Source organism: Dipodomys merriami, unplaced genomic scaffold (genome assembly GCF_024711535.1).
Source record: "Dipodomys merriami isolate MVZ:Mamm:240054 unplaced genomic scaffold, mDipMer1.0.p SCAF_2229, whole genome shotgun sequence".
Classification (NCBI taxonomy): Eukaryota; Metazoa; Chordata; class Mammalia; order Rodentia; family Heteromyidae; genus Dipodomys; species Dipodomys merriami.
The window spans coordinates 1-64,007 of NW_027203637.1; the positions used below are offsets into that span (position 1 = coordinate 1).

Consider the following 64,007-nt stretch of genomic DNA (forward strand, 5'->3'; position numbering starts at 1 on the left):
GGAGGAGGAGGAGGAGGAAGAGGAGAAGGAGGAGGAGGAAGAGGAGAAGGAGGAGGAAGGAGGAGGAGGAGGAAGAAAAGGAGGAAGAGGAGGAGGAGGGGCAGGGAGGGGAGGAGGAGGAGGAGGAGTAAGAAAAGGAGCAAGAGGAAGAAAAGGAGGAGGAAGAGGAGGGAGGGGAGGAGGAGGGGAACAAAGCCTGCTATAAATGGCCTCGGAAGCCGTGTCCCTGTTTCCGTCCCTGCCCTCCACCCTGTCCCTTCTCCACTGAACCTTGCTCCCTCCTCTCCCACTACTGCCGGCCACTGGCCCGTCACCTCTGCCCCTCCACCCTCTGCCCCCTCCACCCTCTGCCCCTCCACCCTCTGCCCCCCTCCACCCTCTGCCCCTCCACCCTCTGCCCCTCCACCCTCTGCCCTCCACCCTCTGCCCCTCCACTCTCTGCCCCTCCACCCTCTGCCCCCTCCACCCTCTGCCCCTCCACCCTCTGCCCCCTCCACCCTCTGCCCTCCACCCTCTGCCCCCTCCACCCTCTGCCCCTCCACCCTCTGCCCCCTCCACCCTCTGCCCCTCCACCTCTGCCCCCTCCACCCTCTGCCCCTCCACCCTCTGCCCCCTCCACCCTCTGCCCCTCCACCTCTCTGCCCCCTCCACCCTCTGCCCCCTCCACCCTCTGCCCCCCTCCACCCTCTGCCCCCTCCACCCTCTGCCCCTCCACCCTCTGCCCCTCCCACCCTCTGCCCCCTCCACCCTCTGCCCCCTCCACCCTCTGCCCTCCACCTCTGCCCACTCCACCCTCTGCCCCTCCACTCTCTGCCCCCTCCACCCTCTGCCCCTCCACTCTCTGCCCCCTCCACCCTCTGCCCCCTCCACTCTCTGCCCCCTCCACCCTCTGCCCCCTCCACCTCTGCCCTCCACCCTCTGCCCCTCCAACCCCTCTGCCCCTCACCCTCTGCCCCTCCACCCTCTGCCCCTCCACCCTCTGCCCCCCCTCCACCCTCTGCCCCTCCACCCTCTGCCCCCTCCCCTCTGCCCCCTCCACCCTCTGCCCCCTCCACCCTCTGCCCCCTCCACCCTCTGCCCCTCCACCCTCTGCCCCCTCCACCCTCTGCCCCTCCACCCTCTGCCCCTCCACCCTCTGCCCCCTCCACCCTCTGCCCCTCCACTCTCTGCCCCCTCCACCCTCTGCCCCTCCACTCTCTGCCCCTCCACCCTCTGCCCCTCCACTCTCTGCCCCCTCCACCCTCTGCCCCCTCCACCCTCTGCCCCTCCACCCTCTGCCCCCTCCACCCTGCCCTCCACTCTCTGCCCCTCACCTCTGCCCCTCCACTCTCTGCCCCCTCCACCCTCTGCCCCTCCACCCTCTGCCCCTCCACCCTCTGCCCCTCCACCCTCTGCCCCCTCCACCCTCTGCCCCCTCCACCCTCTGCCCCTCCACCCTCTGCCCCCCTCCACCCTCTGCCCCTCACCCTCTGCCTCCACCTCTGCCCCTCCACCCTCTGCCCCTCCACCCTCTGCCCCCTCCACCCTCTGCCCCCTCCACCCTCTGCCCCTCTCACCTCTGCCCCTCCACCCTGCCCTCGCACCCTCCTGCTCCTCCAACCCTGGCTCCGTTCCGCGCTCGCCTCAGGCCTCGGGCCTCCTCCCCAGCTCTTCCAGCTGCATCACCCCCACCATAGTCCCAGCACTCAGCCCGTTCTAACAGCGTCCCGGGAGGTTCCTGGCACCCCACAGGGCACCACCTGCCCCTGTCTCTAGCACACTCCCCTCTCCTCCCCCCTCCTCCCCCTCCGCCCGCATCTCCTCCCCAGTCACCTCCCATCTCCTCCCCTCTCCTCCCCTGCCCCTCCCCTCTCCGCCCCCCAGCCGCCCCAGCGCCTCCCTCTCCTCCCCCCTCCTCCCCCCTCCTCCCCATCTCCTCCCCATCACCTCCCATCTCCTCCCTCTCCTCCCCTCTCCTCCCCTCCCCATCACCCTCCCCCCACCTCCCCATTCCTCCCCTCCCCTCCCCCTCTCCTCCCCTCTCCTCCCCTCTCCTCACCTTCCCCTCTCCTCCCCCTCCTCCCCCCTCCTCCCCTCTCCTCCCCTCCCCTCCCCCCTCCCCTCCCCTCTCCTCCCCTCCCCCCTCCCCCTCCTCCTCCCCCTCCTCCCCTTCTCCTCCCCTCCCCTCCCCTCCCCTCCCCTCCCCTCCCCTCCCCTCCCTCTCCTCCCCTCTCCTCCCCATCTCCTCCCCTCTCCTCCCCTCTCCTCCCCTCTCCTCCCCTCTCCTCCCCTCTCTTCCCCATCTCCTCCCCTCTCCTCCCTTCCCCTCCCCCTCTCCTCCCATCTCCTCCCCTCTCCTCCCCTCTCCTCCCCTCCCCTCCCCATCTCCTCCCCATCTCCTCCCCATCTCCTCCCCCCCTCCCCATCTCCTCCCCTCTCCTCCCCATCTCCTCCCCTCTCCTCCCCTCTCCTCCCCTCTCCTCCCCTCCCCTCCCCATCTCCTCCCCTCTCCTCCCCATCTCCTCCCCATCTCCTCCCCTCTCCTCCCCTCTCCTCCCCTCCCCTCCCCATCACCTCCCCTCTCCTCCCCATCTCCTCCCCTCTCCTCCCCTCCCTCCCTCACCCCCTCCCCCATCTCCTCCCCCTCTCCTCCCCTCCCCTCCCCATATCCTCCCCCTCTCTTCCCCCCCTTCTCCCCTCTCTTCCCCTCCCCTCTCTTCTCCTGATGGCCTGCCCCTGCCATTCCCTTGCCACCTGAGACCCAGCACTCTGAGAACACAAACCTGCCCAGTGGGGGCAACAAGCAACCACGCCCTCGATCTGTGTCCCTGCGAGAGTCTGCATGCCCCTCATTCTGTGTGTGTGAGTCTGCACGCCCCTCGTCTGTGTGTGTGAGTCTGCACGCCCCTCATTCTGTGTGTGTGAGTCTGCACGCCCCTCGTTCTGTGTGTGTGAGTCTGCACGCCCCTGGTTCTGTGTGTGTGTGTCTGCACGCCCCTCGTTCTGTGTGTGTGTGAGTCTGCACGCCCCTGGTTCTGTGTGTGTGTGTCTGCACGCCCCTCGTCTCTGTGTGTGAGTCTGCACGCCCCTGGTTCTGTGTGTGTGTGTGTCTGCACGCCCCTCGTTCTGTGTGTGAGAGTCTGCACGCCCCTGGTTCTGTGTGTGTGTGAGTCTGCACACCCCTCGTCTGTGTGTGTGTGAGTCTGCACGCCCCTCGTCTGTGTGTGTGAGTCTGCACGCCCCTCGTTCTGTGTGTGTGAGTCTGCACGCCCCTCGTGTGTGTGTGTGTGAGTCTGCACGCCCCTCGTTCTGTGTGTGTGTGTCTGCACGCCCCTGGTTCTGTGTGTGTGTGAGTCTGCACGCCCCTGGTTCTGTGTGTGTGTGAGTCTGCACGCCCCTGGTTCTGTGTGTGTGAGTCTGCACGCCCCTCGTTCTGTGTGTGTGTGAGTCTGCACGCCCCTCGTTCTGTGTGTGTGTGAGTCTGCACGCCCTTCGTTCTGTGTGTGTGTGTGTCTGCACGCCCCTCGTGTGTGTGTGTGTGAGTCTGCACGCCCCTCGTCTGTGTGTGTGAGTCTGCACGCCCCTGGTTCTGTGTGTGTGAGTCTGCACGCCCCTCGTCTGTGTGTGAGTCTGCACGCCCCTCGTCTGTGTGTGAGTCTGCACGCCCCTCGTGTGTGTGTGTGTGAGTCTGCACGCCCCTCGTTCTGTGTGTGTGTGTCTGCACGCCCCTCGTGTGTGTGTGTGTGAGTCTGCACGCCCCTCGTCTGTGTGTGTGTGTCTGCACGCCCCTCGTTCTGTGTGTGTGTGAGTCTGCACGCCCCTCGTTCTGTGTATGTGTCTGCACGCCCCTGGTTCTGTGTGTGTGTGAGTCTGCACGCCCCTCGTGTGTGTGTGTGTGAGTCTGCACGCCCCTGGTTCTGTGTGTGTGTGAGTCTGCACGCCCCTGGTTCTGTGTGTGTGAGTCTGCACGCCCCTCGTTCTGTGTGTGTGTGAGTCTGCACGCCCTTCGTTCTGTGTGTGTGTGAGTCTGCACGCCCCTGGTTCTGTGTGTGTGTGAGTCTGCACGCCCCCTGGTTCTGTGTGTGTGTGAGTCTGCACGCCCCTCGTGTGTGTGTGTGAGTCTGCACGCCCCTCGTGTGTGTGTGTGAGAGTCTGCACGCCCCTCGTTCTGTGTGTGAGTCTGCACGCCCCTGGTTCTGTGTGTGTGTGTCTGCACGCCCCTCGTTCTGTGTGTGTGTGTCTGCACGCCCCTCGTTCTGTGTGTGTGTGAGTCTGCACGCCCCTCGTTCTGTGTGTGAGTCTGCACGCCCCTGGTTCTGTGTGTGTGTGAGTCTGCACGCCCCCTGGTTCTGTGTGTGTGTGAGTCTGCACGCCCCTCGTGTGTGTGTGTGAGAGTCTGCACGCCCCTCGTCTCTGTGTATGTGTCTGCACGCCCCTCGTCTCTGTGTGTGTGAGAGTCTGCACGCCCCTCGTTCTGTGTGTGTGTCTGCACGCCCCTGGTTCTGTGTGTGTGTGAGTCTGCACGCCCCTGGTTCTGTGTGTGTGTGAGTCTGCACGCCCCTGGTTCTGTGTGTGTGTGAGTCTGCACGCCCCTCGTTCTGTGTGTGTGTGAGTCTGCACGCCCCTCATTCTGTGTGTGCCTGTACCGGGATGGTGCGTGGCATGCTGTGAACACACACCTGTGTTAATGTGTGCACAGATGACTTGTGTGATCACATGTGTAACACAGCACACACGTGTGTCTTGTACACGCATGTCTGCCTGCCCGCGTCTCCATGTCTTCACGCGTGTGTGTGCATGCACAGGCAGCGTGCTGTACCACGCCCAGACCAGCTGAGGAGCATCAGAGGACTGTGTGTGGCAGGTGTGGGGGTTCCCAGTAGGGCAGCCCCCTCTCGGCGTACCTGGGGAGCAGCGTGTGAGCAGACAGACCCCGCCCCGAGCCTCAGTCCCGGGATGGGCTGGTCCTGGCAGGCCGATGCACACTGGGTTTCCTGTTGCCTTGCTACCCACAGGCCAGGGCTTGCAGGAAAGCCTGAGCGCAGCCTGAGCTGTCCGGTCTACAGACGTTCAGGCCCAGGCAGTGGTCCGAAAGCCCGGAGGCCACAGCAGTCGGCCAGACAGAGGTCAGTGCAGCCCCAGTGTGCCCAGCAGGCCTGGGTGCTGGGTGGACTGCAGCACGTGGCTTCCTCCCATGCCTGTGTGCTGAGAGCGCCGGGTGCCGGGGCCCTGGGAACAGACCGGGGAGAGTTCCCAGCTCCTTTCCAGCCTGTTCCCTCTGAGGATGAGGAGCACAGCGCTGGGCGTCGGCCTCCCGTGATTCTGCGGCCTGAGGGCTCACTCCCCTCCCCAACCCTCAGCAGTGACCCCAGGGGAACCCCCACCCCATTGTTCCCACCATGCTGCCCCCTTCCCACCACACAGCACTCCTTTTTTTTTCTTTTTCTTGCCAGTCCTGGGGGTTTAACTCAGGGCCTGGACACGGTCCCTGAGCTTCCTTTGCTCAAGGCTAGCGCTCTACCACTTGACCCACAGTGCCACTTCCCACTTTTTCTTTTTATGTGGTACTGGGGAATCGAACCCAGGGCTTCATGCATGCTAGGCCAGCACTCTATTGCTAAGCCACCCTCCCAGCCCCACAGCAGTCCCTCTTTAAACTTTTATTACAATTTTTTTTTTTTTTTGTCAGTCGTGGGGCTTGAACTCTGGGCTTGGGCGCTGTCCCTGAGCTCTTCAGCTCAAGGTGAGCGCTCTACTGCTTGAGCCACAGCATCACTTCTGGTTTTCTGGTGGTTTATTGGAGATAAGAGTTTCTCGGTCTTTCCTGCCTGGGCTGGCTTTAAACCGAGATCCTCAGATCTCAGCCTCCTGAATAGCTAGGATGACAGGCGTGAGCCACCCACGCCCGGCTCCTCTTTAAACTTTTAAAAGCAGATGGGCTTATCTGCTTTCTGTGAGGATGGTGAGTGACAGGGACTGGAATGAATAAGGTAGAGGAGTCCTATAAGCGTAGCTGGAGAAGAGAGCGTGGCAGGGGAACAGCATGTACAAAGGCCCTGTGGTGTCACCTCCCAAAGACCTTCACATGCACTGCTCTGGACTTGAAAACTGCAGGGCCAGGGCGAGGCCACCCACAGGTCCATGGGCCATCCATTGCACAAGAAAACCAGGGTAAGAAACCCAGCCATTTGCCACCCACACCTGCCTGGGGTGAGGAGCCCCTTTTCCCAAGAGTTTGTCTACCTTTCACAAAGGCATAGTATGGTCAGGTTCTGGCGGCCGCTGGGCTGGCGGGAACACACACCACGTGCATCGGGAAGGGCACGCTTGCCGTAGTACAAGCTGCCCTAACCTGGCCATGTGCGATGGCGGGTCTCCGTGGCTGCAGGGCTCTGGGCCGTCCTTGTCCCGGATGCTGGCCACAGTGAACAGAGAACACACGCACTCACATCTCGCTGTACACACAGGGCGCCCGGCCAGGCCTAACCCTCTGGCCCAGACCGCTCTCCCCAAGGGAGGGACGGATGGTATCTGGGGGTCAGTGCCATTCCCACAGACGACACCCCCCACCGCGGGTGGGCACAGGACTGGAGGGAGAGGGACACACGGTGCAGCCAGGCCACAGCCCACACTTGCAAACAAAAGTTTCCATCCAGTGTGCCTCGGGCGGCACCCGGGGCTGAGATAAAGACGCGTTGAGAGGCATGAGGAAGACAGAATGTTCTGGTGGCAGTGTGGGAGCCAGGAAGGGCACGCTGTGACAATGTGCCAACAACAAGCACCTGGTAAGCCTTCCACACGGGGGGGGGGGGGGGTCCACACTCGGGGGGGAGGAGTCCACACTCGGGGGGGAGGAGTCCACACTTGGGGGGGAGGAGTCCACACTCGGGGGGGGGAGGGGAGGGAGGTGTAAGCCTTCCACACACGGGGGGGGGGCGGAGGGGAGGGAGGTGTAAGCCTTCCACACACGGGGGGGGGCGGAGGGGAGGGAGGTGTAAGCCTTCCACACTGGGGGGGGGGGAGGGGAGGGAGGTGTAAGCCTTCCACACACGGGGGGGGGGGGCGGAGGGGAGGGAGGTGTAAGCCTTCCACACACGGGGGGGGGCGGAGGGGAGGGAGGTGTAAGCCTTCCACACACGGGGGCGGGGGGGGGCGTCTCCAGACCTCAGGATGCCGCCCTGTTTGGAAGTGGTGTCTTCACAGATGTCACTAGTAAGATGTGGCCACACGCCAGTCAGGCGGCTTGAACCTGGCACAGAGGGAAGTCACAGCAAGCCGAGGCCACGCGCCCAGAGTTCCCGAGACCCCTGGAGCCAGGAGGAGTCAGAGGATCTTCCTGGAAGGACCTGGGCCCTGTCCACACCTCAGCACCTGAATCACCTCCTGACTAGGGGAATGAACACCTACATCGAAGACATCAGGCTTGGGGCACGTGATGATGACCCCAGACACACTAACTAACTAACGTGCAGTAGCCACTCCTCAGCAGTTAGGACGGGGTGAAGAGCTTTGAATTCAGTCCAGTGTGCTTATGTAAATTAACGTTAATTAGTACTTCAGAACAAAGTCCGTGAAAGAGAAAGGAGTTTACAGCTCTTCTCCCTGGTGTGGGATGCAGCTCCCGGCAAAGCTCTTTGCCTAGCAAGCGCAACATCTCGGGTTCAATCCCCAGAACCAAAAAAGAAAACACTGAAAGAAAAAAAAATACAGTTTTGCAGAGCAAAACTACTCAGAAGGCTGAGATCTGAGGATTGCTGCTCAAAGCCAGTCTGGGCAGAAAAGTCCCCTTGAGACTCTTGTCTCCAACTATCTACTCAAAAACCTCTAACCACTCAAAAAAGCTCTGCGGCTCAAGTGGTAGAGCGCTAGCCTTGAGCACAAAGAGGCTCAGGGACAGCGCCCGGGCCCTGAGTTCTAGCCCCACAACTGACAAGAAAAAGAAATTGTACTCCCCAGAACGTCATTACTAAAAATAAAAACACAGAGTTTATCGTGTTGAAGGTGGAGTCTGAGTCCTGACGCCCGGAGAAGCAGGGCTGCCGGGGCTCAGACCCCAGGCTGGAGAGGCAGGAGGGGAGGAGAGGCAGGGCTGCCGGGGCTCAGACCCCAGGCTGGAGAGGAGGGGAGGAGAGGCAGGGCTGCCGGGGCTCAGACCCCAGGCTGGAGAGGAGGGGAGGAGAGGCAGGGCTGCCGGGGCTCAGACCCCAGGCTGGAGAGGCTGAGACCCTCTTGTCACAGGTGCTTCAAGGCTGCTTTTGCCAAGAAGCACTGACTCCTTCCTCACCTGGCCCACGGAGAACAGAAGGCAGGACACTTTGGCCTCCAGCGCACCTGTGCTCTTTTTTTTTTTTTTTTTTTAATAAAAAAAATTGTATTTACTTAGAAGCATTCAGAATGTCAACAAAACAGCTGCAACTTTTTTTTTTTTTTGCAATTACAGAGTGGTATTCAGTTAACAGAACAATTATTTCGTATAAGCTGCGTCAGACAACTGAAGATGAAAAAACTACCGTCCCCATATATAACTAATTTGTGCTGTGCACCAACAAGAACCTGCTTTAAATTTCCATGCCAATTTACAACCCCCATACTGTACCAGGCAAGGTTAGTGGCTATTGAAAATACCACCAGGACAGGGCTATCTAAAGACACATTCGGTAGTGTGTTAACTATACAAAAAAAGACACTGTACAGTTTAAAAACAAATCTTACACAGCCTTACATTTCAATTTTGTTTCTTTAAAAGGAGTGAGTTGTGTACAGGGGGGTTAAATGCTTTATAGACAAGAAAAAAAAAACTGCGCTAGAACCAACTTATTCATCATCATCCTCTTCATCTTCATCCTCATCCTCTTCATCTTCCTCCTCTTCTTCGTCCTCTTCATCTTCCTCATCTTCCTCCTCTTCCTTCTTCTTCTTGCTCTTTTCAGCCTTCACAACTCCTTTTTTTGCTGCATCAGGCTTTCCTTTAGCTCGGTAGGCAGCAATATCCTTTTCATATTTTTCCTTCAGCTTCGCAGCCTTCTTTTCATAAGGCTGCTTGTCATCTGCAGCAGTGTTGTTCCACATCTCTCCCAGTTTTTTTGCAACATCACCAATAGACAGGCCAGGATGTTCCCCTTTGATTTTAGGGCGATACTCAGAACAGAACAAGAAGAAGGCCGAAGGAGGCCTCTTGGGTGCATTGGGATCCTTGAACTTCTTTTTTGTTTCCCCTTTAGGAGGGATGTAGGTTTTCATTTCTCTTTCATAACGGGCCTTGTCTGCCTTGGCCATATCTTCAAATTTCCCTTTCTCTTTAGCAGACATAGTCTTCCACCTCTCTGAACACTTCTTAGAAAACTCTGAGAAGTTGACGGAAGCATCTGGGTGCTTCTTCTTGTGCTCCTCCCGGCAAGTTTGCACAAAGAATGCATATGATGACATTTTGCCTCTCGGCTTCTTAGGATCTCCTTTGCCCATGTTTAGTTTTTCCTCCGCGAGGCACAGAGTCGCTCGGTGCCCGTCCGGCTCTCACTTGCCCCTGCGCTGTCTCTATGGAGCTCAATGTACTGCAATGGCTGTGAGAGCGGGAGCCAGACGCAGCCTCCTCACTCTCTCCGCTCTGTCGCACCTGTGCTCTTAACCGGCCTCCCTGCAGCCACCTCAGGATCCAGGACGGACAGGACTTCCTGATGATTGTACAGACCTCTCTCCCCAAGCCGGGGGCCCCAGGTTAACACTGCACACCTGCCAATCTCCCCCTCTCCCTGCTGCCCCGCCTTACTGCTCTCTGACCACCTTCAGGGCCTCAACCTGTCAACAAAGACATTCAGGGATCCAGTGTCTGTAAACCGGGAGATACACCGGCCTGGGTCATGCACTCCTTCACGTAACTTATAGCTGAGCCCCGGATTTCCCCCTGTGGACATTTCTCTGACAGAGCCTTCAGCCTTCAGGTATGTGGGGCTCCCTGCCCTCTTCTTGGCCCAGGCCCACAAGTAAGAGCAGGATAAAGCAAGCAGCCCTACCTGCATTTTTCATGTTTCCTTTTGCTCTGAGTATCTCCCCTCCTGGGATTCTGGGGATGGTAGAATCAGACGGAATGACTGAAACTACTTTCATGTTTCCTTTTGCTCTGAGTATCTCCCCTCCTGGGATTCTGGGGATGGTAGAATCAGACGGAATGACTGAAACTACTTTCAAGGAGCCACAGAGCCTTGGGGGCAGACCCTCTTCACCCACATGAGGCCAATGACTTATCGTCTCCCGGGGGGGTTGCTGCCCCCTGGAGCTGGACCCATAATCCATTTCAATCTGATCAACCAGATTGCTCCCCTCAAGTGATGAGGGGATCCTTTGGTAGAACCAGAATGGAGATCATTATTAACCTGGCCACAGGTTGCCTTGGCATTGCTGGATTATGTGTGCCTCTCGCTCCACGCCACCATTCTTCCCCTATCTAAAGCTAAGGCCAGCACCCTGAAGGTGGGCTGACAAACTTTCCCCCCTCTTGCCAATCAATCTGTTTTTTGCCCTTGGTCCCCACGCCACTCTTTCCTTGGAGGACTGAGTCACGAGGCCCTTGTCTCAACCAGGCCAGGCCTGTGTCCTAGGACACTGGTTAAACAGAAGCCCCGCTCTCTCTGAACAGTCTGCCTCCTAGTCCACCCGAGGGACCACCTGGCAGCCTGGACGTCTCCCGCCTCTGACTCTGCCTGTTTGAGATACCGTATGTAAACAGACCCACACGGCGTGCGGACTCTGAACCTCACAGGTTTCCGGGCTCATCCCCAGGAGGAATGTGTCAGAACTCCCTTCCGTCTCATGCCGAGTCTGATTGTCCTGGGGAGACCAGCCAGGAATCGCCATTCACCCAGGCCGGGCACCTGGGGCATCTCTCCTTTGGGCCACGGTGCTGAGGCTCCTCTTTGCACACAGCCTTCATTCCTCACCCACCCCAGGAGTGTCTTCTCTCAGCCTGAAGCATGTTTCTTCCATCCAGTGCCTTGCTGAGCCTCCCAACTAAGAAGGCCTTGGGAGCTTCCTGCCTCTGTGTCTTTGTCCCCAGCTCCCCATCCCTTCTGCCTCCGTGGGGCCATCCTCAATCACCACGCTTGAGAACAAAGCCGATTGCTTTCTTACTGTACATCTAGTACAGCAAATGCTAAGTCATATGCGGTAGCACTTTTGGCAGGAGTGTGTTCTCAGCGATCCGATTTCACGAGGCCTCCCTGGCCACTGTCCCTCCTGTGGCTTTGAGTGTGGGATTATACCAACCTTCAAGACATTATCTCTGGGAACAGCAGGTTGGCACTTCAAAACACCCGACCAACCCCCAAAAGCTCCGGCCCCAGAGGGCCTACAGACTTGTCCTGGTCAACATCACAAAGGTAAAGCTTGCCGAAGCTACTGCACAATGTCTCCTTCCCGACGCAGCCTCTGGGGGCCGGTTAAGTCCCAGGAGTGTGGCTACAAAACCAGACCTGGGGACCACAGAGCATCAACTGCCCACAGCACCTGGTGGGGAGGGCAGATGAGTAACCAACGTTTGCTTCTGGGTTTTGTCTGTTTTCTGACACAGGGCCTCATTTTATAGGCCAGGCCAGCCTGGGACTGACATCCTGCTTCAGCCTTCCACGTGTTGGGCTTGAAGGGCTTCGAAACCGGGCACCAGGCAGGTTCTGTCACCAAGGCGGGGGTGGCCAGCTGCTTAGGCACAGGAGGCAGCCCAGCCTCCTGGAGGAGGCCCCCAGGGAAGCCAAAACAAGTAATGCCCAGGAAGATGTAAACAAAACCTTTCCTGTGTTTCTTGCCTTGCTGGAGGCTGGAGGTCTAAGGCTACAGGGGTCAGGGCTGGTTTCCCGAGACTACCACGCCTCCCTTGCGCTGTCATCCCAGAGCACTGGGGTCTGCCTGGTGCTGCCCCAGCGTGGGCACCCTGGATGTCCCCGGTGACCACAGGAGAGCTCCACTCACCCTCTAGGACCCCAGAGCCAGAGATGAGGCTCTGCCCCTTCTCTGCCTAAGGCACAGGCTCAACCAATAACCTCAACTGTTGAGACTGGACCCTGCCCTGCAGGAGGTGCGTGCTTCCGTGTCACTGCAAACCACCACAGAGCCCACGGCTGGTCCCCTCGGCCTGACTCCAGCTTTTCACATGGCCTAGCAGAATGGTGGTAGATGGCAGTCTAGACAGGAGAGGAGCTTACCCTAGTCAGATTCCTGAACACATATTCCCCTTGCTTCTCTCTCTCTCTCTCTCTCTCTGTCTCTCTCTCTCCCTCTCTCTGTCTCTCTCTGTCTCTCTCTCTCTCCGTCTCTCTCTGTCTCTCTCTCCCTCTCTCCCTCTCTCTGTCTCTCTGTCTCTCTCTGTCTCTCTCTGTCTCTCTCTCCCTCTCTCTGTCTCTCTCTGTCTCTCTCTCCCTCTCTGTCTCTCTCTGTCTCTCTCTCTCCCTCTCTCTGTCTCTCTCTGTCTCTCTCTCTCCCTCTCTCTGTCTCTCTCTGTCTCTCTCTCCCTCTCTCTGTCTCTCTCTGTCTCTGGTCTGGCTCACTGAGCTGGAAGAGGCTAGTTCTGTCCTCATTCCCTGACTTTGGTGTTTATTGAGCATTGGGCTTCAGCTGTGTGCCAAGCCGTCACCAGTGAGTTTCATGAGAGACTGTCATTGGTGTCTGAGGCGAACACACAAATGTTCAGCATCCTGGGGAAGTGCTCCTGGCTCAGGAGGGATGACAAGGGGCCGTCTCTGAGGACATTTCTTCTCTGAGAGCTGGAGTGTCCTTCCTTCCTTCCTTCCTTCCTCTCTCTTTCTCTCTTTCTCTCTCTCCCTTCCTTCCTTCCTTTCTTCCTTCCTTCCTTCCTTCCTTCCTTCCTTCCTTCCTTTCTTTCTTTTTTCTTTCTTTCTTTCTTTCCTGGTCCTAGAGCTTGAACTCAGGCCTGGGTGCTGTCCCTGAGCTTTTCTGCTCAAGACTGGTACTCTCCCATTTGAGCCACAGCTCTACTTCCAGCTTTTTTTAAATAGCTAATTGGAGCTAAGAGTATCATAGACTTTCCTGTCTGGGCTGGCTTTGAACTAGGATCCCGGATCTCATCCTCCTGAGTAGCTAGGATAACAGGTGGGCCTATTGGCACTCAGCTGGATGCATAAACACATACTCCCCTTCCTTCTCATCTTCCTACTGCCACATGACTGCTAAGGGACAAACAGCAGGAGACTTCAGAGGCCTGACAGGAGTAGTCATGGTTCTTGAGTTAGCAGGTACCTGACATGGGATTGGATCTGCCCGACTCGGCGGAACTTAGCCAGCACTGTGGCTGCAGCCTTCTGTCTGTCCCCGTCTTGTCTTACTTACACCTCCTGAAACCAGTGGTTTGGAGTGATTCTGCCTCTCATGTAGTGGTGAGAGTTCCTCAGGGTGCCTGGAGTCCCCCCGGGTGTAGCTACAGCTCTCCAGTGTGCTCAGGGTGCCTGGAGTCCCCCCGGGTGTAGCTACAGCTCTCCAGTGTGCTCAGGGTGCCTGGAGTCCCCCCGGGTGTAGCTACAGCTCTCCAGTGTGCTCAGGGTGCCTGGAGTCCCTCCGGGTGTAGCTACAGCTCTCCAGTGTGCTCAGGGTGCCTGGAGTCCCCCCGGGTGTAGCTACAGCTCTCCAGTGTGCTCAGGGTGCCTGGAGTCCCTCCGGGTGTAGCTACAGCTCTCCAGTGTGCTCAGGGTGCCTGGAGTCCCCCCGGGTGTAGCTACAGCTCTCCAGTGTGCTCAGGGTGCCTGGAGTCCCTCCGGGTGTAGCTACAGCTCTCTAGTATGCTCAGGGTGCCTGGAGTCCCTCCGGGTGTAGCTACAGCTCTCCAGTGTGCTCAGGGTCCCTGGAGTCCTTCCGGTTGTAGCTACAGCTCTCCAGTGTGCTCAGGGTCCCTGGAGTCCTTCCGGTTGTAGCTACAGCTCTCCAGTGTGCTCAGGGTCCCTGGAGTCCCCCCGGGTGTAGCTACAGCTCTCCAGTGTGCTCAGGGTGCCTGGAGTCCCTCCGGGTGTAGCTACAGCTCTCCAGTGTGCTTCCATGGGCAATGGGCCATTTCCTTGTGCTATCTCTAGGATAAATCTAGGATTTAGAACACATTCAATCCAGGAAACTTATTATGTTTTCCATTACACCTGCCAAAGCACTATTTTTTTTAAAAAAATTTTTTTGGTCCAGTCGTGGGGCCTGAACTCTGGGCCTGGGCGCTGTCCCTCAGCTCTTCAGCTCAAGGCTAGCGCTCTACCACTTGAGCCACAGCGCCACTTCCAGCTTTTTTCTTTTTGCTTATGTGGTGCTGAGGAATCAAACCCAGGGCCTCAGGCATGCAAGGCAAGCGCTCTACTGCTGAGCCACCTTCCCAGCCCTCAAGGCACTATTTCTAGGTGAGGTTCTGGGGGCAGGCACTGAATATGCCCTTATGGGAGACACAATCATACCAGAGACATCTTCCTTCCTCTACCCATGGCCGGCACCTCAGCCGCCCAGTGGCCGATTCCACACTACCCCTCTACCGAGACAGAGGCTTGTCTTCTCAACTGGAAGCTGTTAGATTCAACCAAGAAGCACTGGTGCAACAACTTAGGGCTCAAGTAACAGAGCCTCAACATGCTGGTGAGGTAAACTTTCACTCATTTTCATACCTAAGGCATCTGAAGGTAGGCTGGTTTAGATGACCTTTCAAGCCCCAGAGCCTCCCATTTACCTGCTCAACCATTTCAGAATGTGGCTTCTTATCCTCAACTTGTTGCTGCATGGTTTCCAAAGTCTGGTCCCTAGTCCCAGCAGGTGGCTTGGGTAGGAAGTCAATTCTCAAGTTTCAGGTCAGACTCAGGAGTTAGGAACTCCCAGGTGGCCAGAGAAGGATGGCTCTATTTCCCTCCTCACTGTGATCCTTCTCTCTCCCTCTTTCCTCCCTCCCTCCCTCTGTCTCTAGCTTTCTTTCTTTCTTTCTTTCTTTCTTTCTTTCTTTCTTTCTTTCTTTCTTTCTCTCCCCTTTCTTTTTTCTAGTCCTGGTGCTAGAACTCAGGGCCTAGCTGCTGTCCCTGAGCTTCTTTTGCTCAAGGCGAGAGCTATAGTATTTGAGCCAGAGCTCTACTTCTGATCCTTTGGTGGTTAAACGGAGGTAAGAGTCTCATGGACTTTCCTGTCTGGGCTGGCTTCAAACTATGATCCTCAAATCTTAGTCTCCTGATTAGCTAGGATTGCAGGTATGAGCCTGGTTTAAAAAAATTTTTTTTGAAAGTCTTGGGGCTTGAACTCAGGGCCTGGGCACTGAGCTTCTTTGGCTCAAGGCTAGTACTCTACCTCTTGAGCTACAGTGCCACTTCCAGCTTTTTCTGTGTATGTGGTACTGAGGAATGGAACCCAGTGCTTCATACGTGCTAGGCAAGCACTCCACCACTAAGCCACATTCTCAGTGCTTTTTTCTCTTTTGGTGATGTTGATTTCTTTCTGGTCTTGAGAAGCCAAAACATATTAAATCACAGAAGGAAGCCCTTCCTTCATTCCACTGAGGGGACAAATGAGGCCTAGAGAAGTTAAATCATTTGCAAAGTATTTTCAGAGGGTAGAACTTCTCCTCCCTGCCCAGTCCATGCAGAGGCACAAGGAAGTACCTAATCTTAGGCTGCAATTACAAAGTAAGATGTAAAATCCAGCTACCCACAAGTGGCTCATACCTGTAGTCCTAGCTACTCAGGAGGCTGAGATCTAAGGATCTCAGTTCAAAGCCAGCGTGAGCAATAAAGTGTGTGAGACTTGTATCTCTAGTTAGCCACCAAAAAAGCTGGAAGTGGAGTTGTGGCTCAAGGACAGAGCTCTAGCCTTGAGTACAAAATTTCAGAGACAGTGCCCAGGCCCTGAATTCAAAGCCCAGAACTGGCATACAAAAGATGTATAATCTAGTTCTTCAGTCATACTACTGTTCAAAGTGTTGCAAGAACATGTGGCTGGAGCCATAGTCCGAGACATTTTGGCTCCTATTCCTCTTCAGGTTTGGGGTAGAAATGAGTGTGCACAAATCCAATTCAGAGCACGCCATCTAGGCCAGGAACTGCATAGAGAAGCCAGTGTGTAGGTGGCAGGATTATCACACAAGTTCCAGTGGGTCCTGGCAAGCCTCAGGAAAATTCAGCTATGAAGATGAGCGTCCACTGAGGTAAACCTGCTCTGTTTCACGCTGTCTCCGGTTCCAGTCTCCCTCCTTGCTGTATCCCAAGGACAGAAGTCAGCCCAGGAGTTCTCTACCCACAAGGAAGATTCCCCAAAGCAAGACCTGTCTGGGGAAGGGTAGGGCTGTGGTTCCCAGCAATGGTGGCTGGTCCTCACAACGGTCACCCAGCTACTTGGAAATGAACCAGAGACCAGGCACCTAGGAAAATTAAGCATACTGGGAAGAAACTCCCAAAGGAAGTACCAGAGACCCTGTTCTTGGCTGGAGCTGCACAGTTGAGCATCTTTGGAGAAGAGATGAGCAAGGAAAGGGCCAATTTTTGCACTTGAAAACATTAAGAGGGCTGGGAAAATGGCTCAGTGTTAGAGTGCTTGCCTGGCATACATGAGGCCTTGGGTTTGATTCCTTAGCACCCCATAAACAGAAAAATCTGGAAGTGGTGCTGTGGCTCAAGTGAGCATTCGCCTTGAGCTGAAGAGCTGAGGGGCAGCGCCCAGGCTGAGAGTTCAAGTCCCACGACCCACAAAAGAAAGAAAGAAAGAAAGAAAGAAAAGAAAGGAAGGAAACATCAAGAGCAGAGCTTCTGCAGTGGCTGGTTGCTCTGAAGGCAGTAGGAAGGGCTGTTAGAAAGGCCTCAGAAGGCCCCAGAAGGCTGTAGGTTGGGCAGCCGAGGAGCTAGTCCCAAAGACCAGAAACAGACCAGTACCCTAACAACCAGAGGCTTGGCAGGCACCTCACCTACATTTTCGGGCCTAAGTCCCCCAGGCTGGAAGGGAAAACTGTTCTGCACCTTTCTCAATCAAAAGGAAGTTTACTCTGGAGTAAAAGGCTGTTTTCATAACAAAGCCTGGAGGGGTGGGGGACTCCGACCCCGCCCCAGGCAGTGAGAGCAGGGCCCGGGTTAGGGAGCTGCCTTCCCCGCCCTCCCCTTCCCTGGGGAGGACAGGGACCAGCCCTGGTGTTCGCGCCTTCTGGCTCTGTGTCCTCAGCTTGAACCTCAGGGCCTGGGGCAGGGGCGCTCCGTGGTGCCTCCTCCCGAGTGTCTTCATCTTGGTAAGACAGGAGTTAGACGTGAGCAGGGGTCTCCCCGCTGCCCAGGCTGAAATGGATCGGTCTTCACATGCTTGCAGGCTCCCGGACACGGGTGGCCGCGGTCAGGCTCCGCACAGCGCGGTGGGCCTGGGCGAGGGCCCCGCGCCGCTGACGGCCGCACAGCCAAGCCCAGGCACAGCCAAGCCCAGGCACAGCCAAGCCCAGGCTCGGCGCCTCTGGGAGCCCGCAGCTCGTCCGGCCTTCCGGTGGCCGCGGCTTCGCTGCCCGGCCGGGAGCAGCCGCGGTGACGGGCGCGGGCCTCGAGCCCGGAGCAGCCGGGGTGACGGGCGCGGGCCTCGGCGGGCCTGGGGCCGGGAGCAGCCGCGGTGACGGGCGCGGGCCTCGGCGGGCCTGGGGCCGGGAGCAGCCGCGGTGACGGGCGCGGGCCTGGGGCCGGGAGCAGCCGCGGTGACGGGCGCGGGCCTGGGGCCGGGAGCAGCCGCGGTGACGGGCGCGGGCCTCGAGCCCGGAGCAGCCGGGGTGACGGGCGCGGGCCTCGGCGGGCCTGGGGCCGGGAGCAGCCGCGGTGACGGGCGCGGGCCTCGGCGGGCCTGGGGCCGGGAGCAGCCGCGGTGACGGGCGCGGGCCTCGGCGGGCCTCGGGCCGGGAGCAGCCGGGGTGACGGGGCGGCGGCGCCTCTGCCGTCCGGAGTCGAGGCCCAGTGCGAACGGGGGCCTTGGGGCCCCGCGCCCTCCCCCGGCCCGGGCCGCCCGGCCGCGCGTGCGTGTCGCCGGTCCCGCGCCTGAGCTGACCGGAAGCCGGCAGCGCGCGGGGCCTCCACCTCGGCCAGACGCCACGCTCTGGGTCTGAGAGTTCGTGGGTCGGGCCCGGCTGTCCCCTGCGCGGCGATGACGCCCCGTGGGCGCCGAGGCCCCGGGCCCGGAGGAGGCGGTGGGCCCGAGCCCCTGGAAGGCGGGAAGCCGAGGCGGGGCCACCGCGAGCTTGCCGCGGGTGGCCTGCGCGATGGGCGTGGTCAAAGGGGGCGGGGCTGCCCGTCAAAGCCGCGGCGTCTGACCGCAGGGGCGGGGCCTGTGGCGAGGGGGAGCTGCCCGGAGCGGAGGGGCAGGGCCTGATTTGACAGGGTGGAGCGATTGGCTGATGGGCGTGGCCAGGTCTGGATGGGCGGGGTTCCGCGGAGCCGCCAGGACGAGGAGGGGCCTGGAGGTGGGGGCGTGGCCAGGTAGATCGCGGCCCGGTCAGTGGGGCGGAGGCCGCGAAGAGGTTCAGGGAGGAGGACCGCGTAGGGGGCGTGGCCTTGCGGTGGGGGCGGGGTCACACGGAGTGAGCGGAGCGGGACCCAGCCGGAAGGGCTGGTCAAGGGCGGGGCCTGGGTGGGGCGAGGCCGGGCGGGCGGGCTTCTGCGGCAGCCCACTTCCTCTGGAGCCTCGGCCCGGCGGAAGTGCGTCAGTTGTTATCCGCTCCGGGCGCCGCTGCTCCCGCGGCCGCCTCACGATCCCGACGCCCGGGAGCTCGGCCGCCCGCCGCCGCCGCCGCCGCCGCCGCCCGCCGCTCGCCGCTCACCATGGGGCGCTGCCTCCGGGGCCCGGCCGAAGGCCCCTGAGCGCCGTCCGTCCGCCAGCGCGTCGGGCCGGGGGCCCCAGGCCGCGCGGCGCCCGGGGCCGAGAGCCCGCGCCCGGCATGCCCGGCCCGGCCCTCCGTCCGGCCCGGCCCCGAGCCCGCGCGGCGACCTCGCAGCCCGACGGCGCGGCGTAGCAGGCGGCGCGGGGCGCCAAGGTCACCGCCGCGGGGCCGCCATGGAGGCCAAGGTCCGGCCGAGCCGGCGCTCGCGCGCCCAGCGGGACCGCGGCCGGCGCCGGGAGGCCGCCCGCGACGCCCGTGCGCAGAGCCCGTCGTCGGGCGACGAGCCGGAGCCCAGCCCCGGCAAGGAGAACGCGGGTCTCCGCGGCGCGCCGGCCCCGCGCCCCGCGCCCCGCGCCGCGCGGCCCCCGAGGCGGCGACGGCGAGAATCCAGCTCGCAGGAGGAGGAGGTCATCGACGGCTTCGCCATCGCCAGCTTCAGCACGCTGGAGGCCCTGGAGGTAGGTGGGCACGGGGGAGCCCCAGGCCGTGCGCCCCAGCCCCGGCCGGAGGAGTCCCGGGGCCCCGCCGCCCCGGGGGTGGCGTTGTTGCCTGCTGATCTCTGCGTCCCCAGAGCGCGGGGCAGCTCGGCCGTGTGGGCTGGGAGGCGGTGGCTCGATGACCACTTGGGATCCTCCCGTTGAGCCCCCCTGGCTCTGTTCGAACTTCTCTTGTTGGGCAGCCCGCTGCCGGGAAGTAGACGGGTGAAGGCTGTTGGTGTCTGGCTGAATTGTCCTGGACGATACTTGCGGAGCACATACCAACTGCCCATCTTGTCTGAACTCGGGTGGGCGGGAAAGGAAGTGAAGCACTGCCAGGAAGATAGCAAGCGGGATGGGAAAGGAGCTGCTGGGTCCCACAACTCAGGTGGGCCGCCATGCTGCCAGGCCCTGGGACACCTCGAGGCCTCTTCCTGCCCTGCTGGCCCCCAGGAACGCAGAGACCTCCATCTGCGTGAATACTTACTCGGGAGTCCTGCTGGGCTTTGGGGACCAGGGATCACTGTCCAGCCCTCCTCACTCCCTGGGGGCCTGACAGGTGGCCAGGGATTCCAGTTTCCTGGGTAAGCTTTGGGGAAGGGATGATGCTCACTTCATGTCCCTAATGGAAAGTTCTTGCCAAGCTCAGGCCGACTCTGGAGTCTTGCTGGGTCTGTAGAGAGCCACAAGATTAGGTGCTGACAGTCACGGGAAGTAATCTTGGGACCACGTTGCCACTTTCTGTCTAGACAGTTGGCTGGACAGAGATGTGAGGTGCCTGTGAGTGGAGGGCCAAGCAGGGTCTGATAGCTTGCACTCTCCATGCTATCCAGTGGTCTGCACTGTGCACACCTTGGAAACGAGAGGGGTCCTGGACACACAAACCAGGGGTCCTGGGATAATCGGCGGGATAGCCCATCTCCAGCATTGACCCGCGCTGATCTGAACTGAGGAAAAAATGGCCCAGCGTTTTCCGCCTTCATGATAATTATGGTGGGAATTTTCTCATGTTATAGCCAGGCCTTGTGCTCTTTCTCTGTAGCTTACAAGACTGCCAGCAGTGTCCCATGTTCCACATGTGGGACTGCATACCTGCCCCACCTCTTCTTTCTGCCAGGAGGGGAAAAAATAAAAACTAACCATGGCCCAAGCTTTGGACACTCAGCACTTTCTCATCCCTTCTGCTCTTCATACGTTATTCTCTGTTGGGTGTCTGGCCTCACAGCCACCTCACCTACTGTCCTGTGCCTGAGTACTGTCTTCTGTGGTTGTAGTTTAGCCCAGGTGTTGCTTTGAACCTCATCTGGAGTATCCCTCCATCCCTCCCATCCCATGTACTTTGTTCCTTGTTATCCCCATTCTGTGACACCACTGGTGTCCCCTTTGCCTCTCCCTATGAGAGCTCATTAGCTGGAAGAAAATAGACTCTGTTCCCGTTCCTGTCGGCTCTCAGTGCCCAGAACAGAGCTCAGTTCATAGGGAGTACCTTGTGCACATTTATGCAGCGAAGGAGGGTGTGAGAGAGGAAAGGAACTGCCTTTCAGGAAGGCAGGCTACTAACTGTCGAAGGTCAAAGCAGCACGTCGTCGTCATGAGCTGAACCCATTTGGATTTAAGTGCTCTAGCCGGGTGGCTCACTGCTCCCCAGGCTGTGGACAGTTGGCCTGGGGGACTTCTGCAGGCTCAGACCAGCCATGCTCCATGCCTGTCTGAGCTCACTTCAGAAAAGTACAGGACTTCTAGGCAAGTCACAACGTTCATTTCGGCCAGAGGAGGCTTGGTCGGCCTTGTTTCTTACTAAAGTATAGTGATTCCCTGTTCCCCCTACCCCCACAAGTCCAGATAATGCATAATCACATTCATTGTAATAACTGGTTCAGTGATATTCACTCTGCCAGTCCGTTTTTATCAACATGAATTTATCTTTTTTTTTTTTTTTTTTTTTGGTCGTGGGGCTTGAACTCTGGGCCTGGGCGCTGTCCCTCAGCTCTTCAGCTCAAGGCGAGTGCTCTACCACTTGAGCTACAGCGCCACTTCCGGTTTTCTGGTGGTTTATTGGAGATAGGAGTCTCACGGTCTCTCCTGCCCGGGCTGGCTTTGAACCGCGATCCTCAGATCTCAGCCTCCTGAGTAGCTAGGATTACAGGCGTGAGCCACCAGCGCCCGGCTATGAATTTATCTTTCAAATGACCCTAAAAGGAGGCTGGTCAGCCTCACTCCACAGATGGGAACATTGAGTCATAGTGCATTGAGTGCTAAGTACACAGCCTGCGCAGTCAATGTGTGCTCCCTGCGGCGCGCATGTGGGAAACTCAGAAGGAAGATGCCGGCTGCATGCCCAGGGGCCATAGTCACTCCACTTCAGACCTAGGGGCTATTCTAACCTGTTGGTACTGTTTGAGTATAGCCCCAAAGGCAGCTCATCCAACCTTTCCAGGTACAGTGATAGGTGTGAGCCGCAAAATAGCAGGTCAGATCTAGGAGAAGTGAGTTTTATGTATAGAAGTGTCTGTTGCCTTTGAGCCCCTTCTTATGCGGGCCCCTTGCTCCGGGTTCCTGGAGCCCACATGGCCCTCATCCCTCTACGTGCCCTGTGTTTGCCCTGTGGGGGAGCGGTCCCCTCTACATACCCTGTGTTTGCCCTGTAGGGGAGCGGTCCCCTCTACGTGCCCTGTGTTTGCCCTGTAGGGGAGCGGTCCCGCGGTCCCTTTGTACTTGAGTGGAGGCCAGCAGGTGCTCCCCCAGTGTTATGGCAGAGGTTGTCAGCCCAGGGGGCCTAGTTTAGTTACCCACTGGCTCAGATCAGAGTGTTCATGGTGGTGGTACTGAAGATACGTTTGCAGGTAGATTTCACAGGTGCTTTGCAGGCCTGAGCCTTGTCCCTTTAGACCTTCTCCGTTAGGGTAGGAAGGTAATTCAGGACTAAAGTAAGGAAACAGGGACACTTGGCCAGTTTGTCTCTCTTTCCTGTGACAACTGTGTCCTAGTTGTACCGACAAGAGGTAACTGAGGGCCCCTGCTCTCCCCTCTCCCCCAGGCAGTGGGAGTGAACAGCAGGAGCAGCCATTGCTCCTGCCTAGGGAGCACTTGTGCTGAGAGGAACTTCCTAGGTTGTGCCAGACACAAGGAGCTGACCTCAGGCCACAGAACGGGTTATGCTGGTACCTGTATCCCCTGGGAGGCAGGCCAAGCCCTGCTTCCAGCCCCAGGCAGACTTGTATCTTCCAGGCTGACTGGTCCTGCATAGTGCCTCTCCCCACCCCCCCAGCCCCCCTCCCTGCCTTGATTCACAGTGCTGTGATCCAAGCGCTGGGAGGCAGCCTTTGCTTGGAAGTACTTGTGCTACTGGCCTGGATAGAAACTACTTTCTGGTTTGACATTCCTGTAATTGTTTCTTAAAATTTGTTCTTAATTGTTCTATTTCAACCAGCAGACTAACTCACCTGATTCAAAAGTGAAACTGTGGAAAGATGAAATGGGAAAGATGGATGAAAAGGTGACTTTGAGACACCTGCATAGAGTTCCTGTGTGGGGACATAGCCAGGTACAGCTGTACCATCCACCTAGGGAAGGAGTCATTGCCTGTATCCTTGTACTGGGGGTAAAGTTGGAAAGGAAAATGCCTAAAATACTAGCTGTAGTGCATTTATGTATCTCTCCATTCTCAGGTCAGCATGTTACTTTGATAACCCACAAAAATCAGCACAAAACCTCAAGAATTCCACATTAGCTGGATGTCAGTGGGTCACGCCTGTAATCCTAGCTATTCGAGAGGCTGAGCTCTGAAGATTGTGGTTGGAAGCCAGCCTGGGCAGAAAAGTCCCTGTGAGACTCTTATGTCCAATTAACCACTCAAAATCCGGAAGTGGTGCTGTGGCTCAAGTAGTAGAGCGCTAGCCTTGAGCACAAAAAGATTCAGAGACAGTGCCCAGGCCCTGAGTTCAAGCCCCACAACTGACCCCCCCCCCCAAAAAAAAAAAGAAAGAAAGAAAGAGTTAATTCCACATTAGCCTTTCCAACATGCATCCAGTCCCCACTTCAAGACTGTCCTGGGTGAGCTGGCTCAGGCTGTGACTAGCAGAGCCTATCATCCAGCAGCAGACGGGACCTCTGGGGGCAGGGTGCAAGCCAGGAGCCCACAGGTTCTTGGGGGGCTGCTGAAATTTGGAGGTGCCCTCCCTGGGCTGCGTTCTGGAGGTTCTGGGGGTGGGTGCTCTGAGGGGATGGTACACTGGAACCTGGCCATCTTACGTGGACAGGAATGGAGCTGCAACATCAGGGTATCCGGGCTCATTATTAGTGAGGAAAGCTCTGGCAAAGGGCTGTTTTCCATTTAGGAATCTGTCTCCTGATCTCTAGGTGGGGAAACTGAGCCCCGTGAGGCAGTGTGCTTTGGCCACAGTCATGGAACTGCAGCCTACAGCCTTGCACAACCCAACCAGAGGAGCTGTTAGCCTCAGCCCCTTCAGAAAACCACAGTGGGTAGAGACTGGTCCCTTTTTGTGTGTGTGTTGTCAGTCGTGGGACTTCAATCTGGGCCTGGGTGCTAGTTTATTGGAGATAAGAGTTTCACGAACTTTCCTGCCTGGGCTGGCTTTGAACCGTGTTCCTTAGATCTCAGCCTCCTGAGTAGCTAGGGTTACAGGCGTGAGCCACCAGTGCCCGGCTGGTCCCTTTTGAGAGAGTAAATGGACATGGCATGTAAAAGCCAGAGCATCCCTGGTCTCTAGACGGTCATTAATGCCCACCACATCCTGAGCAGCCCATGTAGCACCAGATTCCCTGTTGGAGCCTGCAGCTCTTGGCCTGACTTGGCTAGCACTGTGGTAGAACAGGGCCTGCACCTGTTCTCTCCCCCTCCCCCCTTCCCTGTGGCTCCCCGAGAGGTCTCACTTTCTCCCCGTGTGTACTGCATCCCCAGCAACCCCCTGCCCTGTGTTGCGGCCTGTCCTTCTGACTTCTTGGGCCTGTCACCTCTTGTCTGGGATTTCCAGAGCTCGCTGGGTCCCTACTGTGGCCTTATGGTTCCCCCTTCCCCCTTGGGCCTTGGAATTGGTCTGCTGTGCCCCGAAGGTTCTTTCCCCAAGCGTGCCTGTGAGCTGCACGCCTGACTTGACTGCCTGTTCTACTTGAACTCTTCCTGTCAGGCCGTGGTTGCCTGGCAGCCAGCAACTTTCTGCTGTGTCCAGGGGACATGTCTATTTGTAGAGGGGAGGGTACTGAGTTGCAGATACAGATGCTCTGTATTTATGAGCTTCCCTAGGCATCCTGGCTTGGTCACGTGGTCACTTGAGCCATTGCCTGAGAAGATGTGTAGGAGATACACTCCAAAGAGAGGCGTTCCCTCCTGATTTTTTTTAACCTTTAGTGTATTTAATTAATCATTTTTAAAAATCTTTTTGTGCCTGTCCTGGGGTTTGAACTCAGCATCTAGGCACTGTCCCTAAAGGGCTTCTTTTGCTCAAGGCCTGGTGCTCTACCACAGCTCCACTTGGGGCTTTTTTTTTTTTAAAGAAGTTTATTGAAAATTAAAGTGTCATTGACTTTCCTGCCCAGGCTGGCTTCAAACCACAATCCTTAAATCTCAGCCTCCTTAGTAGCTAGGATTACAGGGTGAGCCACGAATACTTGGCTTGTTTATTTATGTATTTATTTTCAGATTTATTTTATTTTTAAATTTGTGCAAGTACTCAGGGCCTTGTGTTCTTGCTGGCTTTTTCACTCAAGGTTAGACTACCACCAGCTGAGCAATGCCTCCCACTTCTGACTTCTACTGGTTAATGGAGTTACCAGTCTCCAGATCATCGGATCTCAGCCTACTGAGTAGCTAGGATTATAGGCTGGAACAGGCTCCTGGTCACCTTGGTATTTTGTGTGTGTTTGTTACTCTTGAGTAGAAACTTTGTTGCACTTATGTTCTTTCTTTCTTTCTTTCTTTCTTTCTTTCTTTCTTTCTTTCTTTCTTTCTTTCTTTCTTTTTTTGGAAGTAGTGGGACCTGAGCTCTGGGCCTGGGCGCTGTCCCTCAGCTTTTCAGCTCAAGGCTAGCACTCTACCACTTGAGCCACAGCACCACTTCTGGCTTTTTCTGAGTATGTGGTGCTGAGGAATTGAACCCAGAGCCTCATGCATGCAAGGCAAGCACTCTACCACCGAGCTACCTTCCCAGCCCCGCTACACTTTATTTGCTAATAATGATTACTACTGTTCTTACAAGAATTCTATTTGCCTATGTGTTATCTGCACCAAAGTAATCCTCTGAGTTCTCTTTCCTACTGATAGCTCCTTGAGGGTTCTTTCTCCCTCAGGCCCCTGTTGGCCAGTACTGTAGTGCAGGGTTTCCGTCCATGCCTTCCTGTATTTGTTAGCACTTCCAAAGCTGTTTGTGAGCATCCATACATCTTGGTTGAAGAAGTCTTTCCTGTTCCTTGCTTCTGGTTACGGTGTCTCCGGTGGACATAGACAAGGAAGCCTCTGTCTGGGCCTTGCTCACTGAGCTGGGTTTTCTCTCCTGTGTCCGCAGCTACCCTCACACCTGGGGCATAGTTGTGCGTGGCCTGGAGAGCAAGGTCCCTCCCATTCCAGATTGCTGTGGCTGAAGTTTGTTTGTTTTTTTTTTTGGGTCCGGTTGTGGGACCTGAACTCTGGGCCTGGGTGCTATCCCTCAGCTCTTCAGCTCAAGGCTAGCGTTCTACCACTTGAGCCATAGCTCTACTTCCGGCTTTTTTCTTTTTGCTTATGTGGTGCTGAGGAATCGAACCCAGGGCCTCGAGCATGCAAGGCAAGCGCTCTACCACTGAGCCACCTTCCCAGCCCCTGTGGCTGAAGTTTCGCCACCACATGCCCACAGGGGTCTGTGGCTATCTTGTTCCACTGGCTATTATATTCTTGTTGGGAGCCACTCTTGTCTTTTGTTGTACTCTGTAACAAAGTGTGACACACCTGCTTTCTCAGAACTGACCAGAGAGCTGGGCACTGGTGTCTTACACCTGTAATCCTACTACTCAGCAGGCTGAGTTCTGAGGATCCCGTTTTGAAGCCAGCTGGATAAGAAAGTCTGTGAGCCCAGTACCAGTGGCTCATGCCTATAATCCTAGCTACTCAGGAGGCTGAGATCTGAGGATTGCAGTTCAAAGCCAGCCTAGGTAGGAAAGTTGGTAAGACTCTTATCTCCAATAAACCAGTAAAAAACCAGAACTGGCACTGTGGCTCAAGCAGTAGAGCACTAGCCTTGAGCTGAAGAGCTGAGGGACAGCGCCCAGGCCCAGAGTTCAAGCCCCATGACTGACCCCCCCCCCCCAAAAAAAAAAAAGGAAGTCTGTGAGACTCTTACCTCCAATTAACCACCAGAAAACAGGAAGTGGAGCTGTGGCTCAAAGTGGTAGAATGCTAGTCTTGTGCAAAAAAGCTCAGGGACAGGCCCAGATCCTGAGTTCAAGCCCCGTGATCAAAAGCAAGAACTGGTCGGTGTTCTCAGATCCTGGTGTACAGCCTTGTTCGCTGGTGACTGGTTAAGATGATTTTTGGTGGAACAACAGATAATGGGGGAGACTGGAACAGTTGGCCAGAACAGGTGAGGGCTGATCAAGGAGGGGAGAAACACAGTCTGGATTTTCAAGACCAGGAGGTCCCTTGAAGAGGGGATCTGTGGGCTGAAGCCAGGATGGAGAGAGTCCTGTTGTCTGGGCCAGCACTGTCCATGTGAAAGGCTCAGGTCAGTGCTGCCTGGCGCAGAGCCCCAGGCGCCCAGGAGGAGCCCCGTCTGCCCAGGATCCGCGTGTCTCTTCCATCTGGGCTGACCCTCAGCACTTCTCCCCTAACTCGTTCCCTCAAGTAACCACAGGCCGCAGAGACCCTTCCGCCTCCCCCAGGCCAGAATTCAGGCCCAGGGTTGGGCTCGGACCCACTCTCTCTCATCTGCTAGGACGACCTGATCCCTTCTTAGTGAGCAGAGGGCAGACTCTGACTCCTCCCATGTTGCCTGTGGCACTGTCCTTTTCCCCTGTGTAAGGGACAACATCCAGGGAGCCTCTGGGTCCCTGAGTCAAGGCCGGGCATTCATTGCATGTGTGTGTATGTGCAAGTCTATGCATGTATGTGTATCTGTCCTCCAGATATCTCAAGGGCTGACACCACTGCCCAGACCCCAGGGCTGCAGGATCCTGTGATGTGTGGAGGGGGCACGTGGCACATGACAGGGGTGGCTTGTGGCTGACCTGCCTCCTCTTTTCCTGCAGGCTAGGTGGGCTGCTCTTTGTAATAACAAAGGTTATGTGACAAGGTGGGGTGGGGAGCAGAGGCCCGCAGCTGATAAGAGCAGCTTGGGCTTGCCACCCTGAATATCCTACCTGTTTGTAGCTGAGCATCTGTACATGACCAGGCAGGCTAGCAGAATCCAGTTCTGTCCTCATTCCCTGTCTTAAGTGTTTGTTGAGCATCAGCTGTGTTCCAGGCCTACTCACCAGTGAGTTTCAGGAGGGCAGTAAGGAAGAGGCTGTCGGTGTCTGAGGAGAACACACAGGTGCTCAGCATTCTGGGGAAGTGCTCCTGGCTCCAAAGGGATAGAAATGAGGCTCCCTGAGGACATTTCTCCTCTGAGAGCTGCAGTAGGCTTTTTTTTTTTTTATGTTGCTGTTGTTCGTTTGCTTGCTTGCTTGTTTGTTCTGTTCCTGGGGCTTGAACTCTGGGCGTAGGCCTGTCCCTGAGCTTTTGTGCTCCAGGTTAGCACTCTGTCACTTGAGCTTCAGCTCCCCTTCTGGCTTTTTTGGTAGTTTAGTGGAGATAAGAGTCTCACAGACTCTCCTGTGATTCTCAGATTCAGCCTCCTGAGTAGATAGGATTACAGACATGAGCCACTGGTGCCCAGTTGCCAGGAGCTTTTTGGTGTATCTGTGGAAAGCTGAAATGTGGATTTTTAGTCCTCAGTGCTGTGCTCAAGATTGAGGGGGTTAGGTGATAAGCCAGTGCTGGGGAGTGTGTCAGCTTGCTGTTTGCAGCATGGAACAGGTACACATGTGTGCGTGCAGGCATCCGGATACCTGGCCAGCCTGGAAGATAGCGTCTTAAAGTCAGGCTATACAGGGGGAGGCACAGTTTCTTGGCTTTGGGAGCAAGTAGCCAGGACGTGGAACCACACATGCAGCTTAGCTGGAGGTGGTGCCTGCTCACTTGGCTTCTCCAGCTGTAAAGAGGACAGTGGCAGCGTTGTGTTGCTGACTCACAGCCTCATGGAATGGCTCCACCTCAAACCCAGGCCAGTTCCCCATAGACGATGCTGCCAGTTACAAGTGAGTGCTCAGATGGCAGAAACAGGAATGCTGGCATTCGTCGGATGTAGTACCACCCCTGGTGCCAGGTGCGCCTCTAGGACTTGGGATGCGTTAACTGTCCTATCCTCAGCAGCCACTGAAGAGGATGCTGTTGTTCTCATCCTGCAGGCACGTGTGAGATACCGTCCAAATCTACAGTGCTGGTAATTGGTAGTGTGAGAATGCAGGCCTGGCTCCCTCCTTCTGGGCAGGCCCCTCTCCCCACCCCACCCCACCCTCACGATGGCCCTCCATTCCCCCAGTTTCCTTACGCTCACAGTCTAGGCCTCCCTCTCCCTCAGTAACACGAAGATTCCTCACAGGACCACACTGTCCAGTCAGAACCCCAGTCTTGGGCCTGAAGTGCTAATCCTATCTCCAGCCAGACCTTGCTTTCCTTCTGCCCAACACTTCGTGTGCCCCACATTGCCTGTCCTTCCCACATTGGGGTTGGGATGCCCCTGAGGCCTGTACTCCTAGCCCAATCCCAGGAACCCCAGCCACTACTCAGGGGGAGCTGGCCCCAGTGCGGGTGGGGCGGCACGGCAGCCACACAGTGCCCCTTGGCATGGACGTGCCTTCTCCACAGCCTCAGACACTTCTTCCCTGTGAACTCCCAGAGGAATCTGTCAGACACAGTGGAGGCGCATATGCCAGTTCTTTCCATCTCCCTGCTCCATGGCTGGGCTCTGCCTGTGCTTACCTCCAGGCTCAGGGAAGGCCTTAGTACGTTTCCCAGCAGGGCAGCCATTCTTTCCCAAGCTCCTGGACTTCTCAGCTAGCTGGGCCTAAGAGACAAATGTCTGAGCTCTGTCTAGACGATTGGTTCAAATCTATAGGTTTCCCTTACCATACACTTGTATAGTCCTGTGTATCTCTGGGCCTTGGTTTCCCCATCTGTGGGAAGGATGAAGAGGTAAAATATGCCTCCTCTCCTGCCTCCTGATGATGGCTCAAGGGTTCTGGAATAGTCTGGAATCCTGTTCCCCTACACCTTCCTTGTTTGCCCTTGCAGCCTTGCTCTGGGCTTCTCTTTTCTCTAAGCCGATCCAGCCCCAGTCCTGCTGGACCTTGTGCCCACACCTTGCTGGTTAGTACTGGTGGCAGATGCAGGGGTGGCCCAGCTTCAGGCATCATCTCTGCCTGTCCCATCCTGGCTCACCCTGAGTCTTGAGTGAGACACTTAGGTGGCTACCTCTGTGCTCCAGAAAGGCTCTAGGGAAGCAGGGTCGTCCACCCAGCCTGGTGACACCTGAGCAGCAGCTGTGCTGTGATTGGGAGGGGCCTAAAGTGGGACCAGAGTCAGACCTGAGCCATCTCACTATGGGGATCCATGGCCTCGGGCCTTGGGGGTGTGGAGAGGCTGTGACTGCGGGCAGATAGATGGGTGTCCGTGGCCCCACCGTGGACCCCTGCTCCAAGGCCAGGGACGGTGAGTCAGGTAACACAGGCCCCAGAGTGGATTCCCCATCTCAGAAGTCCTGATGTACAGAAAGGGCCCCAAGGGGCCCAGTTCCCAATAACAGATGTTGGCCATGTATACTGCTCTGTTCCGTGAGGCCAGCTACTCAGAACCCAGTCTGCAGCCTCAGCTGGCCTCCTCTGTGTCCCCCTCCTGGGACCACCCTGCTTGTCCTGACTCCACACCTAGTGCACTCCCGTTGTTCATCTGAATCTAGATGATCTCATTTCTTTCTCCCTTTCCTTTTTTTTTTTTTTTTTTTTGGTTGTTGTTGTTGTGCTGATCCTGGGACTTAGCTTTAAACCATGATCCTTAGATCTCAGCCTACTGAGTAGCTAGATTACAGGCGTGAGCCACTGGTGCCCTCTGGATACCTAAACACATATTCCTCTGCCCGCCCCCCCTTGTCGGTCATGGGGTTTGAACTCTGGGCCTGGGCACTGTCCCTGAACTCTTCAGCTCAAGGCTAGCACTGTACCACTTGAGCCCCAGCACTACTTCCAGCATTTTCTGTTTATGTGGTACTGAGGAATCGAACCCAGAGTTTCATGCATGCTAGGCAAGCACTCACCACTGAGCCACCTTCCCAGCCCTTTCTTTCTCTTTTTAGCTGTGGAAAAGCTCATGTGTTTAGATCATGCAGAACCTAGATCCACGAGAAAGCCGGGTAACATGGGTCAGGCCTGGAAGGCTACCTACCAGTATTCCACCCCTGCAAATTGTCACCCTTGGGGGATTTCCTTTGTCCTGCTCAGCCTTGAGCCAAGAGAAATTCTGCCAAAAGAAGATGCTGGGATTGAAGGGCAAGTTGGAAGTGAAAGAAAAAAAAAAAAACTATATTAGGCTCAGAGCACAGAGACTGGGCTCAGACCCCAGAATCACTTGCCTGGATGGACATTGACTGAGGCAGCAATCTGTAAAGGTCCCCGTAGGGCCAGCAGTGGCTGATTCAGATACCAGGCCACTGTCACCTGTGTTGCCCCACCTGACTTTGGCTCCTCTCTAGGTAGCACTGCCTATAGCCATCTACGTTTTCTCCAGGTGATCCCTCTAACCAGATGGTGCTAGGCACAGTGCAGGATCTAGACAGAGGTTTGAAAGAATGAAGGCCTTTCACAGGGCCTCGCGGGGGAGGTATGTGAGTATGCAGTTTACAGCAGTACCAGCTACGCCTAGGCCTCTGACACTCTGATGTCCTGCCCCAGTTGTACCCCAGCCTAGTGGTAGTGTGGGCAAATGTGTCACTGCTTCATGTGGCAGCCCTGCTGGGTGGTGGGTATGAGGGTGAAAGCCAAGAGCCAACAGCAGAGTCGTAGAACTGGGACATAGCCAGCGTGGTCTGGCAGCCTTTGGAGTAGGTGAGGGGTTAGTGAGGCTGTGGGATGTGGCTCTGGAGTGCATAGGACACATAGTAGCCAGTTGACATTGGGTGCATAGACAGGAGCAGGAGGGTATCATCACCCGCCACATGGGTTTGGGTGGAGAGCTGGGATTCATTCCACTTTGCTTGGCTGCGGGGACACTTTGCCCCTCACCGGGGTGGTGGGTGGAGGCTGCCTTCGGAGCTCTTGTGCTGGGACAGAGGCAGATGAAGGCCTCGAGACATCTGATTGAGCATGGTACATTGTCTGGGTGGAGGCACACCACAGTCCAGAGAAAAAAGCAAGGAGGAAGGCAACTTCAAGTGAAGTGGCAGGTGGGGGAGCCAGCCATGCGTGCGAGAACAGAGGCTAAGGCCCTAGGGGCAGATAGGAATGAGATTGGAGACTGCATGTTGTCCAGGTGGAGATGCATTTAGGCCAGGTAAGAACTGGCAAGAGGGGCCTACCAGGTGTGAATCTCCTCCTGAGCTCAGAAGTGTGCCCCCTCAGGGTCCTCCCAAGTGATGGGCTTTCCCTATCTCTCCCTGCAGAAGGATATGGCCCTGAAGCCACAGGAGCGGAAAGAGAGGTGGGAGCGTCGCCTCATCAAGAAACCCCGGGAGTTGGAAAGCTGCCCATCTGCAGAGCCCAGCGAGAACAGGCAGTCCCTGGAGATGGGCAGCCCAGGGCAGGACTTGGATCCTCAGTGTGATGAAGGGGCCAGGAAGGTTCCGCTACAGCCCTCCAAGCAGGTGAGTGCCTGGTCCCTCCCCTTGGGCACTGTGACTGGGTCTTCCCCGAGGCCGCGCAGCACCTGGACACTAAACCATCAGTGTCTGACCTGCCTGGCAACACCCTCCATCGTTGTCAGGCTCAGGGCAGATGAGCAGGGGCTAGGCTGGCTGTAGCGGTGCAAGAACTCGCCCCGGCCCCGCTGGAGAGGCCTGCTGGGCCAGTGCTGCTGCCCCTCCCAGGGTGTCCAGAGTAGGTGACAGTGCCACGTGGATAGGCTGGCCCCGTCTCCCGCTGCGCCTGTCAGGTTCCGCCGACTGTAGGTATCCAGGGTGCCCAGGCTGTCTGTAGGAACGTGGAGGCTGGGCACAGTTCTAGGTACAGTTCCGGGTCCCAGGCTGTGCATGTTGTGCTGTCTGCCAAACCTTGGCAGGGGAGAAGGGCTGTTGAGGCACAGGACTTGTGGTTAGTGGTCCAGGTGCGACCAGGAAAGAGGGCTGCTTGCTGGATGGGTTAGGGCTGAGACCAGGAAAAGACTGCTAGGGAAAGTAGAGGTTGGGCTAGCGCTGCCCTGAGCCCTGGGCCAGGCCCGGGCACGACTCATCGCTGCAGCCGTGTTCTTCCTGGAGTCCACACCTTTTCTTCAGAGAGGGGCTCAGAGTGTTGCAGGCTCTACTTTGAGCTCTCTTGGGAACTGGGCTCTGCCAGCAGCATGTCTCAGGGACCTGGGCTGGACGGGGGGTCTGCAAGCACACCTGCCCAGGTGGACACATGCTCTTTCTTCCATGCAGGTGTGCTCCCCAGAAGGGGGGCCGCTCCCAGCCAGCCCTTGGCACCAGAACAGTCCGGCCCAGCAACAGCAACAGCGCCAGCCCAGCCAGCCCAGCCAGCCCCAGGGGCCCCTCCCAGCCCCGTGTCAGCGCTGCCAGCCCCGTCGGGCATCCCCGGACCCTGGGGAACCCTGCCAGCCACAACAGCCACCCCTGGGTCAGCACAGCTGGCCCCAGCGCTCACTTCTAGGCCTGAAACAGCCTGGCCAGCCCCGGCGGTCTCTTCTGGGCCCCGGTCAGCACTGCCGGCCCCAGCGCCTGGTTCCAGCCCCAGATCCGCTCTGCCAGGACCAGCATTCACGCCTGGCACAGCCCTGCAGGCCCCTCTGGGCCCTCCCAGGCCCTAGGCTACGCAGCCAGCGCCTGCGGTCCCTGTCTGCTCCAGGGCACCGCTGCCGTCCACTGCGGTCCCTGCTGACCACCTGTCACCTCTGCCGCCCACTGCGGTCCCTGTTGCCTCCCTGTCACCCTTGCCGGCCCCAGATGGCCGAGTGGCATTGCTGCCGGCCTCTGCGGTCATCAGCTACACCATGTGTTTGTGGCCGGTCCTGTGGGGCTGCCTCCGTTCAGTGCTGCCGGCCCCTGCGGGCCCCGGTAGCCCAGTGCCGGCAGTGCCGGCCATCACAGTCACTCTTCATCATGCACCCATGCCACCAGCCTGCCAGATCCTTTGTCGGCCAGTGCTGCTGCCCCCGGCAGGCACTTCTAGCCCATCGTCGGCATAGCCAGCCCCAGAGGTCCCTCCTTGGCCACCCCCACCACCCCCAGCCGTCGCTGCTGAGCCTCAGACAGCCCCAGCAATCAGTTGAAGGCCCAGAGCAGACTATCCCTCCCAAACCTTCCCTGCTGGGCCCCAGACAGTCACACCAACAGAAACGACCCCTCCTGAGCCCAGAGCAGCCCCAGACGCCTAAGCGGTCACTCATGGGCTCAGAGAATCCCTGCCAGCCCTTGCGCTGTCTTCTGGGCCCAGGCCAGCCCCGAAAACCGCAGCCATTGCTTCCCATCCCTGATCGCCCTTCGCTTCTAGGACAGCCAGGCCTGTCCCGTCAGCCTCTCCTGAGACCCCTGTGCCAGCCACGGCGGCAGTCCTTGCTAGACCTGGTGCCCACCCGGCAGTCCCAGCCTTCACTCCTGACTCTGGGCCTTCCCTGTCGGCCCCTGAGGTCTCGGTGGACTCGATACTCTGCCCCAGGGGTGGTCCGCCATGCTCCATCTGTAAGCCCTGGAGCCTGATGCCCACAGGTACTTCCCTGGATGAATTTTGCAGGCCACCTTGGGTGAACCTTGTTCATGGGGTCCTTAGGGCCAGCGTCCCTAGCCCAGCAGGCTAGAGATGCTTTGCTGGACTGACCTGAGGCAAGGACCCCAGCTGTGCCAATCAGGAGAGAGGAGATGTACCCAGAATCTTACCACCTCCACCGCCACCACATGTCAGGGCCTCTTGGTGTCACCGTTTCCCCGTGTGTGTTGCTTTGTGATATACACCCTCTGGGAAAGGACACACAGCCACCCTCAGGGCTGGAAGCCCATTGAGCCCCTCAGCAACTCTCTGTGCCTCTAAACTGCTAACACTGTCTCTGCATCTCTGAGTCTTCTTACGTGTGTAGGTATGCAGGTATGCGTGTGCGTGTGTGTGTGTGTGTGTGTGTGTGTGTGTGTGTGTGTGTGTCTGTGGTGTGCCAGGGCGTGTTGACATGTGTGATGGGCGAGTCAGCCCAGGACTCACTTTCTGGCCTCTGCACCCTCTGCCTCCACGTAGATAGCCTAGGTGAACTGGCCAACAGGCGAGCTCTGCGGACCAGGTTTCAGGCCACAGCGCTCTTCTGGAACCTGCCTGAGGAGGGTTCTCCAACTGCAAGATGGGTGGGACCAGGTCTGCCTCTTGGGGGGGCTGCCTTGGCCCAGTGGGGGCAACAGTAGAGCAGCTGCCAGAATCTTCAGGGCAGGTTCCGCTCTCTCCAGACCTCGTCCTTGGCTGTGTTTGGTTCTGTTCTTGGCTGCCCTCATTCAGACTGGCCTTACCTGTAAAGGTTGCTCCTTAAAAGGCTGTCCTATACCTGCCTGTTCACAGCCTGCCACCTGTAGTGAGGGTTACCTACTCCTGCCCCAGAGCCCTCCCCTGCCCCAGAGCTCCACTCAGGTCTCCTGGAGTCTGCAAGGGTGTGCTCAAGAGGAGCTGGTGTCCAGAGGATGGGGGGCTTTCCTGAGACTCCCTAGGCCCTGCGGGAGCCCACAACGTGCTGTTCACAGGCAGACGACTAGGGATCCCCGGTTCTGTGCCCATGCACTGCTAACGCTCAGCTTTTTCCTTCCCTACTTGTGAGGACCCTAGGCCCTGCAGCCTGGCCCCATCCCCCAGCCATGGCAGCTCTGAGCCTTGCCCACCCGGCTAGGTCCCCTTTCTGGTGCTCACCTAAGGCCTCCATCCCATGAATTCAGGGCTTGTTTTTTTGATTAAAGAGAATAAAAAGTGCCATGTGATTATTTTTAATAGTAGCATTTGTAATTTAAAAAGAAAAAACTGTCCTCTAACAGAGGAGCTTCTACGACTAGATTTGGCTCCTGGTTCATTCCTTCTCCGCAGAGGAAGCTCCAGGGAGCCCGTCCTGTGCCCCTCTGGCCTGGCTAGGGAGGGCCGTCCACTCGGTGGTGCTCTTACTTCAGCCTTGGGGGGGAGCACCTGTGAAGGTGGAACCCAGGTTCCCTCCGAGCCTGCCCCACAGGTGGCCAGTTTTGTGTTGTTTAGCAGTGTCCACTCAACAGGGCTGTGCTCCCTTTGGGTGTGCATGGGGGGACCTAGGATTTGAATCATGGCCCCGGCAGAACCTGACTTGTCTGTCCACCTGGGGGTGGGCTGGGGAGAGTTTCTCTGGCAGCTGCCACTGACACAGTTGGCTAGCTCTGTTGTACCAAGAGTAGTGAAGCATGCACCGTGCCTGCCCCTCCCCAAAGACAGGGCTGGTGTCGTCTGTATGTGCGGGCCTGAATGAGTCAAGAGGGCAAGGGCAGAATGGCCGCAGTCCTGTGCATTTGGGGCTGGCAGTGTCCCCTGGTTGCGACAGTGGACAGCTCTTCAGGGGGACAGGCGGAAGCCTCTGCAGCCAGCTGGGCCCCTGTGACCTGAGCGAGTGAGCCATGCAGCGCCAATTGAACCCAGAGCAACCCTGATCACAGTGGTCATAGCTTCCCACGTCAAGGCTGGACCATGTGAGCCATAGCCTTGAGATATTTCCATGTGACAGCCAGTGACCAAAGCCACCTCCTGCCCTTGGGGTGGGAGTCGGGAGTAAACAGAACTAACGTGGTGGGGCAGGGTGTGGCTGGGCATGATGGTACATGCTTCTGGTCCCTTACACTCAGGAAGCTGAGGTAGGAGGATTGTGGTTTATGATCGCAGGCAAAGTTAGTGTGAGACTCCCAAAAACAGTAAAAAAACAAACGGCTCGGCTAGGCACTGATGGCCCAATCCTGTAATCCTAGCTCCTCAGGAAGCTGAGCCTGAGGATTGCAGTTCAGAGCCAGCCCAGGCAGGAAAGTCCATGAGGCTTTTTATCTCCAGCTGACCACCAGAAAACTGAAAGTGGCACTGTGACTCAAAGTGGTAGAGCACTAGATTCGAGTGAAAGAGCTCAGGCACAAGGCCCAGGCCCTGGGTTCAAGCCCCATGACAAACAACAACAAAAGCCCAAAGGGGTATCTTAAGTGGTACCTGGCAGTCCCAGGCCCTGACTTCAAGCCCCAGTACCGCCAAAAGCAGCAGCCAGGAGGGTCGTGGGGCCAGTGGTTACAGGGTGACCCACCTCACCTAGGGCTCAGCACCGGAAGTCTAGGCAAAGTTGGATGCCTGTGAGAGTCAGCACTGTGCTAAGCATGATGACCAGAATAGACACAGAAAGCACCATGGCTAGGCCTTAGGGTGGCTAGGCCTGGGGGCATACCAGGCAGGGGGTTCCCAGCAGAATGGTGAGTTCATCCCTGTGCTGCATGAGACCTCAGGGAGGGAGCAATCAGGGCAAGGCCCAGGGCCCTGCACTCAGTCTGGTGAGGAGCCAGGCCGGCCAGGACCTGCGCTCAGCTTCGTGGCATCTGTGCCAGGGTTTAGGGAATACATGAGAAGTTGGGGCTCAGGCCTAGGAAGAGCAGGGTGGTGAGGCGGGGCAGCAGAACACTTGGGGATGGTCACAGCTCAGCTCCTTCCAACATCATGCTGCTTGGCCTAAGACTGGGGAGCTTGGGCAAGTCTCTAAGCTGAACTTCAGGGGTAGAGCCCCTGGAAGGCTCCTGGTGGGTGACCATTGTCTGTAGCAGGCCCAACAGTCTCAAAAGGTCTCAGGGTTGGAAGCAGAGGTTCATCACTCTGGAAGGAGGTATGCGTGGAATGGCTGGGAGGCCAGAGCACGCGTGTCCATGCACATGGAACATGTATGTGCAGCATGCTGTGTTGCTTCTCTTGTGTCGCTCAGCCTGCTTAGAGGGGCTGTGAGGTCCAAGGGGCCATGTATACCTACGCAAGTGCACAGAGCAGGAGGGCAGATGCTAGAGGAACGGCGTGGACAACAAATGGTGTAACCCATAGGTTTTATGGGCATGTATATGACGGTATGTGTGTACTTCGTGTGACTGGGTCTGTGATTGGGATTATTTCTAGGATACAAGACTCAGCTTGGCAGAATTGTATGGGGAGTAGGGCCTTCCGACGAACAGTCATCTAAGGAAGAGCAGCAGTCCACAGCTCATCCCACCTGCAGGGCTCCATTATTGAGTCGGAATGGGGACCTGCCTCCATGTCCCATTGGAGGGAGGGGACCCCTCTCTGTACTGTGAAGCAGTGTCCTGCTATTTGTAAGAATGGGTATTCCGCTCATCCTTCCTCCCCTGTGTCCTTGGGCAGCGAGCAGCCCCGCAGCTGTACTCAGCAGCTTTGTACCAGATCTTTGGTGCATGTAGTGACTTTGGTCCAACCTTTCTTACACCCCCACCCCCACCCCACCCCCCAGTCCTGGGGCTTGACCTCTGCGCCTGGGCACTGTCCCTGAGCTTTTTTGCTCAAGGCTAGCACTCTATTACTTGAGCCACTGTGCCAATTCTAGCCTTTTCTGTGTATGTGGTACTGAAGAATCGAACCCAAGGCTTCGTGCAGGCCAGGCAAGCACTCTACCACTAAGCCACATTCCCAGCCCTGGGTCCAGCCGTGCGGGTAGTAGGCAGGAAGACCTCAAACATGACTGGCATTGCCAGGGTTAGCACTGGGGTAAGAGGAGAGAAAGCCTGGTGGGGTCTGGGCAGGGACAAGAGGAGTACTGGCTCCCGAGGTGGCTCAGGTTCAGCTGCACTCTGGCCTCTGCCCTGAACGCAGACCTGAATCTCTTCTCCCTGGGGCCCTGTCTGCGTCTGAACGGCCCTGGTTCTGTGTGGGCCTCTGCAGTCTGCCAGCCTCATGAGGAAAGGAGTGTTGAACTCCTGGAATCCTGAAGCCCTTGGGGGTGGGGCTGGGGGACTCTAGCCTGACCTCGGAAATTGGCAGACATGGGGAGTTCTGGCGGTCCCCAGCCAACCAGACTGGTTCCTGGATAGGTTTCAGGGCTGGCACGTGCTCGTGTCAAAATGACTGGACTCTGACCACAGACTTGGCCGAGCTCTACAAGTGGCTCTAGGGAGGTGGGAGGCGGCACCCGTCAGGCTCCTCCACATGGCCCGTAGTGTCCCTCTGGCTGGAACCTGTGCTCTCAGCGTGTTTGTAAGGAGACCACGCACACGAGAGCGCTCAGCCTCAGCAGCTGGTGGCAGAGGCAGCTTGCTGTGTAAGTGAATGTCTGGGATGGCACATTCACACTGGGGCCTGGTATTCGTCATTTCCCTCACTTTTTTTTTTTTTTTTTTGGCCGATCATGGGGCTTGAACTCTGGGCCTGGGCGCTGTCCCTCAGCTCTTCAGCTCAAGGCGAGCACTCTACCACTTGAGCCACAGTGCTACTTCCCGTTTTCGAGTGGTTTATTGGAGATAAGAGTCTCACAGACTTTCCTGCCCGGGCTGGCTTTGAACCATGATCCTCAGATCTCAGCCTCCTGAGTAGCTAGGATTACAGGCGTGAGCCACTGGTGCCTGGCTCATTTCCCTCATTTTTGTGCAGGTGTGAAGTCATTTTCAGGTTAAAAGGTACACACAAGCAGTGTTCTGGGCCTAGCCCTGCCTGGGTACCTCCCCTCCCCAGGCCTGTTTCCTGTCTATCAAGTGGAATTGAAGGGGCTGGGAAGGTGGCTCAGTGGTAGAGCGCTTGCCTCACAGGCATGAGGCCTGGGTTCAATTCCTCAGCACCACAGAAAAAGCCAGAAGTGGTGCAGTGGCTCAAGTGGTAGAGCGCTAGCCTTGAGCTGAAGAGCTGAGGGACAGCGCCCAGGCCCAGAGTTCAGGCCCCACAACCAAAAAAAAAAGTAGAATTGAAAATAGGTTCTTGTCAGGGCAAGCGGTTACCCATGCAAAACTCTGAGGCCAGAAAATGCCATTCAGCTGGCCTCACGTGCTTGTGCCCAGAGCACTGGGTCAGCTGTTTTACAGACAGCAGGTTGAGGTTCAGAGGAGCCACCGTGAGGGAGTTGTAGTGCCAACTGAAGGAAACACTGGGCACCGAGTCTCGGTAGTGTCCTTATGACAGCTTCCTAGGGAGCTGACTAGGGAGGAGCTGCCCAAGTTGGGCAGCCTTGGCAGGAGGAGAGCCAGGCTGTCGTGGGGGCAGGAGTCCTCATGTTCTACCAGGATATCTTTTAAGTTAGGGGCTTGAGAAAATGAGAACAGCTTGAATAGCACCTTGAGTGCACTTCATCAGAGGCGTTTCTCTCCCATCCCATCCCATGGAACCGGCCAGTCAGTGAGCTTCCCTGCTCTGTAGCGCTCTGCCCCCTTGCTTTCCTTCCATCTGACTCCAGGTCCACGGCTTGGAGATGGGGGCAGGGGGCCGTGTCCACCACCCCCAATGGCAGATTAGGCCCTAGAACCTGTGGGGCCCAGTGGTTGAGGGAGGCCTGGGGATGGAGTAGGATCAGGTCAAGTACAGTGTTGTGTGTACCAGGAGCCCTGCTACAGATAGGTAAGGGCAGGTTTGCCTGAGGCTGTCTTTCCCTGTCCCCAGACAAAGGTTGCCATGTCCAGAGGGGGTGACCAGAACAGCGACGAAGACAGTGTCCTTGAAGCCACCAGCTCCCAGCGGAGCAGCTCCCGAGACCAGCTCAGCGACGTGAGTACCCAGTGCACCCCAGTATTACAAGTGGAGTCCTGCTGAAGGTCTCACTCCGGGCCCTAAAGTTACATGGAGGGAGCTCATGGGCACTGGCCATTTTGTGGTTTCGTACTGATTAGGGCTTTCCCGCTGAAGTTATCCATAGGGACGCCAGTCTGGGACTGACGTTGGCCACAGCAGGGTGGAGGTCTGGCCGTCTAGTTGTGGGTGCATAGGTTGGAGGTATAGGGCAGAAACGTTCCTGCAGTGATCTCAGTTGGAGGCACACCTTCAGGGTCACTGTGAGCCCGGGACGGCCAGGCTTGGGCTGGCGCCCGACGAGCACAGCCAGGATTGCTAGGTTCTGACTCCAGACTTTGCACAGACCCCTCCAGGGCTGGGGTGGAGGCAAGGAGCTCTCCAGCCCAGAAGGCAACCACGTGGACACCCACACCCTGCTCCTGAAGTGGCCATAGAATAGTGAGTTTTACAGGACAAGATTGAATGAGACCAGTCTCATTATCATCTAAATGAGGGTCTGGGGGTGCAGCCTGCAGCCCTGAGGGGGCATAATTGTCAGGCTCTGATCTTGTTGCCATAAGATGGGAAAATAGGCTGGTAATTGTCTAGGGCTGTGGGCTGCCCTAGTTAGCATGCCTTTAATTGCTGCCCAGGATGAATGAAGACACATTCTGAGCACAGCCAGCTTAAGGCTGACAACTCACCAGTCACAGTCCCACCCCCACCTCATTAGCCAAGGCCTGGGCCAGCGTGCCAGGGGTTCCGGTAGACTCTGTCTGACAGCCCCCTCCCCTCCCCCCGCCCCCGTTGGCCCGGCCATGGCAGCCACACGGTGGGATGGGCGGAGGGGGTGGGGAGGGGGTGGCAGCTGAGCATGCCCGCCCTGCCTCCCTCCGCTGACCCTCCTCCAGCCTCTGCGCCCGTCCCCTGACATGCCTGCTGACGTCGTCCCTGCCCCGCCCAGGCACCAGCCAGCTGCATGCCCCTCTACAGCTCAGCCCTGTGCCCGTGCCCTGCTGGCCACAGCCTCTTCCACATGGCTGCATGTGTGGCTTTGTCCCAGTGGAGCTTAAATGGCCACTCAGACCATGCTGCCAGGCCCTCACCTGGACCTCTCATGACCACCAGCTGCCTTTCAGCCTCCTATTGTGACTTTCCTTCAGAGTCTTGGTCCACTGCAACTCCAAGAAGCCTTTCTGTGGACTTAGGCAGGGAAGGGGCACTGAAGGAGAGCCTAAGTTCCCACCTTAGGCTGCACACGTGGGTGGGAGGTAGGGCCTGCCTTCCAAGGTCTTTTTGCTTCATGTTGGGGTGATGGTCAGTGTCCTTGGCCTCTGGAGGGGCTGAGGATCGTCCACAAGTGTCTCTGTGTGGCAACCTCTACAGGATGGTGCCCCCTCCTCAGCCTCCTAGAGGCCAGGAACAGCTACAGGGGCTGTATTGCTTTCAGAAAGGTCCCGAGGTGGGGCTGGGAAGGTGGCTCAGTGGTAGAGCGCTTGCCTTGCACGCCTGAGGCCCTGGGTTCCATTCCTCAGCACTACATAAGCAAAAAGAAAAAAAAGCCGGGAGTGGTGCTGTGGCTCAAGTGGTAGAGCGCTAGCCTTGAGCTGAAGAGCTGAGGGACAGCGCCCAGGCCCAGAGTTCAGGCCCCACGACCGGACCCAAAATGAAAGGTCCCGAGGTATCCCTGGTACGACAGCCAGCCATGCCTGGTGTCCTCCCTCAGCGGGGTCTGGTAGTCTTGCCCCAAGTCCGCCGGCCTGTCTCGGGTTGCACAGCTGGAGCTCAGGCAGTGGGCGCTTGGGCTGGACATCAGCTGGACGGCAGGCTGTTACTAACTGTCTCCTTCTTCCTCCTGCAGAGCTCAGCACAGGCCGTTTCCGGGAGAGGCTACTCTGTAAGTCTCCCAGCTCCTCCTTCCTGCTGCCCTTGTCCCAGCTACGGGACCACCCCAGCGCGCCTACTTAGCAGCTCTCCACCTGGTGCTCCACCACCCTGGGACTTGTCCTTCCAGAGCCTGGCTGGTTCATACCCAACAGCTGTGGGGCCAGGGGCGGGTAGACATGTCTGGCAAAAACTGGCAGGGAGCATACTGCCCAGGAACACTCTGAGGGCCGGGTTCCCTTCACAGGTGCCAGGAACTGAGGAGCCAGGCTCCCTGTGGGTGGCAAGTTCTGGCCTCGGGTTCCACGGGGACCTGGAAGGTGTTCCGTGTCGAAGATGCCATCTGGGATGACATCCAGGGAGCGGCACCACTTGTGGGAGATGGGTTGGAGATGGGCATGCAGCCTGAATGGTGGGCTGTGGCGGTGGAGAGCAAGGTGCATGCTTCCTTCATCTGCCTATATCTGCAAGCACACCCAGGCCCGCAGGGGGCCTGACACCCTGCTCATTTGCCGTGTGGACGGCCTCAGAAATGGGAGCTGGAAGCCGGGTGCCCTTGGCTCACGCCTGTCATCCTAGCTACTCAGGAGGCTGAGATCTGAGGATCGCAGTTCAAATCCAGTCTGGGCAGGAAGGTCTGTGAGACTCTTATCTCCAATAAACCACCAGAAAACCAGAAGTGGTGCTGTGGCTCAAGTGGTAGAGCGCTCGCCTTGAGCTGACGAGCTGAGGGATAGTGCCCAGGCCCAGAGTTCAAGCCTTACAACCACCACCACCAACAATACCAGAAAGAAATGAGAGCTGGACTTGTCTGTTACGTTTGAGATGGCAGTGGCTCCTGGCACTGGTACTCATGGGCCTTCAGGAGTGGCCCCCATGCCTCCTCATGACTTAAAGTGTCAGGAGAAACATTAATGACATCATAAAACCCAGAGCTCCATAAAAGCCGTTTCTACAGATTTACAGCGTTTTGGCTCTTTGCAGGCCAGGGCTTGGACCTGCCTGCCTCATCTCTGCAGCCTCTGGTTTACTGCCAGCTATGGGGCCTGCCTGGCCACTCTAAATCACACTGCTTTTATGGAGTATGTAATTAACCCATTAATTGCCCAGTGGGACAGCCCCTACAGCTTCACCCTGGGGCTCCTGCTGGGTACTATATAGGAGACCAGGGGTGAGCCAGAGTGGGGACCCTGGCTTACAAGCTTAGTGAACTCTACAGAGGCAACTTGCCTAAACCAAGAGTAGAGCTTCATCTGGTCCCTCCCTCCCATATCCTATACCCCTGCTCCCTAGTCTTGCACCCCTGTTCCCTTCCTAGGATGCGTAGTACTTGGGCTCCTCTTAGACCCCAGCTGCGATGGGCCTGGGCATGACCTAGGGTGTGTGAACACCTCTGGGCAGTGGTCCCTGGAGGTGGCTGTCCACGGGGACCTTCCCTCCTTGGTAGTGTGAGCCGCAGGCAGCCTGCCTCTGCCTGTGCATTGGGATGGCAGCCCCTTGAGGGTGGTTGGGATGCGCTGGCTGTGATGGGCTTCCCCCTTCGCACAGGTCTTGTGAGCAGTGCTGTGGTCAGAGCTGTATCAGATACTGGGCTGAGCAGTTCAGACCCAGGCTGCTGTGTGGTGGCCTGACGCTGGCCCTCACCAGGCCAGGCCAGGCCGAGCTGTCAGGAACCACCTGCAGGCGGCAGGGTCAGCCATCTGCATTGAGGAGGCTCCTGGGCAGAGGCGGTGAGATCAGAGCCCCATCTCCGTACCCTAGTTTCCTAGGGCCCTGGGCTTTCCGTGAGCAGGAAGAGTGTGTGTTTACATGACAGTGGCATGTCAGCTGACCCAAGCTAAATGAGGGCCAGCCTTGAGCCCTGGAAAGGTGCTCAGTCACCGGGGGGGTACATCCATGTTCTTCGGGAACCTAAGTGGTTCCCACCCCTCCCAGTCCCCCAGGATAATGGGTCTTCCAGCCCTGAGCTGCTATTACATCAGTCTGTCTTAAGTCTCCATTTGTCATTCAGGTTTTGTCTCTCCCAAGCCCTGCTTTCCCTATGTTTTGAGCTAGCCAGCTGCTTACATTTTAACCCTGTGGCTGCTGTGCAGAAGTGACAGATGGTGGCAAGAAGGGAACTCCTGGCTGATATATGGCTACGAGTTCCATCTGAGCCGGGTGCCCTGAGGTGTGTATACACAGAACCCTGGCATATGCAGGTGTGTATGTCAGCTCCTACATACATGATGGGCTTCCAGGGTCCTGCTGGGAGCCACGGCAACCCTGGCCAGTCACCAGTGATCAGCGCTGGCCCCGTGGCCCTGACACCTGCAGGTTGTCCCTGAAGACATCTCTTGTCCTCTTGGCCTGTGGGCTCAGATGCGAGCCAAGCTCCAAGCAGACAGCAGGGAACAGTGTCCAGCCCTCCCTGATGGAAGTCCCAGGTGGTGCTGGAGGACCCAGAGTCAACCAGAATGATCTGGGCCTAGATAATTCTGGACAGAACCAGCTGGTCTGAGTTCAGGGCAAGTTGTAATTCAGCCTCTTGGTTAAGACTTCTTGGAGGGCGCTCAGGCCTGGAGTGCATGGGCGCTGACGGTGTGCATAGTTACACGTGTGTTTATGCCTGTGTGTGCGTGGTGGAGGGGCACCCATCCCTCTGTGGAGTTCGTATGTGTCTGGGTATGACTCTGTGCCTGTTTGGAAGTGTCACATAACAGCTCCCTTCGGGTTCTATTTGTGAGACTTTCTCCGTGTGTGTGTGTGTGTGTGTGTGTGTGTGTGTGTGTGTGTGTGTGTGTGTGTGTGTGTGTGTGTGTGTGTGTGTGTGTGTGTGTGTGTGTGTGTCCCCATGTCCATCCATGTCTCTATGTCCTGGGGGCCATGTATTCCTGCATGTCTGTGTTTATGCACACACGTGTGCCTCTCTGGCTTCTCAGGGCTCCATGTGTGTGTGTACTTGTGGCCACATGACGTTGTGTATTCCTGCATGTCTGTGTTTATGCACACACGTGTGCCTCTCTGGCTTCTCGGGGCTCCATGTGTGTGTGTACTTGTGGCCACATGATGTTGTATATGGGTATGCTTGTGTGCACCCCTTGTAGGCTCAGGCCCAAAAGTACCTCACAGCGCACAGCCCCCATCTTGCCCTTCCTTCAGTTCCATCACATGGAGTTCAGGCTGGGAGGGAGGGCCAGGCCGCTGCAGGCTTCCTGTAGTAGTGTGACTGGGGGCAAAGACCCTGTCTTAGGAGATACGGGGTATGAGGAGACAGGGAGGCGGGCGGGGGAGCTGAGAGACGGATGCGGTGGCAGGGAGCCTCTCGGGGTCTGCAGCAGGACGGATGTGCTTGGCCGAGGCCCCTGCCACACCTGCCAGAGAAGCACCTCTCACGCCAGGTGCAGTTAGCTGCGATAGGTTGACGGGCTTTGAAGAAGTTATGAAGAGCCCGCTTACCTCCTAGCACGCCCCGCTGCTCTGCTCTGCCCCTCGTGTGTCCCTGCTGTGCCCTGCACTCAGGGTGCTGACCAGCCGTGTCAGCTGGGGACACCCTTGTCTCTCAGGAGGTGCGCGGGTAGGGGCTCTGCAGTCCCCACAGGTACGTGAGGCCTCTCAGAACAGTTAGTGCACTGACCATCCCAGGAATGGCTCCACGGAGTGTGGGAAGTTCAGGAGTTCATGGCTGCCCCTGGCACCTGAGCCCCCTGGAGCCTACCGCTTAGCCTGGTACCATCAGTGCTGCTTTCCTACTATATCCTGTGTACTGCGCTGGCGTGGTCCTTTTCCCTGGACATGGGCCTCTCTATGCAGCCTCTCTTCACGGCCTGAGGAACTCACTGTAGGCTGAGCCTACAGCCCCCTGAGTGCCTCCAGATGAGGGATTGTCCCTGTAGCAAAACCACAGCCTTGAACTGGGAAGGTGGCTCAGTGGTAGAGTGCTTGCCTAGCATGCATGAAGTCCTGGGTTCGATTCTTCAGTACCACATATACAGAAGAAGCTGGAAGTGGCGCTGTGGCTCAAGTGGTAGGATGCTAGCCTTGGTGGGTGAGGGGAGGGGGTGGGTAGAAGTGCCTCAGGAATGGTGCCCAGGCCCTGAGTTCAAGCCCCAGGACTGGCAAAAACAACACAAAACAAAACACCACAGCCTGTGCACATCCGAGGTATGGGGAGCCGGCTGAGAGGTTTGAAGCCTGTGAGATGGTCTGAAGCCTGAGTGGGCAGCACACAGCTCCCTGTGAAGTACCCCCTGGGCTGAAGGAGGGGCAGATTCCGTGTGCTCCTCACCTCCCCAGGCCTGTCAGGGTGAGGCTGGTGGGGAAGACGGGTGGGCAGCCAGGGCAGCCAGGGGGAAGGCTGCCTCTGTAGAGAGGGGCGGCAGGCCTGTGGGCCCCAGGAGGCCCTTGCCAGCCCTGAATCTACCCTGTGTGGTTGAGCCCCAAGGCTTGGAGGGGTGGGCCGCTGGATGAAGGTGTCGCACAGCTACCCAGTGTAGAGTACAGACCTGCCAGAGCTCTGGGTGAGACCCATCGGTCCCTAACTCTTCACCTTGACGCCCCTTCCGTCCCCATCCCATGGCCTGTCCCTCCACTGAGGAAAGCCTCCACCCTTCCCACTGGTCCCAAGTTGTCTCCCCAGCCTAGTTCTGGGTCAGGGAAGGGAGGACAGGGGCTTGGGGTGACCACACACTGCCCCCTCTGCTGTCTGGAGCTTTCAGACCGAGGGTGTACCTGGCCTGCCCTGCACATGGCTGGGCTCACGGCTCCCTGACCTCCTGCCTTCCATCAGAACCAGTTGTAGCCTGAAGTGCACATTCCAGAATGCTAGAGCACAGCTGAGCCTCTTTGGGCCAGGACTCCTGTGGGACGGCTGCCCTTTCCCATCCCACCATGTGGAACTGCATTTCCCTAGCCAGTACTAAGATCACGGAAGAGCAAGATCCAAGACATGCCTGGATCTGTGAGCAGCTGGGTTCCAAGCCTGGCTCTGTCCCTTTCTGCCAGGCCTGGGGCTCCACTCTGACCCCCAAGCCTTGACTTGCCCATCTGCATGCATCCTGGGAAAGCACCTGCTTCCCCAGCACAGCTCCACTTACTGGTGGCTGACAGCAGAGTTGGGCAAAGGGGCAGAGACAAGGCCTCCCTGTGTTGGAGAGAGGGCAGAGCCACATTTCCTGATAGTCTTGCTGCTGCCTCCCAATTTGTTCCTGAGCTTGGGGCACATCTCAGAGAGGTGTGGTGTGCACTTAGGCAGCCTGGCTGGGGAGGGATTCTAGAGGCCATGCTACTACGGAGCCCTGACCAGAAGCGTGGGGGAGCTTCCAATCTCCGCTTGCTCCTGCCCCTCCAGCCATGTCCGACGGCAGAGTGAGCCGCCGCCGCCCTGGCTGCTGGTCACACACCCGCCGTGCAGGCTGTCTGCGAGGCAGGTTTGTGACATTCATTTTGCTGCTCCTTGGGACACTGGTGAGCAGTTGTAATTGGCACAGAAGCAGTGAACCTCTACTAGTCTCTCTGGAGCAGAGATCCACCTTCTCATCTGAACCTCTGCCACAGGGGAGCCTACAGGCTGCAGGGTGGCAGGTGTGGGTCTGGGCACATGTCCCGCCCTGAGCTGTCATCTACCCCCAGCGTGGCTGAGTGCCACCCTGGCCATGGTATGGCAGACACGTGACAGTGGCTCTGCCCTCCCACAGGGGCTTCAGAGGCCAGGAAGTAAGTGCAGCCGCGTTGGGCTAGAGGGCAGCCACCTCCAGGAGTCAGCGGCGGATGTGGCAAGGGCCTCCAGACAACGCGGGCCTTTGTGTTCGGGTTCTACTGAGCGAGGGAGTGAGAGGGAGACAGGTGGTCGGGAGCCATGCGGGCAGCACACCGGCCAGGCTAGGTAATGAAGAGACTGCACCTCACAAGGTTGGGGAATGGGCTTGTTCCAGCCGCCCAAACACAGCGGCTTGGCTGGCTTGCCTCTGAACAGGCCCCGCTGTGGGCTCTGAGATGTTGTCGCCAGGGACTGGACAGGAACTGCCTGATCTAGGAGGGAGCCACTCCACCTCGAGCTTTAGGATAAGAGACTGTGACATGCAGACCTGTGTATTCCCTGACAGCACGGGGTGGGCACATTGTGAAGTGGAGCAAGTGTTCACACAGACACTCAACTTTTGAGGCATTTTCGGTTGTCTTTGGAAGCTCGCCGTTACCTGTAAGAGCTGTTGCCGGCTTTGCAGATGTAGGAGCTGAGGCACGGGTGTGAGCCCTTTGGCCCGGTCGCCGTCCTGGAAGGGGCAGGCCGTCGTGGTGGGGTGGTGGAGCCGCCCTTTCAGCTGCCCCACTTTGCCTCTTGAGACAGAAGTGAGCTTTGCTGGGACACAATGGCTGCTTTTTTTCTTTTTTCTTTTTGTCGGTTGTGGGGCTTGAACTCTGGGCCTGAACATTGTCCCTCAGCTCTTCAGCTCAAGGCGAGCGCTCTACCACTTGAGCCAAGCACCACTTCCGGTTGTTCTCTGGTGGTTTATTGGAGAGGAGTCTCATGGAAGTCAGGTGCCGGTGGCTCACGCCTGTCATCCTAGCTACTCAGGAGGCTGAGACGTGAGGATCTCGGTTCAAAGCCAGCCCGGGCAGGAAAGTGTGAGACTCTTATCTCCAATAAACTACTAGAAAACCAGAAGCGGCACTGTGGCTCAAGCGGTAGAGCACTCGCCTTGAGCTGAAGAGCGTAGGGACAGCGCCCAGGCCCAGAGTTCAAGCCCCATGACCGACCCCCCCCCCCCCCCAAAAAAAAAAGAGTCTCATGGACTTTCCTGGCTGGGCTGGCTTTGGATGGCGATTCTCAGATCTCAGCCTCCTGAGTAGCTAGGGTGACAGGCTTGAGCCACTGAGGCCTAGCAAGATTGTTTTTATATTGACTCGGCTTTGCCATTAAGTAACTTCTACCCCATGTGGCAATAAACGGAGACATTAGCCAATGGCTGGACTTGAGCCTGCATGCCTAGTTCCTGGTCAGGGTCCTCTCCGTGGCAGCTTGAGCCTTCAAGGGGGTCTCCCAATAGGGTACCCCAGTGTCTCCAGGTTGCTAGAAACCAAGGTGTCACAGTCATCCCGCTTCCCAGGTCAGCCCAAGTTCAAGGAGAGTTGGAGGCTAGCCCTGCTCATGATGCGACCCCGCTAAGGACCTCTCCCTCTGTGCCCTGCCCTGCTCACGATCCGACCCCGCTAAGGACCTCTCCCTCTGTGTGCCCTGCTCATGATGCGACCCCGCTAAGGACCTCTCCCTCTGTGCCCTGCTCATGATGCGACCCCGCTAAGGACCTCTCCCTCTGTGTGCCCTGCCCTGCTCACGATCCGACCCCGCTAAGGACCTCTCCCTCGTGCCCTGCCCTGCTCACGATCCGACCCCGCTAAGGACCTCTCCCTCTGTGCCCTGCCCTGCTCACCATCCGACCCCGCTAAGGACCTCTCCCTCTGTGCCCTGCCCTGCTCACCATCCGACCCCGCTAAGGACCTCTCCCTCTGTGCCCTGCCCTCTGCTTCACTAGGCATTCCCTGACTGGAGCACTTTCCTTGTCAAATACTCTGGAACTAGCCACACCCAGCCTGCATGCTCAGGGCGTCTACTAGTAGTAGTGTCCATGGGCACGTGCAGCAGCTCTCGGGCTGGAGGCTCTGCTGCTCCCCTGGGCATCCACAGTGTGGCTGGGCATGTGCAGGGGGAGCTGCCAGGCTGCTGGGAAGCTTGGCCTCGAACCTCAGCCATGGTCACCTGCTGAGCCCACTTGGCAGGACACGGAGTGGTGTCATGGGGCCTCCAGCCCCGCAGATAGGCAAGAGGGTCACCAAGGAGACGGGGCATGCTTCCCAGAGCAGCTCTGACTCCCTGCTCCCTGCCGTCATCGGTAGCCAGTTCCCCTGTGTCCAGGTCCACTCCGCTCACAAGCCCTGACACCACTCAGATCAGCCCAGGGCTGCCTGTGCCCCAGAGCCTCCGCCCTGACTCCCCCACCTTACACCTCCAGGCAGCATGGGCCAAAGCCTCCTTCTGGTGACGGTTATAGGCTGAGACTGGAGAAGGCCTTTCTGTCCCAGCAGAAGACACCGGGTGGTGGTTCTGTGAAGGTGACCCCATAGGAGAGGGAGTGAGGCCAGAGCTTGAGTCTGCTGAAAGCTGAAATTGAATTATTCAGAACAGGCCAAGCTACCATGACACAGAAGGTTAGGGATTAATGTTAACAGGGTTTCTGGTTAAGGTTTTGTGTTGATAAATAATTCATGAGGTAGTTAGCACTCGGAGTCTGACAACATGAAAATATATTTAATACAGTCGACTCTGAGAAAGGTCAGCCACGTACAGCAGTCCTGGCCATCTTTTTTATTCATTCCCTGACACCAGCTCGTTAATTATCCCAGTCAGCCGGGACTGCACAGAGAGGTGTTAATGAGAGAGGGGTGCGGGGAGCCTGGGAAATTCTGAGGATGAACGCTGGTTCGTCAGCGATGGTGAGGGGCAGCCAGGTCTGGGGAGCAGGGACCCCAGCACAGGCCCTGCACTTGGTGATGGTCACCTGTCCCCAGCTTGTAGAGTATGGTTGTAGCTGAGATGAGATGATCTGGAGGAAGGGATGTGAGGGAAAAGGAGAAGTGGGGTGCAGAGAGCGCCACTAGGCTCAGCCTGCAGGGGGTAGGCCGGGCAGCCGCGGACACAGGAGCCCACCTGCCTGCGATGTGTGCCTACAGCTGTCTATTCACATGGCTGTCTGAGTGTGCCCGTGCATGCCTATGACACTATGCTTGTATGTGCCCATGACTGTGTACATGACTGTGTGCTTGTGCATGCATATGATGTGTGCCTGTAGCTATAAGTTTGTGTGCACACAACTGTGTACATACAGTTTTGTATGTATGTGCCCATGACCTTGTGACTGTGCGCCTCTCTATGTGTGTGATTGTGGGTGCGTATGACAGTTGGATGTGCATTCATACCTAACTACAGTCACATTGAGGTAGGCAAGACTGGGGGACAGTTGTTCTTAAGGCTACTGTCTAGTAGCGTGAGGTGGACAGAGCTGGGACCGTAGGGTCTCCAGGCAGGGCTGAGGAGCCTTGTGCCATTACTTAGGTTCGAACCCAGAGGTCATTTAGCCCACAACACAGTCAAAAAGAAGAAATGAATGGAAGCAAGAAATGTGCTAAGGGAAGCTTCTTGTGTTCTGTGAGTGTGTCAACGCCAGGCCTGAGTTTAGGAAGCAGGGCTGGTAGAAATGGCCAAGGAGCCGGTGGGCAAGAGCGTCTGCAGCATGGTTCCAGGCGCCTGCCACGCCTGTCCACGTGGTCCTTGTTACCTGTGCAACTGTGGTCCAAAAAATACTAACAATAATAGCAGTTGGGTTCAAGGATCTGGTGATCCTCACATGTTTCCAGCTAAGAACATTCTAGAGTGGTGTGAGAGGCGAGGTAGTCCTCCTTATACAACTGACTTTATTCCTGTGTCCCCATCTGTGACAGTCAGGACTGTCCACCCTTTATGCCGTAAGTGGGGCATCATACGGCATCATATGTCAGTTCACACATCGTCCAGTCATTTTGTCCATTGGGTCATTGTGTTCACAACAGGGCCCTTGGCTCGGGGGTGAGGCTGACAGCATTGCTGGGTGGATTGAACTTTGTGTAGGAGCTGAAGTGGATAGCATTGCTAGGCTGGAATCAAACCCTGTCTACACTGACTCGTGCACGGATGGGGCTCTCACTTCACACATAGCTCGGAAAGGCCTCTGCTGAGCACTGGCAGAGAGAGAAAGGGACCAGACTGGCTGGAACTCTGACGGAGCTTTGGGGAACTGCCCACTGTGAGCTACGGTGTCTGCAGAAGCCACTGGAAAGACCAGGACCAGGGTTGGGAAGGTGGCTCAGTGGTAGAGTGCTTGCCTTGCATGCATGAGGCCCTGAGTTTGGTTCCTCAGCACCACATAAGCAGAAAAAGCCGTAAGTGGCGCTGTGGCTTGAGTGGTCGAGTGCTAGCTTTGAGCTGAAGAGCTGAGGGACAGCGCCCAGGCCCCACGAATGACCCCCCCCCCCAAAAATAAAAAGACCAGGACCACTCCCTGTCCCCACAGCCCTGTTGTAAAGGGGCCTCAGGCTTCAGTCAGGACTGGCAAGGGCTGAGGCACACATATACCCTGTGGCCCATTTGGGCTCTAGTTACAGGTGGGCCAAGCAGTCTTACTGTCAGATGCCCTTAGGCTATTGGGCTGTCAGTAACTTAATTGCTCGTTAATTGGGTAATTAATGCTTTGTTTTGCTGTAAAGCCTGAACACCATAAAGAGTGAACTAGCTGAGTAAATCGGATTGGAATCTTGCTGGCTTCTCTGCTTACCTTGTGTAATTAATCAGGTGCAATTTTAATGGCTGTAGACATTGAGGGTTCAACCCCAAATTCCAGCCTAGATCTGGGACTCTAAAATACTCAGCCAACCTCTTAGCTTTGCCCAGTGAGCCTCCCCCGATCCTTTATGCCTCAGTTTCCTCATCGGTGACCAGGTCAGTTTGAGGTGGGCCTTGAGTGGTGCATGTGGCCTCTTCTGGGTTCGTGCGACACACAGAGCAATGCAGAGAGGGAAGGAGAAAGACATGGAGGTCAAGTGTGTCGCCAGGGCTTCTCAGGAAGGGTCCAGATGGCCCCACTGTGGCTCTGTCCTCCCCCAAACCGCTCCTCCTCAGCTCCTCTCTCCCCTCGGTCAGCGGACTCCATCTCTTCTGGTCATGCGCAGAGCCCATCTCTCCTTTCCCTCCCAGCAGCAGACACCTGTACCTGACATTCTCGCTGGCCCTGCCCCTACCCTTAGTCTCAGGCCACAGCCACCTCTTCCCTTCTGACCAGTCTTCACTGTCCACTGCCTCCCCCTCCATGTCCTTCCCACAGCGCTGTCTCCTGTGTCCCTCATCTGCTGCTCCTCAGGCGAGCCTCTGTCCACCATGTTCAGTCAGGACCCCCTGTCTTGACCCCTGTGTGAAAGCATGAGAGGCAGAGGTCTGGAGTCCTGGGTGCCATGTGGGATTTGGGTCCTGGTTAGTCTGTGGAGCTGCTCTCACCCTATCTGGGGAGCCGCCCTGCCTGAGCGCCCGTGGCCTCTGCTTAGCCGCCACACAGCTTCAGAACTGCCTCTTCAGGGCTTACAGAACCTGGGAGGGGCTGTCAGTAGTGATGCCCCCTCCAGGGGCCATCCCCTGGCCTCCAGAGGGCTCCCTCAACCCGCCGCCACTAGGCCTGCTGCCAGTGATCTGTCCACAGCAAATCCCTAACTGCCGGGCGTCCTTTTACCTATGAGGTGAGCCAGCAGTGCCAAGTGCATATGGCCACAGCACCAGCATCACACAGCCCAGAGCATGCTGGGAGCTGACCTAACATACGTCCATAAGTGCAACCCAAGGCCCCAGCTAGCTGGTGTTGTGTCTGCTCTCAAGACAAGGCTCTCAGAGTGGAGACACCTCTCCATTAAGTGTGAGTCAGGATCCTCAGCCCTGCAACTCCAGCACAGCTTCTGGCCTCCCTGCCCAGGATGGTCATAAGCCCTGGGGCAAGCGCCAGACAGGGGGGCTGTACGTGAGGCCAGCGGCAGTCATGGGCAGCATGCCCCAGCTGCAGAGAGTGAACGCATTGTCCCCCAGCCTCACTACAGTGGTTGACATTGTGGCCTGGCAGGAAGCAGAGGTGTGGAAGCCATGTGCTCCTTGCAATACTAATTTACACATCAGGCATATGTAGAAAGACAAAAAGTGGGTGTTGAGATGACCTCACAGTCTGGTTATCAGAGCATCTTGAGAGCTTGCCCTTGACGGAAGACCAGTCCTCTTCAGCTGGCAACGCAGCTGTGGGATGGGCGCACAGAGAGCGGTGAGGGGGAAATAGGAACCCGCCTTGCCGGCCAGGTCGAGCCAGATCACCCTCACATCCTCGTAGTAAAACTCTAGCTGTCTTAGCAAATGGTCTAGTTGGAACATGCTCTGCACTTTGAGACTGAGCATATGTTGCATAAATGAAGGTGAGCACCTTAGTGGCATATATCAGCACAGGAAGTGGATCTCCTGGGACAGGGGTGACTGTGGCCCTTGCTCCTTCCAGTGTCACTCCACCAGACTATTCAGGAGCTGGAGTGCACCTGTGGGAGGCCAGAGACAGCCATGCATCTGAGCAGCCATGTGTCCCCCATGAGGCGATGGCAGTCAGCAGAGTACTCAGCAGGACGCGGGGAGGACGTGCAGGGAGAAGCCCTTATGGCGAGATGCCGAGGTCACATACACCAGGCCTGGACGTGGCACACACGTCAGGATACGTGGGCTCGTGGCAGGCACACTAAGGTACTGCTACACACAAAGAAAGGGGCTGTACAGGCTCTCCTGGGTGGCCTTGTACTCGTTAGGAAATCCCTGTTCGTGTAGAGGGTGGAGCATCTGCACCCCTCGGCCCCACGGGCCTGGCCCAGCAGGGGCTCAGGCCCCCCTTGCCTGGGTGCAGGCAAGGCTGAGTGGAATATACCAACTCCTTCCTGCCCAGCCTTAGTCCCGCTGTGTTTGATGTTGCTGGCTTCTTCATGGTGTTTGGTATGCTTCTCGGACCTCTGCAGGGGCCCTGTGCTGAGGAGGGTAAGCCTGCAAGCCTGACCCCATAGGCAGCAGTGTCTCTTACATGGGAAGAAACCGCCCCACCCTTGCCACCTCCGCCACCATAGTCCTGCCCTGGCTGGAGTGAGGACGCTGGAGAGCCAGACCACCAGGGCTGTCCTTCAGCCCTGTGCCCCTGCCCGGCTTGTGGACCCATGGGGCCGGACGCCCCCGCCCCCTCACCTCCAGGCCCAGCTGCTGAGCTGATCACTAGGAGTGGCAGACCCCAGCAGCAAGGTCCCCTGCTCATGAATTTTCATGCCTTTGTTTGAGCAGTGGGACACAGGCAGCCCTCTGAACACAGCTTCTGAGCAGTAATTAATGTTCACACTGAGAAGAAAAGGCGTGTTTCTATTGCTGCTTAATAGCCATGCTGAATTGTGTCTCTTGATTTGTGGGGGTGACAAGCACCACCGCCACTCCAGCAAGCAGCTGGCTGAGCTTCTGGAGGGGCGTGGAAGCCTGGGCGGCAGAGACCTGTCTTACAGAGGTGTGGGGCAGGGGAGGAGCACCGTCAAGTGACAGGCTCAGATACCTGCAAGGGGAGTAGGGGACACGTTAGAGGGCAGGATCTGTGTACACAGTGCCCCGAGCACTATCCAGACCATCCTAATGCTTTGAATCACCGTCCCTGTTAGACGCATACACTGAGGCACGACGGGCTCCAGGGACGGACCCACAGCTGCTCAGTGGGCGGCACAGCAGCACCGTGGCTCGGCCTCCAGCCACAGTCCCCTCCCCCTTAGCCTGAGGTATCCATGTCCATACCCTGGTCTAGATCCCAGGGGTCGCCTCCCTCAGGCAACTCCCAGAACCCTCCTCACCCTGGGGATTATTGTACTCAATTCAGTAGCACTTAATAGCATGAACTCGTTCGGCCTTGCCTGGGCCTCAGGACGGTGGTTACCTTTGACGCTTGTGGGACTGGGGCGTGTTCTAGCCTAGGCTCCCTTGTTGATGTATGTTGAACAGCCTCTTTAAGCTGCCTGTCCCGGCTGCTCCAGCCTTGGACTCAGAAGTCACGGGTGTGTTTCTGGCCTGGGTCTGCGTGTCCTTCTGCTAGTTCATGGGGTCCTGGTACAGCCATGGCTGAGGCAGGACTCAAGGGCTGAGCACTGGCTCCAGGCACCCAGATGACTGGCAATCTTCATCCTGGCAGGTTAGTGGGGCTTCAGTGTCCATAAAAAAGCTCTCATTAAGCAGAGATGCTTCAGTTGGCCTCAGCTGAGGTCCCAGAATCCCGAGGGTCAGATCAGATAGAGCAGCCAACAGCCCCTTCCCCCAGTATCTCTCCACAAGCTGCCTGCTCCCGCACCTCGCCGGTCGCATATCCCTCCTGAGGGGTCACTCATGTCAGCAACTCCACCCTCTCCCCGCATGCCCACCTGTCCGGTACGTCGCAGCCCCTTTGTCTCTGCCCTGCTACCTTCCTTCTAGGCTCCCGCTCCCCTTTCTCTACTACCCCACCCCACCCACATGCTGTTCTACCAAGTCTTGCCTGTCACACAGATTGAGGGACCCAGGGCACCTTTCATGAGCCCTGCACCTCAGGGCCACAGAGGGACACAAAGCCAGGCTAGGGCAGGGACCTGCCGGACAGTGCTGCTTTTTTTATCAGCTTCCTGGGAGGGGTTTGGCCAAGAGTATGGCCAGGAAAGACCCCTGCCACCTACAGCAGCCAGAGCTTGGTGCAAGGCTGTGGCCTTGTTCCTGGCCCAGCTGTTTCACATGCTATTGTTAGCCGAACTGGAAATGGTGCGTCTGGCTGCAGTGAGTAGCTGGCAAAGTGCATTTTTATACAACTCTGTGAACTTTGTCATTGAAAACATTATAGCCTTCAATTTGGGGGCCTAGTGGAAGGTAGTATAATTTGATTACCTATATTAATCAAGTAGAGTACAACATATAAAACCAGCAGTGTACACGTCTGACTGGAGCCGGATCACCCTCTTGTGCGTCTTGGGGAGATTTATTTCCAGCAATATAATTCATTTGACATGAACGTATCATAATTGCAGTTGCTGGGAAGGGTTTTTTTTTTTCTTTTCATTCTTTTAAGGGAAATTTCATTGTTCCTCTAGCACTGTGTCCTTTCCAAGGCTCTGCTTACTGAAAACGGAAAACAAAAATTGCTTTTATGCATGGTTGTGATCTTGCATTAACCACTGGCATGCACTCTGAGACCACTGTGGGTCAGGCTGCCTTTGTCCTCCACACTCACCTTCCACCAGAGGAGCCTCTGGAGAAGTCCCTAAAGCTGAGAACAGAAGAAGGAGCAAGGGCTCTGAGGGTGGCAGTGCCTCTCGTCAGCCTTCCTTGGGCCTGCTGGTGTCTGCGGAGGGCCGTCGCCACGCTGCCCTCTCCTGGAGCTGGGGCGCCCACGCCAGAGCGGCCGCAGGGCCATCCGGGTCACGGCAGCTGTGCCTTCCATATCCTGTTCTGAGCGGTGCTGGCCACCACAGCCTTTTCCCTGGCCCATCGGAGGCAAGATGGCCGCTGGCGTCCCTTTGTGCATCCCCCCGCTCAGCTTGCTAGCATTTGCCTCTCCGGGAATCTGGTGAGGGGCCCAGCTGAGGAGTGGCGCGTCTCCTGTGGTGTGAAGGCTCCCGGCTCACCCCTTTCTCTTTGTCTTCCCTACAGTGTGACAGCGAGAGCGGCGTGGACGACAAGGTGAGCTGACTCTTTCCTCCCCCCTCATGGATTCTCCTGGGCTCCCTGTGCACCCCTCCATCCTGACCAGAGCAAGCATGAGCCCTGGGGGCTCTGCAGAAAGACCCAGAATACGTGGGGTTCCCCTGTCAGAGGGGTGGTGTGGGAGTTGTGGCTCCTCCGGTGTCGGGACTCACATGATAGAAGGCGTGTGCCATAGGCAAACGCCCAGGCTTCTCGACGGTTCCCTGAAGAGTCCTCCAAGAGCGCCCAGGCCGAGCGCCGGGACGGGCCCCCCCTGCGTGGGTAGAGGACGGGGCTTGGCCAGGCAGCTGCAGGAGCTTCCAGAATGAGACTTGGAGAGGGTAGCCTGTGGGTCACGATAGGCCCCTGCCTTTCAGGTCACTGTCAGGGTGACCTGCCGCGGTTACAGCTTCCTGGATTCCTGAGCCCTTCAGGTGGGGAGGTGAGCACCCCCTGGAGGTCACACCCAGGGGCAGCCGGGCAGCCGGGGCAGCCTGGCATGGGTTCTGGCTGGTGCTCTCTGCAAAGGAGGGGCCGGAGTGCAGGTGACCTGAGTGCATGCAGTGTCCTCTGGCAGGAAGGGGGACACAGCCATGGGCACACGAGAGGGTCAGAAGCTGGACACTGGCTTTTGTTTGATGAAAGCTGTCATAAACAAGAGGTCTGTGTGTTGTGCTAAGGTGTATGGCATGCTTGTAGTCACATGTCTGACCTGGGCAGGAACTGCCACAATGGAGGTCTTGTAGGACAAACACAGGGTGACCTGGTGGGCTTGGGTTTGGGCAAATTCAGGGAGTCTAAGTTGCCCAAGAACAGGTACCCTGGCAATGCAGGGACTGTGGCCCATCCAGTCCCAGGGGAGGGAGCTGTGTGTCCTGTGCTGTCACCCAGCTGACTTCTGATCCCTCTGGCGGGAAGTATCAGGGACACAGCCCTGGGGGTCCCTCTGCCAGCGGGGAGCCATCGAGTCCTGAGCTGTGGCCCCTGCTACCCACAGCCAGTGCCCGGCGCTCCCCCTGGTGGCCGCCGCTGCCGCCTGAGGGGCTTGGACAGGGCTCGCAGTTCAGCGGGTGGGGTCCCTGTCCTGACCTTGTTAATGAGACTAGATCACACGTACCTAGGAGGTGCTGAGCCAGCAGGTCCCTCAGCACTTCTTTCCATCTAAAACCCATTTTCAGAGCGTATGCTCTGTGCAGCTGGGGGCAGGGGGGAAGGGAGGGAGGGAAAGAGGGAGAAAGACAGAGGCTCTGAAGAGAGCAGACAGGAGGCAGGTGCGGAGGGCTCAGTGACTCCTGCATACCCACTGGCTTCTAGAGGTCTCCTAGACTCCAGGCCACCACCCTGTGGAAGACAGGTAACAAGGGTGCCACTCCTGCACTCAGCCGCCCTCGGTTCGCTGTCCGGTCCTGAGCCCAGGACTACGCCTGGGTGCTGTGGTCCCCTCCTTTCAGGAATGCTCTGTGGGAAGTGCTGCGTGTGTCCTGTGGGCTCACTCCTTACAGTCCCAGGGAGAATGGCGGGACAGCGCCCTGCCTGTCTCCAGGGTTGGCAGGCATGCCCATGCATGTGGGAGGGGCCTCCTGGGCTCCTGGCTGCATGGAGGGACAGCGGTCAAGACAGGTGGGAGAGCCAGCCTTCCTTCAAAGACCTCCAGGAGGAAAAGCAGGGAGAATGAGCAGAGGCCTAGAGGGTGGCCAGACGGCTTCCTCCATGCTTCGGCGTCCCTTGTCGGTGAGGGCCGTGGTGAGATCTGAGCTGGCCTCACGGGGGCTGCAGGGAAGCCGACAGCAGACTCCTCTGTGGGCTCTGTCAGGAGAGGAGGCAGCTGGAAGGGGTAGGGGCCCGCAGACGCAGGACAGCCTGTGCTTGTGGGGACCTTGGAGGCTCCTCGTGACCAGGAAACTCATACTTTACATGCAGGCCAGCTGATTTCTTGTATTCCTTGGCACACAGTGGCCCAAAAGAAGCTAACCGTGGACAAGGCCTTGGTGATGGTGTCTGGACCTGTAGTTGGGCAGAAAGCTCAAGCGTGCAGGGGCCCTGGCACAGACACGCTGGGCACAGGGCCAGCCCTGAGATGTGAGGTGGAGCTAGAGACCCACCTGGGCAGGGGAGCTGCTCTGCTGGACTCACCCCTCACCTTCCCGCCCAAAGAGCAAGGCTGCCTGTGCCTTCCAGGCCACCCCACCCTGAGGATCTTCTTGGTTCTGCTCTGGCTAACATACAGACACTCTGGGACCCTCAAATAGAAAGATGGCTGGGAAACCTCTTCCCTGCACCTGCCCAGCAGGTCTCCCCATCACCCAGCCCAGTGCCGTGGGGGCCACCCGCCCTTCCCACGGCTCTACCACAGTAACTGAAGGAAACGGGAGCAGTACCAGCAGGCTCAGAAGCAGGGTGGCCAGATGGCCCCTCTGAGAGGCAGTGGTTGATATCTGATGGCTCTTTTATTGGGAAAAATGTAGGTTAAAAAAAATGTGTGGAGCTCATCAGTCAGCCTGCTGGGCATTCAGTCTGAGTGGCCCAGCCAGGTGCTGTCTGGCCAGCCTCCAAGATGTTTGTCTGTCTGCAGCCCATCTGCAGACACCCACCAGGTGATGCTCTTGCTCTCAGGCTTGAAAGGCTCCCAAGAGGACCCCTTCCTGAGGAGCAGACCCACGGGTGCCTCTGTAGAATTGGATCAGAGTGGTGCCTGTGGCCTGGACAGAGAGCAGACGTAGGCCCTTGACCTCCGGGATTGCTGATAGTTATGTTGGGATAGACAGGCTGAGCAGCCTCTACCCTGACCCCTCCCTCTCTGCCAGCTCCCCTCACCTTCCTCCTAACCGCCTCTCCCAGAGGGAGCCCTGTGTCTGACTAGGGTCCTCTCTGAACCTGTCTTCTCCGCTCTTAAGCAGGACTCATCAGTCACACTTCCCAGACGCTTGTTCTTTCCAGCTACACAGGGGAGGCACCGCGGGCCGCGTGGACACAGGTGGACAGGTGGGCTCAGCATCTAGGGCAAAGGCCCTGCAGTGTGGGCTTTACTCCTCTTGCAGTCCACCGGACGCTGTGGTCCCAGGGAGTAGCTGCTAGTGGCTCCTCAGGAAGCAGCCCATGTCTCCATGTGCACAGCACAGTGTGCTTCCGAAGGTGCAGCTCCCAATGGAACAGGTGGGGCTAAGGACAAGAGTGACCAATGCACAGCAAGTACACCTAGACATGACATCTCCAAGGTGACAGTCTTACTGTCAGGAGAGACATCTGAGGAACAGAAGGTCCCCTTGGGAGCCCAGACACTCAGAGGGAGCGATCAGGTAGGGGAGATACGGAAGGCCAAGGAGTCCAGAGCCAGGTGGTGACAAACCCCCAGCTCAGGTGGTCCAGGGGCAGGATCTTTATTGGAGAGAGGGCCCTTTCCTAGTGCCTGGATCCTTGAGTCCAGGGGATGTCCTCACGGGCCTTGTGTGACTCCTGTCTCAGCCCTCATGGCTCTAATGGGCATGGACACCAGACAGGCAGTAGTTGCTGAGAGGGCTCTTTGGTAAGCACAGAGGTGCACAGGCTGGAAACAGCCGCTCGCGTCCCGCAGAGAACGCCGGGTGGATGCGTAGGCAGCAAAAGACCCCAGGAGCCTGCCTCAGCTTGGGGCATGGAGTAAGGACATCCTAGGAGGGACTCTGGCCCTGCTGTCCCAAGCACATGAATGATGTGGTAGGAGCTGGCGTTTACTCTGCGCTGTAGCCAGAAGCTGAGGCCAGAGAATTTAATTGTCCCAAGTGCAACCCTCAGGGGTTGAGGAGTGATAAGGCCTTGAGGGTTTTACACCGAGCAGGTGCTAGCAAGAGGTGGTATCAGAAGCACTAGTGTGAGCTGGATGCCAGTGCCTGGCTGCTCTTCTCCCTTGGGTTCTATACCGGCACCTTGAGTTGTGCATAGTCCACACACTCCTCCAAGTGCTCTGCCCTGAAGGTGTATTTTTTTGTTTTTGTTTTTTGTTTTTTTTTGGGGGGGAGGGTCCACTCATGGGGCCTGAACTCTGGGCCTGGGCGCTGTCCCTCAGCTCTTCAGCTCAAGGCTAGTGCTCTACCACTTGAGCCACAGTGCCACTTCTGACTTTTTTCTTTTTGCTTATGTGGTGCTGAGGAATCGAACCCAGGACCTCATGCATGCAAGGCAAGCGCTCTACCACTGAGCCACCTTCCCAGCCCTGAAGGTCTACTTTCTAGTCTGTAAGTGGGGCGGGGCATGACTGGGTGCTGAGTTTCAGCTGGCTCCTCTGTCCACGCTCCGGATGTTGTTGGTAGTGAGCTTTTCCTGCCCTCCCACCAGCTCAGAAATCCACACCTACGGGACGCGCAGTTATAACTACACTTCTAGCATGCTGTTGACTGACAGACTGTGTGGAGGACAGGGAGTCCACACCCTCAGCCAGGACTCAGGAGAGCATCAGCATCCCGTTGCTGGTAGCTCACCTGCTAAGTGGCAGCCTGCAGGAAGTGGGCCCTGCTTCCGATGGCGGCAATAATAGAATCACGGGGCGTTAAGGACACCCGGTTACTAGCTGAGGCCACGGTGGGTTAGGAGCACGTCAGGACCATGAAAGTGGTATAGCCAAGAGACGGCCATGTGCTCCCTGCATCCCTCTTTCCGGGTGATGATCATTCGGGAACCCACCGTGATGGCACAGAATGATGACAGATGCAGTTATAATGTCAGATGTTGAACTATAGGCTTTGGATAAATGTGCCTCTGAACACCACCCTGAAGTCCCTAAGTGGATTATATATATTTGGTTTGGAAGCCTGATATTTAATATCTATGTGCTCTGGCGGCTGCCTTTATTTCTCTTGATAATCTATTCCCACTCCACTTCCTTCCTGATTCCTAACCTCATTAAATCTCTCATATCACAGCTACGTTCCTTCCTAAACAAGATTAAAGACAGGCTTGTCCTAGGTCCTGAGTCTGATTTTTCCTGACACCAGGGCAGGGGCTGTGAACAGGGCGCAGGTGGTGCCCGACCCTGCTGTGTTTTAGCCGCTTTGACTCAGGGCCTGAGGTGGTCTCAGGAGTGGCGGGAAATGAAAACTGTTTGTTACCTCGGGATTCTCCATTCTCCTGTGGTTTGGGTGTGTGGGTAGAGGCGCTCCCAGGGAGATGGTCAGAGTCACGCTTGAGCCTTGTAATGCCTGTCAGATTGAGACCTTCAATAGAACCAAATCTCCCTCTGCAGCAGCCACTCACTTTCTGTTTCATCTTACCGGCTCCTGGAGCCCAACTTCTGCCAGGGCTTGCGTCTGCCCCCCGGCCCCCGCTGGAGTGGGAAGAGGGGAGAAAGCCTGGCTGAGCCCTCGGGTTGCTGGGCTGTATGTCTGGCCTTCCATCTATAGAAGGAGCCTGAAGTGTCAGGCTCAGACTTCAGGCTCAGAACTGTCCACACCAGCGAAACCAGTACTGGGTGGGTGCATCCTCTCCCCAGCGCTCCCCTGGACGCCTGTCCTTGTCCGTGGATGGTGGTGGCTAGGACGGCTCCAGGACTTGAGAGCGAGGCCCAGTACTTGGTTGGTGGAGGGCACAGCAGGATCTGGGATGGCTTTGCGTCCGCCTTTGGCGGTGTTAGATCGCGCTCAGCCTGGCACTGGTGGCCATGTTTTCTGTACTGTAGAGATTTCCAAAGGTGTGGCTATGCGCTGTGAGTGTGCATGTGTCTGTGTGCATGCGTGTGCACATGTGTGCGTGTCTGCACGTGCATGTGTACACGTGTGCATGTGCGCACGCACGTATCTGTGTGTGCGTGTGTCTGTGTGTCTGTGTGTGTCTGTGTCTGTGTGCGTGTGTCTGGGTCTGGGTCTGTCTGTCTGTCTGTGTGTGTGTGTCTATGTCTGTGTGTGTGTGTCTGTCTGTGCCTGTGTGTCTGTGTCTGTGTCTGCATGTCTGTGTGTCTGTGAGTCTGTGTGTCTGTCTGTGTCTGCGTGTGTCTGTCTGTCTGTGTCTGTCTGTATCTGTGTGTGCGTGTGTCTGTGTGTCTGTATCTGTGTCTGTACGTCTGTCTGTCTGTGTGTCTGCGTGTCTGTGTCTGCGAGTCTGTGTGTCTGTCTGTGTCTGCGTGTTTCTGTACGTCTGTCTGTCTGTCTGTGTGTCTGCGTGTCTGTGTCTGTCTGTCTGTGTGTCTGTGTCTGCGTGTGCATGTGTCTGTACGTCTGTCTGTCAGTGTCTGCGTGTCTGTGTCTGTCTATCTTCGTGCGTGGCCTGGATTCCCCCGGGGTCTGCCTGCTCTGCCCGGCGCCCAGCTCCCCTCGGGCTCGTTGATGGCTGAACCTCCCGGGTTTTCCGCCGGCCACCTTTGAGCTGCGACCCTCGGCCTCCCCTGAGGGCTGCGGGTGCCCTGGGGTGGATGCCCGGCCCGGCCTCCGCCCCGGGTGGGGAGAGGGGTCCCACCGCCCCGCCGGCCTGAGGGGGGGGGCCGGCGCGGGGGAGGGCGGGCTGGGCCGTCCCAGTGCTGTGGGGAGGGGGACCCCGCCCACCCCGAGCGCCCCCCCCCGCCTCTACCCCCCCTCTACTCCCTCCCCACCTCTACCCCCCCCCCCCGTCTACCCCCCATCCCTGCCTCTACACCCCC

General features: G+C 57.4%; 2 protein-coding genes across 2 annotated transcripts; one reads left to right on the forward strand and one right to left on the reverse strand.

Moving 5' to 3' along the window:
* Window positions 1-8,700: 8,700 nt before the first annotated feature.
* On the reverse strand, window positions 8,701-9,595 carry LOC138835037 (high mobility group protein B1). Its single transcript, XM_070033745.1, has one exon. The coding sequence runs from the start codon at window positions 9,439-9,441 to the stop codon at window positions 8,794-8,796; it is 648 nt and encodes a 215-aa protein (XP_069889846.1). The 5' UTR covers window positions 9,442-9,595; the 3' UTR covers window positions 8,701-8,793.
* Window positions 9,596-18,645: 9,050 nt separating this feature from the next.
* LOC138835038 (microtubule-actin cross-linking factor 1, isoforms 6/7-like) lies at window positions 18,646-35,461 on the forward strand. The gene is made up of 3 exons (XM_070033746.1): window positions 18,646-19,275; window positions 31,974-32,174; window positions 32,946-35,461. Exons 1-3 carry the CDS (start codon window positions 18,991-18,993, stop codon window positions 34,218-34,220), a joined length of 1,761 nt encoding a protein of 586 aa, XP_069889847.1. The 5' UTR covers window positions 18,646-18,990; the 3' UTR covers window positions 34,221-35,461.
* The last annotated feature ends 28,546 nt before the right edge of the window (window positions 35,462-64,007 follow it).

Excerpts from the sequence above, each read along its gene's own strand:
- LOC138835037 (XM_070033745.1), bottom strand. The coding sequence starts at position 9,441 with ATGGGCAAAGGAGATCCTAAGAAGCCGAGAGGCAAAATGTCATCATAT.
- LOC138835038 (XM_070033746.1), top strand. The coding sequence starts at position 18,991 with ATGGAGGCCAAGGTCCGGCCGAGCCGGCGCTCGCGCGCCCAGCGGGAC. Across the intron at positions 19,276-31,973 it reads GCACGCTGGAGGCCCTGGAG|AAGGATATGGCCCTGAAGCC; the intron begins GTAGGTGGGCAC and ends CTCTCCCTGCAG. Across the intron at positions 32,175-32,945 it reads CGCTACAGCCCTCCAAGCAG|GTGTGCTCCCCAGAAGGGGG; the intron begins GTGAGTGCCTGG and ends TCTTCCATGCAG.